Source organism: Juglans microcarpa x Juglans regia, chromosome 8D (genome assembly GCF_004785595.1).
Source record: "Juglans microcarpa x Juglans regia isolate MS1-56 chromosome 8D, Jm3101_v1.0, whole genome shotgun sequence".
NCBI classification, from domain to species: Eukaryota; Viridiplantae; Streptophyta; class Magnoliopsida; order Fagales; family Juglandaceae; genus Juglans; species Juglans microcarpa x Juglans regia.
Window position 1 is genome coordinate 8,083,880 of NC_054608.1, and position 72,089 is coordinate 8,155,968.

Genomic DNA, 72,089 nt, shown 5'->3' on the forward strand with positions numbered 1-72,089 from the left:
CAACGAAGTGCCAAGTGTGTGTACACGCAATAGTGTACAATAAAATAACGCAGCGGATAGTCAACTAAGTACCAGAATTTAAAGTACAATCTAAATATCAGAAGAGGTTTAAAAGCATTTATACAGTCATCCCAAAATAAAGTTTAACACATGTCCCAAATACAAATGAGTAAAATAAAATAACAAAGCCAGTGATCCCAGATCATTCCTCAGGCGGAGCCGTTTCCTCAGGCTCGCCCTCCTCCTCCTCCTCCTCCTCTGCATCAAAATCTGCGTTACCACATAATGGTACCGCAGGTAAGTATAACCCAAATAATTCTCAGGAAATAAAATGCATTTAATGCAACCAACATGCATGCATATGATGAAATATGCATTTTCCTCAAAACATCATTTTCTCCGAAAATGATAATTTCTCCAACACACGCCAAATCCCATTTGGCCCAAAAATAATCTGTAAAACATTTTCCCAGAAAATGATTTACACAAAATCCAACACACACTATTTTTCCAGAAAATAGCCAATTAATCCGTTATTACCCTATGCACCATGGCCTCCCCTATGGACCATCTGCACGTCCTGGCTTCGTAGCGGTGCTCAGTTCCGCGCCCGGCGCGTACATGGCCAAGCACCCACACTACGCAACGAGCGATACCCAGTTCCATGCCCAGCGCGTACGTGGCCAGACATCCTCTAGTCCCCGCCAGCAGAAGGACCACGGAGTCAGCACGAATCTCTCATCCGATCCCATTGTCGCCCGGCGACAATCCAGGGGACGTTACTCAGTATAGTCCGCTCCCGAGTAACCAGAGGAGCTCCACCGAGATAATGCCCCATCTCGGCTTGGGGTCGTGATACACACGCACCCAAATTCCATACTCACATGAAAACCCAGTTTTTATAAACACATGAACATGAATGCAATAAACGAAAACCCAGTTTTCCTTTACAAACATGATCATGCGTGCCAAATGCAATGTACATGAACCAACACAATATCCAAACCAACAATTACCAATCCAATCAAATCTAACCAAACAACTCCAATCACCAATCCATTCGACCCCCGTACTCCTCGGACTCAGTCCGGCAAAACCAATCAACAGTTCAAATACAGTGAAATGTGTTAGTGTAAAAATACATTAAATTCACAAGAATTCTTTGAAGAAATACTTACAGCGCTATATAGCAATTTTCGAAGGATCACGAAGCTGAGAAAGGCGACGTCTGAGCAACACCACAGTGTAAAATACACTGTGGCCGTGGGTCACAATATCCAACTTTTCAACGGGTGCAAACGAAGACTCAAGATTGATAGGGTAGGGCCTAAGGAGGTCGGTGAAGCTAGTGATAGTGAAGGTTGGCCGTGGGTGGCGGCGCAATGGGCGGTAGAAGACCAAAATATCCAAATCGAAAATGTAGATGGTGGAGCTTCACCGGTGGCGGATCGGAGCTGGGGTTGGGTCCAATGGGTTGCTAAGAGGTCGGGGATGAAGTGGTGTGAAGATGGTGGCCAATGGTAGTGCGACGGCGGCGCAGTGGAGGAAAGAATGCTGCGGCTTGGAGAGGCTCGTGGTGGCTAACGGCGGCACGAATGGAGCGGGAAACTGAGGGGTAGCGTCGCCGGTGTCTGGGGAAGCTAGGGAGCCGGGCGGTGTCGACTACTGCCGGCGCACGGCGGCGGGCTGGGGAGGAGAAGAACGGACGGAGAGAGGGAGAGCGGGCTGGGCTTCATGCGGGAGAGAAGGAGAAATAAGGAGGAAAAAGAAAAGAAAGAAAAGAAAAGGAGAGTAAAGAAAAATGGAGGGAAAATAAATGAGGTACAATCCTCATAACTTGGGTCACAAAAATAATCCAACGAAAACGATTTCAAAACCTCAAGTTAAATAAAATAATTTAAACGTAATGGTAAAGTCAAATTGAAATAATTAAATCCCACAGTAATTAATTAAATATGAAAAACAATTTAAATGCACAACAATAAATAAATATTAAGAAAGCACATAAAAATTAATTTTCACCAATAAAAAAATCCTAAAAAATAATCTAATTAAAATCTAATAATTTTAAAACAAGAGAATAATTTTGAATAAAATAAAAATAATCATTCAATAAAAATACACTAAAATACCTGGTGTTACATTTATTATGTTGCTATCATCAAAGGATGGACCAAATTAAGATTAGTTTGGGTTTAACAATATCGATCATCTAATATCAGTCAATATATAATTTTGGTATATAGAAATATTTGACTTTGTGAAGAGAAATATTTGATATATATAGAAATTTAATATAAAAAAATTTACAAGCTGACGTGACTTGATCTAATTGTAAAACTCTTTTATTATAAAGTATATATGATATTGCACATTAATCTATATCAACTTACAAATTTTCTTACGTAAGATTTCTGTATAATATTTCGTTGCATGCAATCCTGATATGAAATCCTCTTATATGAAATCCTGATGCTAATATTTCATTGCATGCAACATGCCTCAGACTCTGGTATAATTTATAAGAATTTAGAAATAATTAAATCATATGTAAGCTTATATTTTAGAATGATATATCAAAATTATAATTAAAGTTATTTAAGATCATTATAAATCAACCTGACCTGAATTGTAAGTGAGAGTTAATTAGGGCATAACTAAGCTTATCTCGGTTATTAATAAGTGGGACAGAACTTAATTATGTTCATGATATTAATTGGACACAAAAAATTATATTAATTAACAATTATGCAAGAAAGAAAGAAAAAAAGAAAAATTTGGGTCATATTAAGAATCAATTAAGGTTTGGATCATATGTTGTTGAGGCAGGTTTTCAAAGTACTTTTCGGTTTCTTTTTTTTTACCAAGTTTTTAATCAAATATAAATACTATATGAAACATAAAAAGATATATTAAGTGCTTTTATTTTATTTTATTTTATTTTAGTAACTAATTTTATACAAAATTTCTTCATTGGTTTTTATGTATTTATTGTAACACCCCGTATTTTAGTGTATTTTTATTGAAGTATTATTTTTATTTTATTTAAAAATTATTCTCTTGTTTTAAAATTATTGGATTTTAATTGGATTATTTTTAGGATTTTTAATTGGTGAAAATTAATTTTTATGTGCTTTCTTAATATTTATTTATTTTTGTACATTTAAATTGTTTTTCATATTTAATTAATTACTGTGAGATTTAATTATTTCAATTTGACTTTACCATTGCGTTTGAATTATTTTATTGAACTTATGGTTTTAAAATCATCTCCGTTGGATCATTTTTGTGACCCAAGTTATGAGGATTGGACCTCATTTCTTTTCCCTCTATTTTTTCTTTCCTCCTTTTCTTTTCCTTTTCTTTTCCTTTTCTTCCTTATTTCCCTTCTCTCCCGCGCGCGAAGCCCAGCCTCTCCCTCTCTCCCCGTGCGTCCGTCGCCTTCAACGCCAGCGCCGCTGTGAGCCAGCGGTGGCCTTCACCGCCCACCCCATTGTGTTCCCCTGACGCCGGCGACCTTACCCCACCAACCTCACCTCCATTCGCGCTGCCGTTAACCACCACCAGCCCTTTAAGCCGCGGCGTCACTTTCGTTCCAGCGCCGCCGTCGCACCACCATGGGCCGCCATCTTCACACCACTTCATCCTCGACCTCTTAGCAACCCATTGGACCCAACCCCAGCTCCGATCCGCCACCGGTGAAGCTCCACCATCTACATTTCCGATTTGGGTATTTTGGTTTTCTACCGCCCATTGCGCCGCCACCCACGGCAAACCACCACCATCACTAGCTTCACCGACCTCCCTAGGCCCTACTCTATCAAATTTGAGTCTTCGTTTGTCACCGTTGAAAAGTGGGTATCTGTGACCCACGGCCACAGTGTATTTTACACTGTTCGACAGCTATTTTTCCACTTCGAGTGCACCCGTGATCCTCGAAAAATTATTATATAGCATTGTAAGTATTTCTCCAAAGAACTTTCATAATTTAAATGTATTTTTACACTAACCCATTTCACTGTATTTTTGGCATGCCAGACTGAGTTCGAGGAGTTCGGGGGTCGGATGGATTTGTGATTGGAGTTGTTTGGTTGGTTTGGTTTATTTGTTTTGATTGGATTTGTTGGGATTGGTTCTGGATGGATGTTGGATCGGTGTTGGTGCATGTTCATATCATTATTTCATGCATGATCATGTTTGTAAAGAAAATTGAGTTTTTGTGTATTGCATTCATGTTCATGTGTTTATGAAAACTGGGTTTTCATGTGAGAATGGATTTTGGGTGCGTGTGTAACATGACCCCAAGCCGAGATGGGGTATTATCTCGATGGAACTCCTCTGGTTACTCAAGAGCGGAATATACTGAGTAACGTCCCCTGGATTGTCGCCGGGCGACAATGGGATCGGAAGAGATGGTCTCATGCCGACTCCGTGGTCCTTCTGCTGGCGGGGACTAGAGGATGTCTGGCCACATACGCGCTGGGCGCGGAACTGGACATCGCTCGTTGCGTAGTGTGGGTGCTTGGCCTTGTACGCGCTGGGCGCGGAACTGAGCACCGCTACGAAGCCAGGACGTGCGGATGGTCCATAGGGGAGGCCATGATGTATATGAAATTAATGCACTATTTTCTGGGAAAATAGTGCGAGTTGGATTTCTAGGTAAATCATTTTCAGGGAAAATGTTTTACAGATATTTTGGGCCAAAATGGGATTTTGGCGTGTTTTGAAATAATTATTTTCGGGAAAAATAATGTGTTGAGTAAAATGCATATTTTTCATGTGCATGCATGTTAGTTGCATTTAATGCATTTTATATTACGTTGTTATTTTGGGTCATACTTACCTGCGATACCATTTTGTGGTAACGCAGATTTTGATGTAGATGAGGAGGAGGAGGGCGAGTCTGAGGAGACGGCTCCGCCTGAGGAGTGATCTGGGATCACTCGTTTGTTTATTTGAAAACTATTGTAATATATTTTATGGATGACTGTATAACTGCTATTTAAATCTTTACTGATGTTTAATTGTAAATAAATTCTGGTACTTAGTTGACTATCCGCTGCGTTATTTTATTTGTACACTGTTGCATGTACACACACTGGCATTTCGTTGGGATGTATGACCGTGTTGTCACCATCCTGGTGTCTCAATCCCTGTGTATTTATATAAGGGGGATTGGGGGCGCCACATTTATTAATGCTTTTTTGAAATGTGTACATGATCTACTTAATTTTATACACTTATTAGTTAAAAATACTTGAAATTTTTGCACTTACTTACTAATCTTGAGAAATGTTTTTTTTCCTTAGTCGTGAATTTCATTTTCATTTTCTTTTGCATATTTTTGTTAAAACAAAATGCTTAACCACATGCTTGCGTTTTAAAAACCAACATATTTTCAGTTTAAAGATATATTTAGAGTGCTCGTGTGTAATATTGGTTTAGTTTCAGTATTACGAAATCATTATTTATTTTAAAAATTTAAACTGATAAAAATTTTTATTTATTTTATATCTTAACAAGTACGCGGGCATCATATTGTATTATAATTATATGAACAGCATTAAACGTTGACGTACAAAAGGATTAGGAAGGATTTTAGGTTAATAATAAGTCAATAATTTAGATTTATTAGTAGGTAATTAATTAGGTATGACCGATAGCTTTAACCACAATTTAATTAATTCGGTGATCAAATTTCAAAGATCTTAAACCAACCTACCTAGCTATATCTACCAATGAAGCTGATGAACTGGCAACTATATTAATTATGAGTTTTGTTATGTACAATTAAGTTTGCATACCAATTTACGTATTAATGTTGTTGTCTTTATATTCTAAATTCAAATTAATACTATTTTCAATAAAGTCTACTTTCTGACCAATCATATTGAAAGGGTGCACGTATTAGTGCGCAGAATCGTTTACAATTAGATTTTTCCATTAATTATATAGAGTTTAATGTAATATTTATATGAGCTTAGCTAGCTAGCTAGCTAGCTATACAGCTTGCATGTGTACAGTTTCTTAGAGGCAAATTATTAAAATACATTTAGATTAACAAATATTTGAGACCACCGGCCATATATTGTGAGCTAATGAAATTGTCAAGATTTGATAAATATATTTAAATCTCTGAAAACATATTATATATAACCTTTTTTTTTATAATTTTTTACGTAATTATATTTTAAATGAGAATTATTTTATAAAATAATTTATATAATTTTATAAAAAAAAATTGTAAATTCCAAATAAATTTATATAAAGAATTCGTGCATGTAGAAAAAATTATATTTGCAAATAATTACTCTTTGTCAATATAAATTATTACTTTGACAAAATAAATTATATTGACAAGTATTCCATGACTTAAACGCGGAATGGAAGCATCCAGCTGGCAACGTGGGTGCTTAATTATCTTTAGTCTTGACTACTATTTTGTTTCTAATGGAAATTTATCAAGCATAGCTTTACTAATAATGTTTGATCATATAATTTTAAGTTGTACAAGTTTTGTATATATTTTTTTTAAAAGAAAGTGGTGTCTATAATTAAAATATATTTTTTTTATGTAGATTTTAGATTTACGGCTTATTTTTTTAAAAAAGACTGTGTGGAACTACTTGTACATTTTAAGATTGTAAATATTATTAATCTAACTGTATTAAACATCTAAGAAGTTTGTATCCAATCCCCAAAAAATCACCGTAATTGTGTTTAAATTCTTTTTTCGAACTTGAAAACCTCAACTCGAAAAGAGATATATACAGATCATGTATAAATTAAGTGCTATATATAACATTTATTATTATTCGCGTGTATGTTTTAGGCAGTATTAAGTAATATATTGCATAATATATATATATATATATATTGTAAAATTTACTTTATATGTCCATCTCTTTGTTATTTGAAGTTTTTTCACAGGTAGACAAAAACTTTCCATTGAAGTTTTAATTCCATTCTTTATTTGACAAGGACAGCAATCCATTCTTCATTTGTTCAAACTAGTACAGCTTACTTAGGAACCATTAGTAAAATGTGTAAAATTACTACTTATTTCAAGAGTTTAACTTGATGGAAGAAGGTAGATTTTATTATTTATATTTATGTAATCATGTCAATTTTTAAATGGGTTAAAAGAACTTCCTCCAATTATCTAGTTAGAAGCAAACTCAATCCTTTATAATGTATATATATATATATATAAAAGCTGCTAGCAAGTCATCCATCCTCGGGTCTTCTTCTTCATTACTTCTAAACCATGGCGCCTCACCATGATCATACAAAATTCTGTGATCGTTTTTTCATGCTTAAGCCAGAAGAAGCTAGCTTATGTGAGCTTGTTCGCTTTATGCTTTTCTCTGAATCAGAAACAAAAAGATTCATCGAATGCACTGAAGAGCACAAGCGAGATTTTTGGCGCCGATGGTACATCTTCAACTCCCTGCTTTTGCAGAAACTCTTATCCTGGGGAAAAGTACCCATGGTTCAGATCGGAAATATGATGGAGCTGTGGCTGAATCTTCTTTCAGGAAACGGGGGATTTCTCATGCTATTTTCTAATTTTATAGAAGGTTTTTTTTTTTTTGTCTTCTACAACTTTTCCAATCTGCATGAATAAATCGTATGCATACAGTTATAAAACTCTGGAATTCCTGATCATTAATCTTAATATTGATGATGATGTTATATATATATAGTAAAAGCACATTATATATTGATCATGGGGTTGTCCATTTACATATGCATGCAGGAGAGGTGGTGTGGCCGGAACGGTCATCGGCGACGTTCACATCTATGTTGGGAAACATTGATGGAAGAGTGGAGTTAGACAAAAGCATTAGACATGACAGCAGAAAATACAAAACATCGCTTGCTATGATGGCTTCCAAATTGTCGTATGAAAATGAAGCATTTGTTCAAACCATAGTCAGAGATCAATGGAACGTGAGTATAATTAATTAACTTGGCAAAAAATATACATATCTTGATCTTTTTTTTAATGTTTTTTCACTTCTTGCACATGTGATGGCTATGAAGATTAATGTCTCTTTGTCCATATTTTGCGCAGATGGAAAACTTGGGGTTCTACAACTTCTGGAATGGTAAGTGACATGAACTCTTACAATTCTTGATATAAATGTTAGCCACAGGCCTGGTTTAAGCCTTTTGAGATAATAATGATATTGATGGGTTAATAATGCAATCTGAGTTAAGGATCATGCATGCTTTTGGGACGGATGGTCCCAAACGATCACAACATGAATTGCAGTATTTTTAAAAATACATAAATTTAATAATATTCACTTCTTTAACCATTAAAAAAGAGAACTGCTACATACACAAAAAAATTATACAAAATAAACCTACAAACAGATGTGCCTTCATAAAATTTGTTAGATCTACTTTATATTAAAAGTAACTTTACAATTTAACGTACCACATCAAATCATATCAGTTTGTGGGTTTATTTTTATATAATTACTTTGTGGCTGAAATATTTTCCTATAACTATATAGTTGTATACGTGGATCCACTGAGTGTTATATCAATTGAAGTTACATGAATTACACATATAGCATGTTGTAATAGATAATAGAATGAGAGTCGTCGTTCGTATTCCGAGACTATCAAATAATCTTTCAAATTTCTATTTTATGTGAACAAGACTAGGGCTGCAACGACTGTCTCTATCCGGGTCTATCTTGACGTTTATGATCATGATCATGATGATCATCACCCTGCATCCTGCAATATTATTCTAGCTAATGGCTTGTCATGAATGATAGGCATGGATATTGTTTCATATTTATTATCAATAATCACGAGTATTTGTACCAATTCAGCTAATATTTGATATAGTAATAGAGAAACCATCTAATTAATTAGTGATGTTGTCTGTAGTTGAAAGCTACATGTAGATTTAATTAATTAATTAATTATATATATACTGCCCATTAAATTATTAATGTGACTAAAATATGGCAATTTGAAGCGAATTCAATACACATAAATTATTATTATAGTCTAGTACCGTTAATAGTTATCTACTGATGTAAGCATTAGGCAAGGGGGCCTATTAAATATATAATATTAATTAATTTTTCAAAAGGTGGACTAATTAATTTGTATTTTATCAAGATCAGATTAAGTAATAACGTATATGAATGAAGGCATTGCATTTGATGACTAAGAACAAGAAATTTGAGTAGTAAAACACATGAAAACTTGTACGCGCTTCTAATTTCTTGCCAACAACCAGCTCATGAATTAATTGATTTATAAGATCGAATAGTTCCTAAACATATCTTATGTAATTAAACACAATTATATATCAGTGATCATGCAATGAATTTGGGAATTTGTTACTTTAATAAATTATGGAGAGGGGTGCCCTTGTTGATCACTGATATATATATATATATATATATATATATATATATATATATATATATATATATATGTCTCCATCTCTATCATCGCTCTCCTTGCCACTTGTAGGTCGACATTCCTGAACAATTTTATCACTGGCAAATTTTTCTTTTGGTTGGTAACATTTGTGACTTGTGACTAATTCAGTCTCTATTTTATAAAATGAAGATCAATGATATCATGCATTCAATGAAAAACTCTACATACATGATCTTTTTAAGTATCATCTTGCAATCTTTCGATGTTATTTCTGGCCCCCATTTTAAGCAAGCTTAAAAGCAAGCAGCTCTAATACATGAATTATTGACAGATTTCTTAGGGCAAGCTTCAACACAAGCAATCATGTTGCAAGACACGAGTTCTAAGCCTCCCTTGATTGTGGTGGCATTTAGGGGAACTTGCCCGTTCGATCCAGTTGCATGGGGAACAGATGTCGATTTGTCCTGGTTTGAGATTCCAAACGTGGGCAAGGTCCACAGTGGCTTTATGAAAGCTCTTGGCCTGCAGAAAGACAAAGGTTGGCCTAAGGAAATAAACCAATTAGGAAGTCATGACCAAAGACAGTTTGCTTATTATGCAATAAGACAAAGGCTGAGAGAAATATTGCAGAAGAATGAGGGAGCTAAGTTTATATTAACAGGACACAGCTTGGGTGGGGCATTGGCCATTCTGTTTGTGACTGTGCTAGCAATGCATGAGGAGGCATGGCTGTTGGAGAAGTTGGAAGGGGTTTACACATTTGGGCAGCCAAGGGTTGGGAGCAAACAGTTTGGGGATTATATGAAGGAGAAGTTGAAAAAGTATGATGTGAGCTATTTTAGATTTGTTTACTGCAATGACTTGGTTCCCAGGGTCCCTTATGATGATGAATTTATGTTTTTTGAGCACTGTGCGCCATGCATCTACTTCAACAGCTTCTATGAATCAAAGGTCAGTCCTCTCTTTCTGGACAATGATCTACTGTTATACAGGATATTGGCATTACTTAACACAATACATGACATTTTGATTGGAATTCAGGTTTTATTGGAGGAGCCGAATAAGAACTACTTCGGATTGTTCTGGGAGATACCGAAGTACGTAAATGCAGTTTTTGAGCTAATACGTGGTTTCATAATCCCGTATATAAAGGGTGAAGAATACAAAGAAAGTCTGCTAATGAAAATGTGTAGGGTGATGGGATTGATCATTCCGGGATTATCAGCACATCTTCCTCCAGATTATGTTAATGCCACCAGATTGGGATCCTTACCTACAGAACTCCAAAACCCAAAGGGAGAAATTGAGATTAAGAGCTTGTAATTAATTTGCACATCTTTATAGTGGATTTCTACGTACTGTCCCCTTTATGGACGTAAGTGTGATCAACATGACCAGACAATGTAAACTCGTGCATGTCTCCTTAATTTATTTTTAACATGTTTTTGGCCACTGCGCATCTCCTCCATCGCCTTCGCCTTCGAGTCATCTGACCAACTCATGTTGGCTACTAAATCTAGAATTAATCAATCTGACATCAACACGTACGTACAAGTGATCACTATATAATTAACAAACTCAAGAAAATAATAATTCCGTGGAAATCCTATTTATTATACAAAATAAAATTTACTGAACCGGCCTAGACATTTATATTTTTAAGATTTCCAAGTATATATAGTAAATAGCATTAAAATATCATATATGTCACTTTTATCTGATCAGTCTTCAGTTTATACAATACTAATTTCAGAAAAGAAACATTCATGAAATTCATCAGCTGCATGATCATCTGGCAGCAAACCGTGGAGTCCCCATGCATGAATGATGAGCATGCAGCTTGTTGATGTCAGAAGATGGCGAGAGCCCATATTTAAATTTCTATGGGAAATTTTTTTCATGATGATTATGAAATCCAACGTGAAATTTAATTGATTTAATTTTAGAATTAAACACTATTAATATTGTTTTAAGTGCATCAATATTCTTCAAATAATTTGAAAACCCTAGGTTTATTAAATAATTACCTCCTTTTTTTATATGTTTTATCCTAAATTAGAGCTGGGCCCATATGATCATGAGCGTATTATAATTTACAGAAATTTTTATATATTTTACGTAAACTTCTAATTATTAACTACCACACATCTTTTTCTTTTCTTACTTTTAAAAAAAAAAAATTAATAGTGTAACGTCCTGTTCCCGAGGATCTAGAGAGTTAACTCATGTTACCTGATAACCAACTCCAACATTGCTAATATATCTCCAAAAGCTCCAAATCAAACGTAAACACTTCAAATTTAATTAACCATACATACTCGTATATAAAATCTTGTGGCGCCCCGACTCCTACGTACAAAAATAAGGGAATCGTGACGTTAGGATGATGACAACACGGGTCATGCATCCTAACGAAATGTGCTCAAGTGTGTGCAAGAGTGCACAATAAAAATCACAGCGGATAATATAAATAAGTCATCTAAGTACCAGAAATTTAAATACAAATATTTAAAACAAATTACCTTTAAAGAGTTATAAAGTCATCCCAAATATATTACAAAAGCAATACATAAATTGATAAAAAATGAAACTCGATAAACAGGAGCAATCACAGATCACTCCACCAACGGAGCCAAGCTAAGGCTCGTCATCCTCATCTGCATCAAAATCTGCAATACCATAAAATAGTACCACAGGTAAGTATAAACTAAACAACTCTCGAGATAAAAACATATTAATGCTACCAACATGCATTCATACGACAAAATCCACTTAGCCATAAAATACCATTTTTCTCTAAAAATGATTATTTCCAACACATACCAAAATCTCATTTTGGCCCAAAAACATAGTCTGTCAATTTTCCAGAAAATGATTCACACAAAACAAACCATTTATCGGACACTGTAGGCAGGAATCACAGGCGGGACTCTACCACCGTCCCTGCTTACCATCATCCCTACCGCGTGCACCGTAGGCTGGAATCACAGGCGGGACTCTACCACCATCCCTGCTTACCACCATCCGTACAGTTCCTTTCCACACAATGAATACTTATCACACAAAATGAATATTTATCACACACCATGAATACTTATCAGAGCACTGTAGGTAGGAATCACAGGCGGGACACAACCACCATCCCTGCTTACCACCATCCCTACCGCGTGCACCGTAGGCGGGAATCACAGGCGGGACTCTACTACCATCCTTACTTACTACCGTCCCTACAGTCTCTTTTCCTTTTTCTCAAACCAGTCAATCTAGTCGTTTCAGACACACTCAAATCATTTCACATGAAAATCTAATTTTTAGACAAACACATGAACATGTATGCAATCATGTGAAAACTCAGTTTTCATTTACAAACATGAACATGCGTGCAAATATGTCATATACATGAAACAACACCACAACAACCAACAATTCACAATACCAACCAAACACACAACTTCGTCCATAATCCATCCGACTCCCGAACTCTTCGGACTCAGTCCGGCATGTCCAACCAGATTACAATAATATGTGTTAGTGCAAAAATACATTTAAATCACGAAAGTTCTTTGAAAAAATACTTACAGTGCTATATAATAATTTTCGAAGGATCACGAAGCTGCAAGAAGTGGCGGCTCAGCAACGTAACAGTGTAAAATACACTGTGGCCGTGGGTCTCAAAAACTCACTTTTCAACGGAGACAAACTAAGACCTGAAATTAATAGGGTAGGGCTTAGGGAGGTCGGTGAAGCCAATGGTGGTGGTGGTTTGCCGTGGGTGGCGGCGCAAATAGTGGTTGAAGACCAAAAATACCCAAATCGGAAGTAGGGTTGGATGTGCTTCACCGGTGACGGATCGGAGCTGGAGTTGGGCCCATTGGGTTGCTAGGAAGTCAAGAATGAAGTGGTGAAAAAATAGTGGTCGGAGGTGGCGCGGCGGCTGCGTGCGAATGAAGAGAACGCCGCTGTTTGGTGTTGCGCGTGGAGGAGAACGACGGAACGAGAGGAGCTGGAATTTGGGAGGTGGGGTCGCCGGCAGATGGGGAATCGAACGGAAGGGGCGGTGTCGCCGGACGGAGGCGCACGGCGGCAGACTGGGGGAGCTACGGAAAGCACAGGGAGAGAGAGGGAAGACGTCGCGCGGGAAGGGGAAGAGCAGAGGAAGAAAAGAAAGAAAGGAAAGAAAAAGAGAAAGAGAAAAAGAAAAGTGGGGAAAAGAAATGAGGTCCAGTCCTCACATCTTGAGTCACAAAAATGATCCAACGGAAACGATTTTAAAATAGTAAATCAATTAAAATAATTCAAACGTAATAATACAATGAAAATAAAATAATTAAATCTCACAATTAATTAATTTAAAATAAAGAACAATTTAAGTGCATCACAATAATAAATATTAAGAAAACATATCAAATTTAATTTTCACAATTTAAATATCATAAAATAATCCATTTAAAATATCCGATAATTATAAAATAAGAGAATAAATTTTTGAATTATTAAAAATAATCCTTCAGTGAAAATACACTAAAATATAGGGTGTTACAAATCCTCAGTACAGTAACCCCCAAAATTTCCAACTTCCCTACATGTCACTTAAACTCACATTTCAACAATATCACTATCAAAAACTTTGCTCATGTCTATACCAGTCATGACAGAAAGTACTTTATTCTTAAACAGAATTTCATGAGTCATGCAGAACAAATAACTAAATTCATTTTAAATTTCTTTTCATAACAAAAATGCATATTTTTCCAAAATCAACCTCAGTCCATTTTATTTATTTTATGCAAAGTCTAGCATAGGAACCCCGCTTACCTGAACTCATTAGCCTTTAAAAGAATTTTCCTCAACAAAGCCGAACAAATATTAATCGTCACCTATAAAAATCACGCAATCCCCATAAATTTTCAATCAATCACGTGTTTCGATAATTAAACCTAAATTGCTAAAAGAACCTATTTTAAAACCTCAAAACCTAAAATTCTCATAATTCCTAAAATACCATTATTTTCTAAAACCATCAATATCCACTTAACTGAATTTGTACCGAATAAGAGGTTTAATCGAACAAGTATTAAAACAATTACGGAACTCAATAAAAAGTAATATTTAAAAATATCTAAAGCACCAACTACGCATTATAAATTAATAAAATACTTAGACTACTTTAAAAATCTTATAAATTACGCCATGAAAAACTCCTCTCCTAAAAATAGGTTTACTTCCTTTAGTTAACTATGTTATTAAAATATTTTCTACACAAAAATAATGTTTTATGAGGCTTGAAACAAAACTCATTTTAACACAACAAAAAAAATAAATAAATACCTCTCAACCGAAAATATGTATCTGGAAGTATAGGGGTAAAATTGGTAATAGACTCAACTATCAAGTTAACACTTTATATATATATATATATAACATATATATTATGTACGTACATCACTTATAATCATAAAACCAGACACACACACACACAATGCACGGGAATAACACCCAGTACGCGGCGGCAGGGGCTTACCTTAGGGAAACCAAGGCAGGCGTGGAAGGGTAAGGCGCGACGGGGCTGGCTGGAGGAGTTGTGGTGGCGCGGAGGAGAGCAGGAGCGCAGCGGAGCTTTCATCGAGCAGCGCTGAGCACGAGAGAACGAGAGGGAGAGGTGAGCGAGAGAGAGAGGGCGAAAAGAAGCAAATGCTCACCGTGAGGGGTTGTTACTGACTGAGGTGGCCTGAGGGTGTCCGACGACCCTTTTCCGTGCAGGTGGCGATGGCTTGGAGTGGCTGGTGCGGTGCGATTCAGTGCAGTGGTTTGGTGGATGGATCTCTGTTTCGGGTGGCTAAAAACAGGGGAGTTCTGTGGCTTACAGAGGTGGTGTTTACACGAAGAGCGTGGTGGTGCACGGCTTGGGTGATGGACTATGAGAGGCGGAGGCACCGACGCGAACTGTGTTTGGTGGAGTTACGACTCGTGGACTGGCTTTGGGTGTGGCGGTTTACTAAATGCAAACCGAGCTCTTCGGTTGGTGTTTTACGGAGAAGGTGGTTCTTCAATGGCTGGCTGTGGTCTGTACTGAGGTTGGGGGTGGAAGCTCAGATGAGTTTAAATGGCTGAAAGCATAAAGAGAGGGCAGCGGCGCTGAGGATGCTTAACGCATATATATAAGATATAAATAGTAAAGAGATAAAAAAACCTACAGGAGAGGATGGGAACACTGCATGAAAAAGGAAAATGGACACAAACAGAGCGATGGTGTCTGGAAAACGATTCCACAGACCGGTTTCTTACGTCTAAAAAGAAAAGAAGATAAAATAAAGTAACATAACATAACATAAAGTAAATATACTTAGGCCACATCTTAGACCCTTAACGAGATTATTGCATGGCTTTTATCTAAAGATTTGGGTCTCTACTCAATCTAAAATAAATACACTTATCCCATAAATTTTCTTATGAACATCCACTTGGTCAATTCAAACCTAATATCAAACCTATTGAAAAATATATTCCACCAAAAAATATCTCAGATCCAAACTTTCTTCCAAAAATTTTACTCGTAATCCCAAATGATTTTTCATCACTATAAACCTCAAAAATTTTGTAAAGCGGCTTATTGGACTCGGGTACTGTTATAGATGAAATGCTTAATATATTATAAATATTTTAGAGAATGGGTCAATTCTTTAAACCGAAATTGTAGTCATTATCAAGCAAAATTCACCGGATCTAAAATGTAGGATAGACTAGCTAGTCGATCCTCCATTTTAGGAAAACCACTGCATATATATGACCATCAAAAGGCAACAACAAAGATTATTTAGCTATAAAGCCATTAATATTTAAGCATTCTTTTCACATGATATCCTAGCCTTCACATGATATATATATATATATACATATATAGCCAATATTAATTAATTAAGAATCATGACTACTGATCACAGTGACTATGTATTGCTTAAGGCAGAAGAAGCAAGCTTTCGTGATCTTGTTCGGTTTCTTCTTTTCCCTAGTAAATCAACACGACAAGCAATTACATTTATAGAGTCTTCAAAGCCTGTTGAGCATGTAGATATTTGGCAACGATGGTACATATGCGTCTCCACTTTTCTGCAGAAACTCATCATTGTTTTCGGAACACCTATGGCTTTGTCAGGGGAACTGCTGGAGTGGTGGTTGAATCTTCTTTTCAGTAATGGGGGATTTTTCAAGCTATGGTTAAAAATCATAAAAGGTTTGTTCATTAATATGAAAATTAAATTTTCTTTCGTATATTTTTGTCATGCATGCATTGGATATCAAATGGATTAGATCCATATGAAATAATTTGATTGCGTAGAAAAATTTAATTGCATGTTAAACTTCTCATACAATTTAAGTTCGACCACTTTAGCGGTGTACAGTGTGAATCGCAAATGAAATGACTCCTTCCTATATTCTCAAATCTCGTTTGTTTTCATAATTTCTCTTTGCTCATCTTATCTCATTTTATCTAATCATTATAATTTTCTCAAATTCTTACACAAAATAAAATAAACAATTCATCTTTTTCAAATCTCAAAATAAAAATAATATTAAAAAAATATATTCTAATAATATTTTATTCAACTTTTAACTTTAATTCCAACTCATCTCATCTTATGATCTCATTTCATTTGTGGAAACAACCGATCTCAAAGCGTGCAGTGATTATAATGCCGAGATTTTCTACATTCATGAAACTTCACTAGTGTTTTAATTAATGCAGGTGATAAGGTGGTGGTGCCAAAGAAGTCGTCGGCAACATTCGCATCTGTGGTTGGACATCTTGATCAAAGAGTGACATTAGACAAAAATATTAAACCTACTGACAAAAAATACAAGAAATCTCTCTCTATGATGGCTTGCAAATTGTCATACGAAAATGAAGCATTTGTTCAAACCATAGTAAAAAATCAATGGGAAGTAAGCAACCTAGCTAGCATCATTAGCAAGAGAATTTTACATATGTTTTGTTTCTGATCTCTGATCTTATGTCAATGATGGCTATGACGATGCTTAATGTCTCTGATTCATTTTTGCGCAGATGGAAAATTTGGGGTTCTACCAGTTCTATAATGGTACGTATCAATGAGCATCCTCGTACATACACAATATATTAGATCTCTTCTTTTTTGGCAAGCTAGAGTAACATTGAAAAAAAAACAGCCCTATTAATACAGTGCTAGATTTTCACAGCTTATGTAGAAGGAGCATCAACTCAAGCCATCATGTTCAAAGACACAAGCTCTAACCCTAACCTAATCATGGTTGCATTTACGGGAACCAAACCATTCGATCCATTTGGATGGCGGACAGATTTGGATCTGTCCTTGTTAACACTTGAGGGCGTGGGCAATATCCATAGTGGCTTCATGAAAGCTCTAGGCCTACAGAAAGCCGACGAAGGCTGGCCAAAAGAAATAAAACAAGCAATTGGTGACCAAAGACAGTTTGCTTATTATGCAATAAGACAAAGGCTGAGAGAAATATTGAAGAAGAATGAGGGAGCTAAGTTTATATTAACAGGACACAGCTTGGGTGGGGCATTGGCCATTCTATTTGTGACTGTGCTAGCAAAGCATGAGGAGGCATGGTTGTTGGAGAGGTTGGCGGGGGTTTACACATTTGGGCAGCCAAGGGTTGGGAACAAGCAACTTGGGGCATATATGAAGGAGAAGATGAAAAAGTATGATGTGAAGTATTTTAGGTATGTTTACAGCAATGATTTGGTGCCTAGGGTCCCTTATGACAATGGAGAGTCTTTTCAACACTTTCAGGCATGCAGATACTACAGTAGCTGTTATCAAGAGGTCTCTCTCTCTCTCTCTCTCTCTCTCTCTCTCTCTCTCTCTCTCTCTCTCTCTAAGCAAGTATAAAAGTAAAACTTTAGGTGGAAGATGGGAACATACTAAATATACTACAAATCTTAATACAAAAGTCTTGCGTTTTTATGTTAACTTCTTATTTGTAACACGTAGTTTGTAAAGCTTATGTTCTACAATTTCTCTGTTTAATGCTATGATTCCCATTTGAGTCCAGCATTGGTTCGAGGAGGAGCCGAATGAAAACTACTTCTCATTGTTATGGGCCATACCCAAGTACCTAAATGCATTTTGGGAGGTGATTCGAAGTTTCATAATCCCATGTATATGGGGTCCAGATTACAGTGAAACTCTGTTGATGAGAATGTTTAGGGTGATTGGATTAATAATCCCCGGAGTGCCAGCACATCTTACTCAAGATTATGTCAACGCCACTCGTTTGGGTCCTAAAATGTAGGCCTCCAGCTTCCTTTTATTCATCATACATATGAGTTCTTCTAGAAGAATAAGTTAAAGATTTGAAGATTGATTCATGTTCAACTTCTTATAATTAGTTCATGTTAGGACTCTTAGAATATATTAAGTTATTTATTTATTTGTCTCATGAAATCAAGTTTTGTTGTAATCAAGAAGTTAATTGTTGATATGTGGAGGGCTGATTTCCGGCAGATAAAGTCCTTTGGAGGTTTGGTTTCCTTGAATAAAATCGATAATATTTTTCTTTTCAGTTGGCATCAGTGCAATATAGACAAACAATGTGTTTTTCGTGTAGAAGTTGTTGTTCCTATTTATTAAGGAAACACAGAGATGTTTCCTACTTATGAATTTTCAGCCAGACCAGTTGATTGCAAGATGATGATAGGGGTGTAAATCGGTCCGGTCCGGTCCGGGTGGGTGATGGACCTAAATTTTCGGTCCATTATTTTTCCCAGACCAAACATCCCTACGGACTGGACCGGACCGGAAGCTATCGGTCTAGTCCGGTCCAATTATTTTTTTATTTTATTTTTCCTTCTTTTTTTTAAATAAATTAATAAAAAATTTATTTAAAATACTAAATTAAAATTCAGTGAATTATTAATGTGGATTACGTAACTAATTCAATAAAAAATTATTTTATATGGTCAATGATAATAAATTAGATAAAAATTATATTCTTAACTTATATAATTAGTTAATTGATAGAATATTAATTTGTTAATAACATATTTAAAATTTTATATTTTTAATGGTGGTAGGTTAGATGAAAATTAAATAATTAATTATAAAATTATTATATATAAAATATATATTTTTTAAATTCGGTTAGTCTGGTCCGATCCGGGCTTTCCCCCTGGACCGAGACTGGACAGAAAATTCTTGATCCTCTATTTTAGGGATCGAGACCGGCCGGTCTTGGTCCCAGGTTGGTCCGGTCAGGTCTGTTTCTCTGGTCCAGACCAACCAACTTTCACCAGTAATGATAAGGACATGCTTGGAAGCTAAGATTCGAAGCCATAAAGTTTCAGGTTTGAAAATTGGTTATGGGGAGGATTCCTCTTCATAAGGGTTTTCGATCCTATTCAACCATCTAGCTTTCTCCTATTCGATCCTTAGCAATGATGGTTTTTTCTCTACAAAATCTGATCATAGAAATCATTCTAAAAGTTTTCCTTATTATAAAGCTATATGGAATCCTACTCTCTCTCTCTCTTAAAATTCTTGTATTCGTTTTGAAGCTATGGTTTAAAGGTTTACAACTCAATGAAGTTATAATTAAGCGTGAAATTCCTTCAGTTTGAAGATGTAGCTGCTGCTATACTGCCATTAAATCTAAATAGGCAGCTCTTGTTCCTTCTCTCATTCTATATACGGGAATAAAGTTAGATTTGATAAATTTCCTATGAAATAATCTTTTTTTTTTCTTTTTTTTTTTTTTTTTTGATAAAATAGATATTACCCTTCATTAAGAGAGGACTTACAAAGTTGACTTGAAAAACAAGCCAATTACAATCGTTAACAACTTCCCAGTACACTTTCATGACTGACATGATCTAGTACAGACGGTAAATCTCTAAAGACCTAAATCTTAGAGAAACTACCACCTCTGTCCACGACAGAGGTTACAAAACCCCATACCCCGACGAAGCAGGGTAGGGTATACCAAACCCCACCAAAACCCGTCAATGCGGAAAGGGGACTACAACTCCATTCAGACCAAAGTCCGAAGGCACTACTTTTTTTGGATTTTATTTACCTAGAAACTACATTACACAAAAGAGACTACAAAGAAAACATTGCACAAAAAAGAAAAAGCAATGCACAGAGGCTGCTGTGGCGCGTGCAGTACACGCGCCACTCTGGGAAGAGAATCAACAGTCGACCTTGGAGATCTCGGACTCACAGACTCCAGAAACGCCACGTGTGGCGTTGGCAGAGGGCTCCTCGGTGGTGCGTGAAAGCCACGTGCCAAACGACACCGGAACTTCGACCCACGCGTGCGGGCTACTTGCCGCTCCGTTTGGTGCCACATTCGGTGGCTGGGTAACACCATGTCGGGACGTGTGTTGGTCTGTAGGTGGCGGGAAGACCCAGATCTGCGATTCTCTCTTATTTCGCCTGAAAATACACAAAAACAAAATACTACATAGAAGAGAAGGGTGGGAGGAAGGAGGAGGAGGGAAGGAGGGGAAGGGAGCCGAAGCTCCCACCCCTCTAGCCGGATCTGTAAAAAAAGTTTTAGAGACAATGGAGAGAGTTTTAGAGGAGATGTATAATATTTTATTTGTGAAGCAGTAGTTGATCTATGAAATAATCTTAGATTTTATAATGTTTCTGAAAAATGATCATAGAATTAAAAGCACAAAGCAACTCTTACTTTTAAAATGAGGAAGACTCTTAAATTACCCGATAACAAAACTACACAGGATAAAGGTTGGGAAACCTCTCCTTATTAAATGGTAGCTTCCTTGTAAATTGGTGGAAAAACAATGAAGTCTTTGTAGGACTGGTACGAAAGTTCACATGTCACTAATATAAGTCTAGAACTAAAGAAAATAACTACTAAACGGGTCATGAAATAGAAGCAGCTTCTTCCCCTAGCAGACTACACTAACTCCAAAAAATAGGCACATGTCTCATGCCTGCTGTTTTGCAAATGCTTCAAAACAACATTCCTAGAATTAATACAACAAGCATGTTTGAACCAAACTCCATAGAATCAAGACCTTATACTGAATCTTACATCAAAGACAAAGCGGGAAGTACATGATTATATTATGACAGAATTACATAAATTACTATATAAAAATCATAACAATGTAATGAGTGAACATATTCAGTTCCAAGTTTTGACAAAAATTATAGGTCAACCATATAAACTGTATCTCCATTTATCCAACAAGCTCTCAATATAATGAAAAGGAAACTCCCGAAAGGAAAACTCTATGTTGATTTTGTTGGAAATTTGGACCTCCCAAATTCACCCTCTAGGATCCACCATTTGCACGAATATCAAGAAAAGTAGAAAATAATAACAACACAAGAGTTTTCATGGAAAACTCCCAAAACAGGAGAAAAACCACCAGACTTAGAAAAGAAAATCCACTATATGAAAAATTGTTACAATCACACAATTTTTCTCCTCACCCCAAGGACACCCACATAGCTTTTCTTACTAGAAAAACTTTAACTCTCACATCTTTCCCTTTTACAAAAAGGACAACAGAGGAATTTTCTTAAAGGCATAAGTTACTAGCTAAACCTATGACTGGGATGCCTAACCAAGGAGGCTAAGCCTCCGGCCTTAGGCCTTGCCTCTTCCTCATTTCCCACTGATGTGGGACTCCAAAGAGTAACACCCAACAATCTTCACCTTGTGACTTTGGCTGGTCCCACAGCCATGCTCCACCTCAATGAACATCTTCATAACTTCCGCTATCATGCTCCACTATAAAAGCATACCCACTTAAAATAAACTAATTCCAAGAATTTCACTTCGGCCCATGTCGAAAAACAATATTGCTGAAAATTATGGTGTAACTTCCACATTTAGCTTTCCTAGAAGTTCATCAGCCATCAACATGAATTTCCACCACACACCTTGCATCAATGTCAAACTAATGCCTGTGTGTAAACTTGAGGACCTCCTAACATTAACACATCCTCTATCATGGCAACTTTGGAATTTAGTGGCATGACATGATGATGTAGATGTCCCTTTTTAACAGACATCGTCTTCCATGGAGAGAGACACAACGTTAGCTTCATTCACAGTATCTCCATTTACTAGCTTGGAGCCACTTGCCAAACCTACTCCTTGTACTAGCCGTTTCACCAGTCGCTAGTATCACTGTTGACTTTAAGGGTTGGTCTGCCCTTCAACGCCTTGTGTAATCCTGATTGAATCAAAACATCCTTGACCTACAAGTGCCACAATCCAAAATTGATTCTCTCATCAAATTTATCCACCTTAAATCTAATAGGATTTGAAGTGCTACTTCCTGACATTGCCTAGATGAATTTTACCATAAAAATGAATAGTACTCACTAAATAAGTTCCCAGGAAAGATTGGAGGGTCACAATTGTCCCACTTAAATTTCAATCTTATAGACAGAACCTCCTTAGAAAGTACATATCCACACTACCACACAAAAGCTCCACCCCACCAAAAGGACCTAGGCTCTTATACCACTTGTTGGGAATTTGGACCTCCCAAATTCACCCCCTAGGATCCACCATTTGTAGGAATATCAAGAAAAATAGAAAAAAAATAACAACACAAGAATTTCGGTAGAAAACTCTCAAAATAGGAGAAAAATCATCAGATCCGGAAAAGAAAATTCACTATGTGAAAAATTGTTACAATCACTCAATTTTTTTCCTCACCCCATGGACACCCACATAGCTTTTCCCACTAACAAAACCTTAACTCTCACCTCTTCCCCTTTCACAAAAAGGACAACGGAGAAATTTTCCTAGAGTCACAAGTTACTAGCTAAACCTATGACTGGAGTGCCTAACCAAGGACGCTAAGCCTCCTTTTATAGGCCTTGGGACTTACCTCTTCCTCATTTCCCACCAATGTGGGACTCCAAAGAGCAATACCCAATAGATTTACATACATTTAGAGCCCCCAGTGATAGTCCGGTGATGATGTACGACGTCAGTGCGTACATCCATGGCAGTGGATGGAAAATAAATAAAGGAAAAATAAAAGAGAGGGAGATACTCTGATTTACGTAGTTCGGTGTAATGCTTACGTCCACGGGGAGTTTGGGGAGGGAAAATCTACTATAATATGCTTGTTTTACAGTCTCATAGTCTCTCGTCATCATTGTATAATGGAGATCAGAGATATTTCTTTTGAAGCCATAACTTGGCCAAAATGTCATTTGGAAGAAGCCCTCGAAAGTCCCCCTCAAATCGTTTCCCCCTTTTATTTTTAGTCTCTCATTCCTTTATGTCACATATCCTTTCCTTTATGTCAATTCTCTCATTTCTCTCCTGACATCTTGTGCTTTCTTAGCCTTTGTTCCCCTCCTTGTCTCTTCTTCCTCTCTCCTTCTATTGTCTTCTAGTGGGAGACCTTCATATTGGGCTGGACGTCATAGAAATCCATTGTGGGCTTGGGATATTTTTTCCCCTCCACTGAGGTCATTGGTTGTACACTCATGAATAGAAATAATAGTCTAAATCAAATTTTGGCTTTAGATGTTATTGTAATAGATATGCCTAAAAATTATTCAATGGAAGAAACATAATAGGAAAGGACATTCATGTAATATGAGAAATTTTTACAGGGTCCAAATTTTGAACAAGAGAATTCTACAAAGAAGGTAACTACAATTATTGGTCAAACAGAGTAACATATGGCTGGATAAAGCATTAGAAAGCATGGCAGGCGAAGCAAGCACTCAAGGAGCCTATCTGCTAGAGAATGATAGAGCCTTATAGGAAGTACTGGTAACTTAATTGGACAAAACAAAGCCCCTCATGCCTTGAGCGCTCTTTAGAGCCCATATTAGCTTGTTCATTACCTTATCCATGGAAAATGATCTTTTCTTTTCCAATTTCATCTTAACCAAATGTCTATGTAAGGGTAACTGAAATAAAACTACCACCATATTTCCTTTGGCACATATACCATACCAAGGATCATGGTCTAAAATAATCTCATCAATAAATACCTTTTTAATATCTACAAAAACAAAATGTAAAAAGAAAATAAATTGCATCTAAATTAGGAGTGAAAACTGAACCGTCTTTTTTTTCTTTTATTTTCCTATTTTTATAAAACCGACCAACTAAGGGGAGAAAACCAGTGGGATCAATTCCGTCCGGTTAGGCAATTTCCAATCAATTTCGAGTGGTGCGATGAGAGTGATGAGAGAACTACAAACAGAATAGACTAAGAGATGAGACAGAGATGGGTTGGCTAGATTGAATGGAGCCAGTTGAGTGAAACCGGCGGCGTGAGAAAGAGAGAGATATGGGCTAGTGGAGAGAGAGTAGCATGAGAGAGGAGAGAGAGATGGCATGACAAAGGAAATGAAAAAGAGGGGAGCGGGCACTCCAATTGGGACATCAGCCTTAACCCAAAACGACGCCTATGACATATAAGCCCGATGAGAATGTCAAGAACTTAAGACTAAATGATAAGGATATGTGGTATATGATTCCACATTACTTGGGAATGAAAAGTGAAGTCGGGACAGGATAAGAATTATTCTGACAGCTAACTAAGTAGGGGAAACTAGAGATTGAGATTGAGAAAAAAAATACAAATAAAGAGAGAAAACTCTAATATTAGGTTTTTTTTTTATAAAAGCAGGATAATACCTCTAAAGCCCACAAGTCAAGCTTAAATAACTCATGAAAAAGATAAAATTATAATTATTGCCTAAAATATAAGATGCGGAATAAAATAAGTATCTTGCCAAAATCTGGTCCAAATGCGGAATAAAATCGTTCCTAAAAATAAACATTAACAAAAACAAATACTTAGGCCCCGTTTGGATCCTCAGCTAAGTTGAAGTGAGTTGAATTCTTTATAAATAATAGTGAGTTGAGATGGTGGAGTGAGTTTTGTGGGGTGGCCCACCTAAAATGAGTTTAGATGTGTTTAGATGTTAAGATGAGTTTAGATGTATTTATGGAAAGTTGAAAAATGTTGTGGGTCCCGCATGTAAAGAGGTGTTGAGTTGAAAAAGGTTGTAGGTCCCACGTGTAAAGAGATTTTGAGTTGAAATGAGTTTAGTGATTTGAGAGTTGGGTGTTTAGATGTTAGACTAATAATGATGAAATTATGTTTTTGACCACTGAAGTTAAAATGTTCTCTGAACGAAAGAAAATATGTGTCTCTGTTTTGCTAAAAATGTTAAGGAATCTGGATGGGAGACACACGTACATTTTTCTGCATTTCATATTTATTATTCTTCATACATAATTTATTTTTGTGCAAGTTGGTCGTTAACTTACTGAGATTTCATGTAAATCTCACCCCTTACAGACCCACTATCATTCCACTTGGAATGATAGAAGTTGTGTCAGGATTCGAGGAGGACAGATTAGATGGAGCACTGGATCTGACTGATTGAGGAGAGCCTAACCTCGAGAGGAAACTGGACTTAATCCTTATGCTTATAGCCATAGTCCTTCATACTCTAGAACGCATGAAGTGGTTGATTTAACTTTGGAGACTGTAATGCTTAGTTGTACTAAGTTTATGCTACGTTTTGACTTTGAACTTATGATGGTCATTAATGCAATGGGATCGTTTTTAGTTATTCTGGCATAAGTTATATTTTTACTCTTATTTCCGCTGTGATTATTACATATTGTCAGTTGCACTTATAGGATGCATTGCATATTAATTGTCATGTATAGGAGTATGTAACCTTATATTACATATCCCAACGCTCTAAGTCTCTGTTCAATCCCAAGGTTGGGGGTGTCACAGCAGAGTACTAAGAAATTCTGGTATGTCAACTTTGAAGCCTAGGTCTTTGTGTCATTCCTCCTCGATGTAACCATCAACGGATTTCATTCCTTGCCTCAACGTGTGAAGTCCTTGAAACAATGTATGAGTATAACCGAATGGCAAAAAGCGGCCCTTCATCTTTTTCTTCAACTTCTCTCAATCGCCAATCTTGGTTTTACCCTCTCGCTTCTGAAACCGCTTCAACTGCTCCACCAAGCAAACACTCGGCCCTTTAGTTTGATGGCAACTAGTTTCACCTTCATACGATCTAGGACATCCTTGTATTCAAAGATACGTTCCACTTCATGCAACCAATTGAGGAAGCCCTCCGCTTTCAGAGTACCAAAAAATTCTGATAGATCCACACCGAAATCGAGGTCCCCATGATGCTCCTCCTGACCAGGGTGCTTCCAAAATAGACCACGGTTGTGATACAGATTTTCAAAATTGGGTTCAAACTCTTGATCATATGTCTGACCCTCGAGGTTTTACGCCTCAAGACTCTAGGATAATTATGCTATTTGCCTCTGCAAATCTGCAATCATCGCGTCCTGTCGTTACAATAATAGGGAGGGACTTCCTCATTCGGAACTTGTCGACATCAACCACAACTTCTACCACCAGCCATGCAAACTGACAATAATTCACCTCAGGAAAATGCTAAAGCTTTGATGCCAACTGACGCCGGAACAGAATAAAAGATTAATTTGACGGGTAGTTAAACAACGGAAGCTAGAGATTGAGAAAACTCACAAATAGGGAGATAAACTCTGAGATTAAGGTTTTAAATAACATAAATTAATCATCATTTATGAAACTCACAAGCCGAGCTTAAATAGCTAACGAAAAATGGCAAAACTGTAAATAAGGCCAAACAATAGAATACAGAGTAAGATAAATAGGACTAAAATCTAGCCTAAGAATCCGGAATAAAATCGTTACTAAATATAAACATTACCATAAAAAAAATAACCAAAAATGAAAGAATTTGCTAAAATTGATGCTTCGAAGGCAAACATGGCTGATTTTGGGGTCGATAAGGGGCCCACTAGGAGGACATGGTGACCACAACGTGTGAAATATTATAGGTATGTTTACTACTATGACTTGGTGCCTAGGGTCCCTTGTAACAATGGAGACTTTCTTTCAACACTTTCAGAAATGCAAATACTATAGTAGCTACTATGAGCTCTCTCTCTCTCTCTCTCTCTCTCTCTCTCTCTCACTCTAAGCAAGTATATAAAAGTACAACTTTAGATGGAAGATAGGAATATACTAAATATACTATAAGTTTTAATATAGAAATCTTGCATGTTTATGTTAACTTCTTATTTGTAACACAAAATTTGTAAATCTTATATTCTGCAATTACTCATTTTAATGCTATGAATCCCATTTGAGTCCAGCACTCATTGGAGAAGGAGTCAAATGAGAACTACTTCTAATTGTTATGGGCCATAATGTAACACTCGGGCATAGCGCCAAACCTTTTTTCTATATATTTTGGGTTTAAGTATGTGAAAAATCTTATGTTCTGCAATTACTCATTTTAATGCTATGAATCCCATTTGAGTCCAACACTCGTTGGAGAAGGACTAGAATGAGAACTACTTCTAATTGTTATGGGCCATAATGTAACACTTGGGCCTAGCGCCAAACCATTTTTTTGGTTTAAGTATGTGAAAAGCCCAATTGAAATTTTTCGAGCACTATTTTATAGGCCCAAATTGTTTTTTTTTTTTTTTTGGACCAAAAAGCTCTAGTCCATGACATTTTCTTTCTAACCCCACCTTTACACGTCTCTTTCCGTTAGTCATAAGCATGCATGTCTCTAATGTATTTTATCCACTCACATTCACATACATGTCTCCCTCATCCCTCTAGGGTTTGTTTTTGTTCTTCATTCGCCTATATATATTATCTTTCGTCCATGAAGAAAACCCAAAAATAGGGTTGTCATCTCTTTCCCCATCTCTCTCGTGCGCTGAAGCCAAGAAACCACAATAGAAAACACTGCAAGTCATGGCAGAACACCCTCACAGCCTCCACTGCCACTACCGCCAACCACTAGCCCACCCCATGCAAATCAAGCACTAGCATCACCAAAGCCCAAAGACCAACTGACAAACCAGCCAACCTCAATTCATATCTACTGCTACACTGCACTCTACCTCACGTCAGAACTGCTCTATTTTAGACACCCGAAATAGAGCCACACTTGCAGCCACCCCAACTCTTTGGTGCCACCAGCCACAGAAATTTTACATAGAAAACCATCGGCGAAAAATTCTATCACCCCCAGTTCGCTGCATGCTGCTTTGTTCCCCACGGTGAGCTACGTCTCCCTACCTCATGCCAAACTCCCTTCCTCCTGCTCATCTCTCTCTCTGCCTCTCTTTCTCTCGCCGCCCAGCGTAGGTAGCCTCGCCGCCGCACCCCCTCCTCTGTGCTCCACCACAGTTCCTCCAGCCCAACCCGTCGTGCCTTGCCCCTCCACTGCATATCTCGATTTTAGTTGTAAGTATAGGCCGCCGCACTTCAATTCATTTGTTTTTCATGTTTGCTGACTTAGAGAGTTATATATATGGGTAATTTTGTAACCTAATAGAATAGAAGTTATTACCGTTATGCCCTTTAATCATGTTTTCAAATGATAAAGTATTACAGAAGCTATTGCATAGTTGGTCTACTAAATAAATAAAATTACATTATTACCTTTGAGTTACAAATTGCATTATTGTGTTTTAAACTTTTAATATGTATTTGTAACTCTAAGTTTTCCATATTTACATAAATTATTTTGGTAAGTTAAATCTATTTTAAGTAAAGTTTTCTGTCAAAAGTAAGTGGTAATGTTGTAATTTTATTATGTTATAGTTTATTAAATAAATTGTTGTATAACTTAAAAATGAATTTTGGTATAATTATGTTATCTAGTATTAAATCTGATAGTTTGGTTTTCAATAGTAAATAAGTTAGAGTTTAATACTTTAGCCAGAGACTTAGTTGGAATAATGGAATTTGGGAAGTGTTAATATTTTAGGATTTCGTGAATTTAGGATTTTGAGGAATTAAAATAAGTTATTTTAGCATCTTAGGCTTAAATATTGAAATACGTGTTCGATTGAAAATTTATGAAAATTACGTGATTATATTATAGGTCATCATTACTATTTGTTCGGCATTTTTGAGGAAATCCCTAAAAAGCTAAGAAGTCCAGGTAAGCGCAGTTCCTATGCTAGATTTTGCATAAAAATAAAATGGACTGTGGTTAATTTTGAAAAATATGCTTGTTTTGTTATTAAAAGAAATTTGGAACAAACTCAGTTATTTGTTCTGCATTATTCATGAAATTCTGTATAAGAATAAAGTATTTTCTGGCATGACTGGTGTAGACATGAGCTATTTTGGCATTTTGTTTCTGAACTGTGCAAACAAGAGTGAATATGAAACTTTATGCATAAATTATGTTTTTGTGATAAGATTATGTTCTATTCTGAAGATATTATGTACTCTGATATGATATGATGTGATTTCTGAAAACCTCTACCATAACATTCTGTTTCTGTTTCTGTTTCTTTTCTGTTCTGTCCTTACCACAGGTGTAAAATTGTGGCCTCTATTCGGGTTGGTACCAACTTTTCTATTTCTGGTGCACCCACTTTGGAAACTAAGTGGTTTTCTGCGTGGTCTTTCTTATGTGCACACTCAGGGCCATGAATGAATAAGGGGAAGATTCACATTATGTTTCTACTCGGTTAACTACTAGGGTTTGCACAACCCTATCACGGGGGTTAAACATGATCTATGTTCTGATATGATAAGATAAGATGTGATGTTTCAATTTATGTTATGCCAAAGGGATTTTGATTATGAATATTTTTTAACTTTCGCTCTGATATTTTTTATAATATTCTGATTCTGCATTCTGAAAGAAAATGTTTTGTTCTGCATTCTGAAAGAAAGTATTTTTTTTTGCATTCTGAACTCTGTAAATGCTTATGTTTACACACTAGTATATGTTCTCTGCTTACTAAATTGTTGATAACTCACCTCTTATCTCAAAATATTTTTCAGATAATTTTGATGGTTCAGCTGGAGAACAAGAGTTAGAAGTTTTAGTAAGGTGTGATGATCGTAGAGGAATAAGTGTTCGAGGGTACAAGTACTTATTCGAGAGTCATAGTTAGTAAATTGATTATTTTTGGTTATTTTGATATGATGAGTTAAGGATATTTTTAAGTCTTTGGGGAGTTGTTAATTTATTTTATTGAGAATTTATTTGTTGTCCCTATGAAAGAACATGAATATTTTATGAAGTTTCTCAATTATCTATAGTTGTGATTTTTGAGTTGACATTGAAAGAACATGGATATTTGTTGTGATATTTGTTGTGATATTTGTGATATTTGGTTCAGCTGGACAACAAATAGTTGTGATATTTGTTGTCCTTATGAAAGAACATGGATATTTTATGAACCTCATATACATAATCTCATGTATATGAGGTTCAGACTACAGTGAAACTTGGTTGATGAGAATGTTTAGGGTGATTTGATTAATAATCTCAGGAGTGCCAACACCTCTTACTCAAGATTATGTTAATGCCACTCATTTGGGTCCTGAACTATAGGGCTCCAACATCCTTTTATTCGTCATATAGATGAGTTCTTCCAGAAGAATAAGTTAAAAGAGTTGAAGACCGATTCATGTTCAACTTCTAATTAGTTCATGGTAGCACTCTTAGAAAATATTAAGTTATTTATTTATGTCTCCAATAATCGAATTAAGTACCATTGTTAAGGCCTTTAATGCAGATTAAGAATATTTACCATCTAATAATAAAGTAAATGTCATTGTAATCAAGAAGTTAATTATTGATATATGGAGGCCTGATTTCCATTGAATTAAGTCATTTGGATGTTTGGTTTCCTCGAATAAAATCAACAATATTTTTGTTTTCATTAGCCTAATAGGCAGGTTTGGGGCCTTAGATGAACACAAAATTCTCATATGATCTCATTTCATCATATCTCATCTTATTTCCAAACATAATTCAAATACAAAATTTTCGAACTAATCATTACAACTTTTTTAAAATTTCAAATAAAAAATAAAAAACAATAATCCAACTTTTCAAATTTTCAAACAAAAATAATATTATAAAACTATATTATTACAATATTTTAACTTTATAATATATTTATTCAACTTTTTCTCTCTCATTTTCTCAAAATCTAAAAAATACTCAACTCAAACTATCTTACTACTATTCACAAACTATCTTACTATTATTCATAAAATTCTCATCTCATCTTCACTTCCCAAACAAACCTTAATGGAGGAAATACAATAGATGTTTCCTACTTTTGAACTTTCAGCCAGATGTTGATAAGAATGTATTTGGAAGCTAAGATTTGAAGCCATAAGTTTCAAGTTTCAGGTTTGAAAATTGGTTACTGTTGATGTCGTGTTTTGCAGCCTGAGCAGTTTCACAAAGCCCAAACTCCACGTCGCCTACAACTAAGAAGAAAGATGGGCTCTGGTGACTTCCAGGGTCACTCTGATGCCTAAGTTAGTGGGTTATTCACTGGAGAGGAAGAGAGAGATACAAAACATGGTAAGATTATTAGACCGATTGAGTCGAGAGACCCCAGTAGAAGGGTTCTCCCTTATTTATACCTGATTCGAGTTTGTTAAGGGAGATCGTGGCGTGTCAGGCGTCAAGCGTCAGGCCTACCACCACTCATTCTCTGTTGCTCTAGTAGGTGTTAGTTTGTGGCCTAACGGGAGATCGTGTCGTGTCAGTCATGCTAGGTATGTCTGATTGCCACTTCCCTGCCATGCCAGCGTGCGTCAGATCGCGGGCGTGCTGTCCTTTGTTTGTGGAATGGGTCGTTGCATGCTGCCACCTCCCTGCCATGTAGGTGTGTGCCAGATCGTGGGCAAGCCGTCTTTTGTACGCGGAACGTGCTGTCACGCACTGAATTCTCTGACATTGGTATGGGTTGCTTCGTGCCTTGGATCTGTGATTCTGGGATCGGGCGCATGCCACTGTCTGTACGTAGGTGTGCGTCTGGCCCAGTGATTGGGTTTGTCAATTCGCTGACCCCCGGGACGTTCCCTCTGATGCTCCCGAGCCCTGTGTTGACAGGCCACCCCGGGTTGGTTTGCACTCGCTTCCCGATCCTCTCGCCCCTGGTTCCCAACTTCCTCCCTTGGGCCAGTAATTCAGTATCTTGGCCCCCTTTGGACTTGGGCCCTTCTGGAATATGTTGCGTGCTCGGTCTTTGATTCTATGGCCCAGGATCTTTAGCTCCCTCCGTGGTTGGGCTTTCCTAGGTTCGGACCCTTCTGGGATGGGCCTTCCCTCACAGTTACTGATAAGATGTTCCCTCTTCAAAAGGGTTTTACTATTCAACCATCTAGTTTTCTTTTAAATGATATTCTATCCTCCAATATTTGGGTCTGATATTTTAGGAATGATGGTTTTTCTTTACAAAATCTGCTTGGGAGGATTTGAGAAATTATTCTCAAAATTTTCCTTACTATAAAGCTATACGAAATCCTACTCTCTCTCTCTCTCTAGATATTCTTGTATTCGTTTTGAAACTATGGTTTAAGAGTAATGCTAAATATAGTTTTAGGGTATACAAATTTTCCGCACTTTCTTTCAAAAATGGTAGAGTCTATCATTAAAAAATTATTTTTTTATAAGAGTCTTGTATTTATCCACTTTTTTTCAAAAATAGTACGCAGAACTTGTACATCCTGATATATAAATATCATTTCTCATGGTTTAAAGGTTTACCACTCAATGAAGCCATAATTCAGAGTGGAATTCCTTTAGTTTCAAGATGTAGCTGCTGCATTACTACCATTAATGTCACTCAAAACTCATCTCAAAATTACTCATAATTTCCTTTCCAAATATCACTCAAACACAAACACATTTTAATTTCAAATCTATAACTTCTTTCATCTAATCATTACAAATTTTTTATACTTGCAAATAGAATACAAAAGAACAATATAAGTTTTTCATATTTCAAAACAAAAATTATATTCTAACAATATTTAACTTTTTAATATTTTTACTCAAATTTTTCTCTCTCACTTTCCAAAACCCCATAAAACATCTTAACTCATATCATTTCACTATTAGTCACATAATTTACAACTCATCTCATTACCCAAACATGCCCTAAATCTAAATTGGTAGCTCTTGTTCTTTCTCTCATATATATTGGGAGAATAAGTAAGGGTGAAAAAAAAAACCAGTGAACCGATAAACCGAATCGGACCGAACTGAACTAGTGGGTTTGGTCTGGTTCTCAGGTTTGGTTCGGTCTTGTTCCGATTTTTCTTTTTCTATAATATAATTATAATATATATTATAATATACTATATTATATATACTATATAATATACCAAAAAAAAGGGATTGAATCGAACCGGAATTGGCAAAATCGAAAGTACCGGTTTAGGGATGTAACCAATGCTGTATCAATTCTTTAAATCTTAAAACCTGTATATACTGGTTTGGTTCTAAAATATGTTCAAAACCAGAACGAATCATACAGGTTACACTCCTAGGAATAAGGCTAGCAAGGAATAAAACTACATTTGATGAAGTTCCTCTGAAATGATCTGAAATTATAAGGATTCTTTTCTAGGTGGTTATTGCTAGGGTTGGGCAAAATTTCCGACCTCTGAACTTCGTCCGAGTTTCGATGAGGCTCTGACTTCAACAGAGTCGAAGTTTGCAGAATTTGGAGTCGAAGTCGAAGTAACTCCAACTCTAGTAGTCGGATTTCGGAGTCGGAGTCGGAGCCCAACTGATCAAAACAAGTCAGAGTCGGAGTTACCTGATCAAAACGATGTTGTTCCACTTCAAGAGGAACGACGTCGTTTTGCAGGCCCTGCTGAAGTTTTGTCTTAATCAGGTAAGTAAACAACGTCGTTCTGCTTCATCTCGTTTCGTGAAGGAAATGGGTCCAAAATGCAGGACTCCCTTCTTCCCCCCCTCACTTTCATACAACAGTCTCTAGTGAGTCACTTTCGCACAACTCAATTGAGCTCCGAACGACGTCTACCGTCACCTAAAGCCTCCGTCTGTGACTCTACCATCACCGGAGTAATTAAGAATGATTTGTAACTTCCTCCTCCAATAGATTTGTTGTTCCTCCGAGTAATTGTAAAATGTTAAATATGATTTGTGAAATGTGATTTGTATCTCCCTTTGTGAAATGTGTATGGTTTGTTGTTTATTTCAACTTCTTTGTTGTTTTCATTTCAATGATTTCAATTTTTAGACTGTTAAATTTAAAAATTGAAACATTTAGGTTTTGTAAAAATCGGATTTTTTTTTCTAGGTGACGTTTGTCACACAGATTGTTCGCTCGAGTGTGGCTCGAGCGACATCACATAGATTGTTCGAACAAGTGTGGCTCAAGCGAACATCACATAGCTGTTTGCTCAAGCCTTCGCTAGAGTGTGGCTCGAGCGAATGTTCCTTTTTTTGTGTTTTATTTATTTTTAAAACCACAAATATGACTAGACACATGTTTTTTTCTTTTCAATATGTTTTCAATTTGTAAATAATTATCATAACATTTAAAATGACGGCTGTTTGTTAATTTTTTTAAATTATTTGCTCAAATTATGGATTCTACACCATCTCATTCTCACTGCAATTCTCCACAAGAAGATGACGCACAGTCGTTGGCGTCACCAACTGGTACTTCAGGCCGTAGATCCCATCTAGAGCAACTACTACCTGTGCAAGTAGTTGAGTCCCAATAGATCTAGAAAACGTTGATATGCTTAATGAGAATGAAGAGTTGATGAATGTTAATACCGATCCACCAGCACAACCTTGTAAAAAAAGGTCGTGGGTATGGAAATATTTCACTAAAGTTTCCGATGATTGTGAGAACCTGCAGGTTCGATGCTACTATTGTGGGCAACTATATCATTCAAAGAAGAAAGCCCGCCAATATTAATAGCACATCTTATGGGCTGCCAGCAATATAAGATACACAAATGGCTAGCAGCAACTGATCAGACAAAGCTGAGTTATGAGACTTCTACGGCCACTAATGGCACGCAGATTAAGAAGCTATCAATCCCTCAATATAGTGAAAAGATGTTGAGGGATGTTCTTACGGAGATGATCATCACTGATGAGATGCCTTTTACCATAGTTGACAAGGCAAGTTTCCGCAAATTTGTGCACACTTTAGAGCCACGATTTCCTATGCCTTCACGGTATACTGTGATGCGCGACTGTTTGAAGAGGAATGCTAAGGAAAAGGCAGGGATGAAGGAAATGTTTGTCGCCACTGGCCAGAGAGTGTCGTTTACGACTGATACATAGAACTCCAAACAAAATGTGGGTTACATGTGTATCACAACCCACTTTGTTGATAGTGAATGGACACTGCAGAAGCGGATTATCAGCTTCAAAGATATTGTTGATCACAAGGGTTCGTCCATTGGGGATGGATGACTTTATAAATGATTGAGGAATCAGAAAAGTACTTTGTATCACGGTTGACAATGCAGTGCAAATGACACTACCATTGATTGGTTTAGATAGAATATGACTGTAACGGAGGATATTATTTGTAAGAATCAATTTATTAATGTTCAATGTTGTGCTCATATCATCAACCTCATAATTTCTGAGAAGTTCAAGGAGGTTGATGAATCCATTATTAAAATTCGGAACCTAGTGAGATATATGAGGGCTTCCCCCCAAGGACTCCACCAGTTTAAGGCAATAGCCGAACAACTTGAGATCCCATCTTTCAGTATGTTGCAACTAGATGTTCCAACTCGATGGAACTCTACATATGTGATGTTGGATGTAGCGCAGAAGTAACGAACAACATTCGAGCAAATGGAGGTCGAGGATGGGGGTATAAGGTATGCTTTGTTGGGGTCAGTTTAAGGGAGAAGGGGGCTCGGTGTGCCAGATACAGTTGATTGGGCCAATGTCAGGTATTTTGTTCAATTTTTTAAGTTATTTTATGACATAACTATGCGAATATCTAGGACAAAATATTCTACTACGACATGTACTTCGAGGAGCTCTCGGGGCTTTATGACCACTTGCAAGAGAGTTGTGCTGACAGTGTGAGTTTATTGAATGTAATGGTTATGAGGATAAAATACAAATATAATAAATATTGGGGTATGTGGAGAAGATAAATAGATTATTATTTGTAACTGCGATCATTGATCCCCGATATAAGTTGGCGATTGTAGAGGATTGGATTAGGGATGTCCTTGGTGATGAGGACGCTGAAAAGTTTATTAGATTGCTTAAATATGATTTGATGATTTATATAATCAATACAACAGCAGTGGTTAGTCTTCAATTGAAGGTGGTAGCTCCTCTCGCCCGACCAACTTGACATCTTCCTGGAATGACACACATGCACAAAGTTCAAATTATTACAGTTTCGACAGTATCATCAAAATCATGCATCGATGAATATTATGCACTGTAAGTCTGAGGTTGAGCGTTACTTTTTGGAAGATGTTGAGGTACCTAGTGATACATTCTAGATATTAACTTTGTGGAATGTGAATTCTGGCAAGTTTCCAATCATTTCTTTAATAGCCAGGGATGTACTAGTCATTCATATCACTACGGTTGCCTCTAAGTTGGCGTTTAGCACCGCAGGTCATGTCTTGGATGCTTATAGGAGTTCATCGTCTCCGACCACCGTCGAGACCCTCGTTTGCACACAGAACTAGTTAAGTTCAACGCCTATTGGAGTAGATATTGTTGATGCCGAGAGCTATAGACTTGAATCGTGTAATTTTATGATTTTAAATAATTATTTACATAATTTTAATATTTTCATTATTTAATTTATAATTTATATGATTTTGTAGACCGACGCACCATGGGATGATTACCATCATGCAAAACTCATTAGAATTAGAGGTGGAGGTGAGTTCATAATATCACTTGGTTGATGGTTTAGAAGTCTATAGTTAAATGACTAAAACAAAGATAGTTCATATAATCAATAAAAGTTAAAACTTCATGCAGGAAAATTAGAAATCACTATCGAGTCATCGACTCAAATGCAAGGACTGTCAAGACTAATGCGGGGCATTGTGGCTATTTTATATTTGAATGAAATCTATGATATTATTGTGGCGCCCCCAATCCCCCTTATATAAATACACAGGGATCGAGACGCCAGGATGGTGACAACACGGTCACACATCCCAACGAAGTGCCAGTGTGTGTACATGCAACAGTGTACAAATAAAATAACGCAGCGGATAGTCAACTAAGTACCAGAATTTATTTACAATCAAACATCAGTAAAAATTTAAATAGCAGTTATACAGTCATCCATAAAAATATAATACAATAGTTTCAGATAAACAAACGAGTGATCCCAGATCACTCCTCAGGCAGAGCCGTCTCCTCAGGCTCGCCCTCCTCCTCCTTATCTGTATCAAAATCTGCGTTACCATAAAATGGTATCGCAGGTAAGTATGACCCCAAATAACAACGTAATATAAAATGCATTAAATACAACTAACATGCATGCACATGATGAAATATGCATTTTTCCACAAAATATCATTTTCTCCGAAAATGATAATTTTCCAACACACGCCAAAATCTCATTTTGGCCCAAAATATCCGTAAAACATTTTACCAGAAAATGATTTACCCAAAATCCAACTCTCACTATTTTCCCAGAAAATAGTGCATTAATTCCAAATGCACCATGCATTATTTCCATATGCACCATGGCCTCCCCTATGGACCATCCGCACGTCCTGGCTTCGTAGCGGTGCTCAGTTCCGCGCCCAGCGCGTATATGGCCAAGCACCCACACTACGCAACGAGCGATGCCCAGTTCCGCGCCCAACGCGTACGTGGCCAGACATCCTCTAGTCCCCGCCAGCAGAAGGACCACGGAGTCGGCACGAGACCATCTCGTCCGATCCCATTGTCGCCCGGCGACAATCCAGGGGACGTTACTCAGTATATTCCGCTCCCGAGTAACCAGAGGAGCTCCACCGAGTTAATGCCCCATCTCGGCTTGGGGTCGTGATACACACGCACCAAAAATCCATTCTCACATGAAAACCCAGTTTTCATAAACACATGAACATGAATGCAATACACGAAAACCCAGTTTTCTTTTACAAACATGATCATGCATGAAATAATGAAATGCACATGTACCAATACAATATCCAAACCAACAATTACCAATCCAATCAAATCCAACCAAACAACTCCAATCACAAATCCATCCGACCCCCGAACTCCTCGGACTCAGTCCGGCATGCCAAAAATACAGTGAAATGGGTTAGTGCAAAAATACATTTAAATTACGAAAGTTCTTTGGAGAAATACTTACAGTGCAATATAACAATTTCCGAAGGATCACGAAGTTGAAAAAGGCGACGTTTGAGCAACACCACAGTGTAAAATACACTGTGGCCGTGGGTCACAATACCAACTTTCAAACGGAGGCAAATGAAGACCCAAGATTGATAGGGTAGGGCCTAGGGAGGTCGGTGAAGCTAGTGGTGGTGAAGGTTGGCCGTGAGTGGCAGCATGGGTGGCGGTAGAAGACCAAAAAGCCCAAAACGGAAATAGAGTTGGATGTGCTTCACCGGTGACAGATCGGAGGTGGGGTTGGGTCCAATGGGTTGCCAATAGGTCGAGGATGATGTCGTAAGAAGATGGTGGCCAATGGTGGTGCGACAGCGGCGCAGCGGCGGAAAGAGTGCCGCGGCTTCAATGGGCTCGTGGTGGCTAACGGCGGCGCGAATGGAGCTGGAAACGAAGGTATGGCGTCGCCGGTGGCTGGGGGAGCTGGGGAGCCGGGCGGCGTCGACCACCGTCGGCGCACGGCGGCGGGCTGGGGGAGAGGAAGAACGGATGGAGAGAGAGAGGGAGGGAGAGGGAGTTGCGCGCGGGGAGGGGAAATAAGGAGGAAAGAAAAGAAAAAAAGAAAAAAAGAAAAGAAAGAAAAGAAAAGGAGAGGAAAGAAAAATAGAGGGAAAAGAAATGAGGTCCAATCTTCATAACTTGGGTCACAAAAATGATCCAACGGAGATGATTTTAAAACCACAAGTTAAATAAAATAATTTAAACGTAATGGTAAATTCAAATTGAAATAATTAAATCCCACAGTAATTAATTAAATATGAAAAACAATTTAAATGCACAACAATAAATAAATATTAAGAAAGCACATAAAAATTAATTTTCACCAATTAAAATCATAGAAATAAACTCATTAAAAATCCAACCAATTTTAAAATACGAGAATAAAATTTAAATAAATAAAAATAATCTTTTAGTAAAAATACACTAAAATGCAGGGTGTTACAATTATTCAATATTTTGGTGCTGTAAATTTAAGTTTAAATCACAATAAATTTAAATTTATGGTGTGCGATTTGTAATTTGATTTAGTTATTGTATTTAAATTTTAACTTTTTAACTTATTTTTTACAGTATTTTAGATTTTTTAATTATTTTTTTACATTATTAGACCGGAGTTGACATTGGGCCAATCAGAACCCATTTTCTCTGTAGGGCAACTGGGCCTGAACAAGTCCATTTTCAACTCCAATCAGAGTCGGAGTCAAAGGGGGTTTTGACGTCGGAGGTAGGCATTCCGACTCAGTCGAAGTCGAAGCCCACTCCTAGTTGTTGCAATTAAATTCTATGATTAAGCCCAAAGCAACCCTCACTTTTAAAATCAGAAAGACTCTTGAATTACCCATATCAAAACTACAAAGAATAAAGGTTGGGAAATCTCTCCTTATTAAATGGCAGCATCCTAGTAAATTGGTGAAAAAAAAATGAAGTCTTTGGTGTAGAATTTATCAACCAGAAAACTAGGCTAATGATTTTAGGACTGGTACGAAAGATCACATGTCACTAATTCTGGAACTCAAGAAAATAACTACTGAACGGGCCATGAAATTGAAGCAACTTCTTCCCCTATCAGAGAACACTAACTCCAGAAAATAGGCACATGTCTCATGTCTGCTGTTTTGCAAATGCTGGAAAACCTAGAATACAACAAGAAGCAAGTTTGGAACCAAACTCCATAGAATCAAGACCTCATACTGAATCTTACATCGAAGACAAAGCGGTAAGGAAGTACATTATATTATGTCAGAATTACATAAATTACTATATGTAAATCATAATAATGTAATGCGTGAACATATTCAGTTCCAAGTTTTGATGAAAATTATAGGTCAACCAGATGAACTGCATCTCTATTTATCCAACAAGCTCTCAATGTGAAAAGGAAACTCCCAAAAGGAAAACACTAGGTTGATTTACATACATACATGTCTTACTATCCATTAAATCCCCAAAGGATGTTGTGATTCGAATCTCGCATCTTATCAGGAACTTGATGGAGGTATTGGTGCTTTAGTCCACCACAAACACAAGTTGACACCAAATTAGTGTCATAATAATATGTGTCCCCTGCTGTACACCATTCAATTATGTTCTTGCACTCCATTTTCCGTATGACTTTAACCTGATCAGAAACAGCATACCATGAGTAATCTTGGGAGCACAGGACAATGTACAGAGAGACAGTTTTACCTTCACATGTAATAGTGTTAACATATAATAGCAGTCTTTTCAGAAAGATCATTCCAAGAAATTATGAAAATGCCCATTGCAGGATGTTAAAACATTTTGGGCTATTTCGTAGGATGGGATTGTGTCTTCAAATGCTCCCATCTTCAATGGCAATGTTCAGATGCCTTTCAGCTATCAAGACTACAAAGAAGTGATATGGGGTGGGTGTAACAAGAACTCTCCAGTAACTAGTAAATCTGTGGTCATTGGTTGTACACTCGTGAATAGAAATAATCATCTAGCTCAAATTTCAGCTTTAGATGGTACTGCAATAAATGTCTAAAAATTATTCAGTGGAAGAAACTCAATAGGAAAGGACATGCATGTAATATGAGAAATGTGTACACAGATCAAATTTTGAGCAAGAGATTCTACAGAGAAGGTACCCACGATTATTGGCCAAACAGAGTAACAGATGGCTGGATGAGGCATTAGAAAGCATGGCAGGTAAAACAACCACTCAAGGTGCCCATCTGGCGGGTTCTGCGGAATGATGGAGCCTTATGGGAAGTACTGGTAACTTGATGGGCCTGATTGGACAAAACCGAGCTCCTCATGTCTTGGGCTCTCTTTTGAGCCGATCTTAGCTTGTTCATTATCTTATCCATGGATGATGATCTCTTCTTTTCCAGCTTCATCTGAAAAAAAAAAATGTTTAAAGGGTAATAGAACCAAATGCTCATGCCCCCTTTTGCATGAAAAAAAAAAATGTTTAAAGGGTAATAGAACCAAATGCTCATGCCCCCTTTTGCAGAATGAGAACACATAAAGCATGTTTGACAAGATTTCTAAAAAGCATATTACCACCACCACGTTTCCTTTGGCGCATATACCCCAACAAGGATCATGGTCTAAAATAATCTCATGAATAGATACCTTTTTCATCTTTACAATAACAGAAAGAAAAAAGAAAAAAAAAATTTTGTGCCTATACTCTATAAACCTATTTCCTTCAATTTTCAGTCCAAAGGCACAGCTGAATACTTCCTGTAATCACCCAACTCTTGATGCTCACTTGAAGGAAAAGTCACTAGCAACAATTTCACAATTCAACAAATTTATTAAAAAAAAAAAAAAGTAGGTTCAGCATATTTAGGTGTGAGAAATGCTATTCCCCCATCAAAAGGAAAGACAATTTGGCTAACCTAAAGTTCAAACTTTCCTATATATTGAAACACACTCTAAAATTTTGATAATTGACACTGACACTAAAATAATGCTAGAGTAGACCAAAGTAACAAATATATGGAATTCAAATCACATAGGGAGAAAATAAAAAAGCAAACATCTCTCACAACCAAGGGTTGATTATTGGGTAAATGTTTTCATATTTTCAAGTTTATTTTGGGTAACTGGGAGGCCACACAAGTGAGTTCTGCAAATCAAGAGTTGTCAATGCTGACCAGCCTATTACCCCTCCAGAAATAATTGCCACATTATAGTGTCAGCATAGTGAGCAGCTCCCACTGCTCACCTTGTTTTCATAGAATGACATATTAAGAAACATATCATTAGGAAATAACCTCCAGTTTTCGGATTGCTGCCTCAGCTTTTGCCTTCTGCAGGTTCTCCCAGGCAGTGATTTTGGCTTCCTCTCTTTTCAACCTGGAAAAACTTACGGGCATTGACATGTTAATATAGAGTAGATAAGCATCTGCATACATTTCATGGCTGGCATTTGGCGAGATTTATCTTCTGGTCTGAAACCATGGTCAAACACTAATGATTAAGGCTTATAAATGATGGATGGACTAAATATCTTAGGACAGGAAATTGCATGCTCTTAACCAGACAATTTGGACACTTAACCAGCTGAAACTCGGGATTTTAAACAACCATTGTCTTCAACTGTTTCATAGTAAGATATATCCAAAACTTCACAGTACGACAGAGTTGCAAAATTAAAAACTCACCTTTTTATTTCACCGCACATGGATAAACTATTTACAACGGGGCAACATTAACAAGAAGGGTAACTTAAGGATTTCTTGTTTGAGGATCTCGCAATGTTTGAGAAAGATAGCCTTGCACCATTTGATATCTCCAGGAAATTTTTTTCTTAACAAAATTTCCAATTCATATTATCATTAAATGTCCTGGCATAATGAAGGAAATTCAAGTAATAAAGTGTTCAAAGATCCATACTTGGAAATACTCCTTATATCCAAATTTGAAGATTGAGCATCCACGCCTTTCTTTTTCCAGTCATCAACTTTCTCTGAGCTCTTCCCAGGAAATCGAGCTCTATGTTTCTTGGACCACCTAGTCACGGTGACATGTTCATCTACCTGGACGTCTCTAACTTCCATTTTAGAGGATGGGACACTCTGCAACTCCAAAATAGGAAGGGCACATGGAGTAGAGGCAGAGAAAGAAATCCTTCTTTGAGGAGATGAGTGACTGCTACCCTCTGGGCTCATTTGGGTCGCCATGTCCCTTCTTGAAACACCACGAGATATATCAGTGCCTGCATCCTTGAGCCCATCAAGCTTTTCATCTGTGTTTGAACCAAGGAAAATAGTTCAAGATCAGAAAGATGGATCTTACGAGATAATGATAGAATTAGGCTTAACACATTTAAAGCAAGTATTATTACCCAAAATTGAGATTCTTCTACCCTTCAGATGTCATGAGAATTCTAATTAACTTTCTACAACCAGCATCAAGTACAAAGCCACAGAAGGAATGCGGAAATTGTGCAGATTGCAAAAAGCCTAACTAAAAGGAATTGATATCCTTCACGCTGACAGTGACATCCATGAACGATATTAAACTAAGTCTGAATACAGATGCAAATTCTATTTCTAATACATACTAATTAAAGGAAGTGAGGCTTAAAGGAGCTAATTTAGAAGTACCTTGTAATCCAGGCAACGATAATTGACTCAGCATCTCAGAGTACCCATGCACACTAACTGAACGGGCCATGCAAGGCTCTGTCCGCACAGGAAAGACCCCAACATTGCCACTAGAATGCATGACCAATCCGTCTGCTGCTATCACACCAAACGGAGAAGCCGCAACACCATCCCCATCAAACATCGGCATAGCCGGCGAATACATAGAGTAATATGCAATCCCAGGAGGACCGAGAGGACCACTCTTAGACTTTGGCCGCCTCTGCTGTGGCTGGATCGAAGGCCGCTCAACACCATCTACGGAAACCGGACTGAAAATCCACCTCTCTGCATCTTCCCATTTCGATGGCAACGTCGACCTTCCGTTATTGAAAGGTTGCAACGCGGCGTTCGCTGGCTGCCTCCGATTAGTACTGGTTTGCATTGGTACACGCTCCGAGCTCCAACCCTTTTGCATTCCGATGCCCGCCTGACGATAACTCGGTGTCCCGGGACTCGGAAACGAACCGGACTTGCGAGACGACACAGCCGAGCTTTTCTTCATGGTTGCCAGCCGCGGCGAAGAGGAGGCGACGGTAACATTGTTGAGATCCAATGAAGCGGGTCTTCGTCTATCTGGCTTCTTGGATAGAACTTCAGATCTGGATCTCCGATCCTGACATTCTGCGTAGAGAAAGGGAAAAGGTTGTACAAATCAAATGCTTAACATAAACAAAGCAAAAGCAAAATCTTTCAGTTCGTCTTGTGAAGGAAGCGTGCCTTTGAGAGCTAGAGAGAAGGAGCTCCTTGCAGAATCTAGAGGCTGATTTTTGTCTTCAAAATCTGCGTCACTGTCGTCCTTTAGAACTGCGTATGATACAAGGAAACAGTGAAGAGTGCGTGTCTACTGAAATTTTGAAAACTTTTTTTTTTTTTTTTTTTTGTCAGTACTGAAGTTTTGAAACTTTCCTGTGCTTTTATGGCGGCATGGAAAAAAATAGCCTTTTCTTCTCTCTTTTTAAAGGGCAAAAATATGGAGTAAACACTACCTTTGGCATTTTCTCCTTTACTGAAGAAACGACTGTGCTTGTTGTAGTTGTTGTGCCCTGTGCGTTTGTTCGGACCCGGATCTAGATCTGGACCACTCGAGCTCTCGTGGTGATCGCCATGGTCAGTTCCTGCCAAATGCTGCATCAATGAAATCACAGAATTTTAAACTCTACGAAACAGAGTTTGTCAACTTGGAATCGGGGAGTTCATGCAAAGGAGAAGCGGAAAAGGAGAGCCTGGGCTCAAATGCGCAATGCAATCAGCAAAGCAAGCATGCAAGTTGATCGCATGAATCCCATAATTATGAAGCTGAAACACATATAGTTGGGCGGGGGATTGGAATTACGAGGGAGATTTCAGAAGCGAGGGAATCGCGGTCGTGGGCATCTGAAGCAAAAGAACAGCGCTCGACGCTGGCGGAAGCAGAGGAGAAGAGGCTGCAGAAGTTGGATTCGAGAGTGAGGATGACGGAGTCAGGGCTACTAGCATTGCGAGCTCTCGAGCCGGCACCTGTCGAGGAAGTCTGCCCCTGAAATCCCATCCCTGGCATCGTGATCAATTTGTTCTTCGCATCACGTTCATACTGATCACTGATAAACGACTGAGAGAGAGAGAGTGATGAGATTCGCTTTTCAGCTTAGAATCTTTATAAGAATAAGATGGAATTTAACAGAATTGTCGCGTGTCATAGTCCATTAACGATTTCTTTTTATTTATTAAGGATTTTTCTTTTCTAACAAAGAAATGATATACTCACGAAGACAGTCTACCGATTTTCCTTAACAAATGTGTGTTTTTTTTTTTTTTAACAAAAATTCTATTGATCACCTTTACGTATCATATATTACAGTTATTTTTATTTATTTTTTATTTTTTTCTTTTATCAAATATATGTTGTATAAATAATGAGTAGAAGAATTTAATTAATTTTAAAAAAATTAAAAAAAAATAATACGTAGTATGTGATGTGTAGATATGATGAATAGAAAAAAATTTTCTTATAATATTGGTATTTGTTTATTTTTTTAGAATTGTGTTTTTTATTTTTTTATTTTTTTTATTTTAAGAAAAAACACAAAAATACTGTCGATACAAAAGTTCGATAACCTTTGTATGTGAACGTATCAGCATCCTTCTGGCAAATATATGATTACACATAGTAAAGAAAAATGTGTTTATTATTTTTTTTAAATCGTCTTTTTAAAATAGTTTTTTTATTATTTGAAATCATATTAAAAAATAAAAACATTATTAAAAAGTCATAAACATTAGTAAATATGAGAAAAATAATTTTTTTTTTCAAGGTAATAAAAATGAGGGGACCAAACTCTATTAAAAAATTAAGGTCTCGTTTGTTTTCTGAATTCCGTTCAATTTATTTCATCTCATCTCATTTAATTATTATAATTTTTTAAAATTTTCACATAAAATAAAATAAACAATTTAACTTTTTCAAATATCAAAACAAAATTATTATTAAAAATATATATTCTTACAATATTTTATTCAATTTTTAATTTTAATTTTAACTCATCTCATATTATCTGTAAAAACAAACGATACTTAAAGATTTACAACTTTTATCAAGATTTGATCATTAGGTGTCTTTTTCTTTTTCTTCTTTTATCAGTTTTATCGATAAAAATTAGACGAAATTGTAAAGTGTACAATTGAATAATAGAATATACAAAATTCAATATTTCGAGATGTAAAGTGCAAAAAGTATTTTTTTTATATCAGTAAAAGTGCAAAATATATAATAATTCAAAAGCTTTTACAAATAAGTTTTTTTTGTGAATACATTTTATACTCGAAATATATTCTATGTAATAGATTAAGAGAAAAGATAAGGAGGATGAAAAATTCATTGACGATGGATTAAGGAATTGTTACGAGAAATTCTAAGTTTTTAGACAAATAATAACTAAAGAAAAAGTTTTATTTATAAACCGACGTGGATAATACACTTAATAAAGTATTTCTATGGTATAATTTAATTAAAAAAAAATTAATTTAAATATTACCGTTTAAATAATATGGATGATATATTCTTCTAACCGACTTAAGAATATAATAATTTTGACTAAAATAAAGTTTGAAATATAACTGTAAGCATTCACTAAGCGCTTGTTTGGAAAAATATTTTATTCTAAAATTATCATCTCATCTTATTTCCAAACATCACTCAAATACAAATATTTTCAAATTAGTCATTATAACTTTTTCAAACTAATTATTACAATTTTTTCAAACTTTCAAATAAAAAATAATTCAAATCCTTAAATAAAAGTAATATTAAAAAAATTATATTATAATAATATTTTAATTTTATAATATTTTTTATTCAATATTTTCTCTCTTATTTTTTTAAAATTCTATAAAATATTATTTATTTTTCAGATGAGATGAGTTGAGATTAAAGTTAAAAGTTAAATAAAATCTTTTTAGAATATATTTTTTTAATATTATTTTTACTTTAGAATTTAAAAAAGGTAAATTGTTTATTTTATTTTATTTGTAAATATAAAAAAGTTGTAATGATTATATGAGATAAGATGAAAAAAATTGTAAAAATAAACTAAATCTAATTCAAACTATATCACTATTATTTATAAATTATTTTATTATTATTAATAAAATTCTCATTTCAAACAAGGAGTAATCTCATCTCAGACAAGGAGTAATGATGTATCGTTTGGATTCGAAGATGAGTTGAGATGAGTTATAAATAGTAGTGAGATTTGTGAGTTAAAGTTGATGAATAATAATAAATAGTAATGAGATGAGTTGAGATGAATTGAAATGAATTGAGATGATTTGTGAATATAAATTAGATTTGAAAGGACAACAGAAAAAGACAATAATTTTCGCTCTTTTAATAAATAAGAGTTTTGTTTTTGTTAATGATCACAAGTGTAGTTGGTTAGTGCGGAGTGGGGGTGTTTTGCATCTTTTAATGTTTTGTCTTCATTACCTTGAGACTTGACTATAAATTTGACTGGAACGAATTGACAGTAGGGCCCATGGATCGTATTCAGATCTGATATTTGGGTTTATGATATATGTGGGGGTAACCAAGACTTTTTACGAGCTGGGCCCTTTCCTTGACGAAACTACTCCGAAAAATCTTGCAGGCCGAGGACAAAGTATGACAGCACACCATCATCACTTGTCTCGAAAGTAACTTTACCGCTATCAAAAAGGAAGGTGAATTTAGAAATTTACAGGGAAATATTTACACCATATTACCGGGTAAATTTGGGACATTCAAGAATGAGAAATTATTGTTCTATCTAGAGATCTTATAATAATTACAAATATATTGCATGATATGAGTAACGTTCCAAGAGAGACTCGCTTAGACCTATATTTTAAAAGAATTAGTCAATAATATAATTGACGTCGGGCCTGTACTCTAAAAGTATATTATAATGAGTAAAAACTTCTCCTTCGTCAGGAATGTAAGATATTATATACTGTCTATTCTTATCACAATCTTATCACAATCTTTTTCCTGATTGAGATAAACTCTAATACTATTTGTAACGTTTCAAAGAAGACCTTAAGTCACATCTGGGCATATACTTAAAAAAGAGTAATAAATTATACAATTAGAGTCTCATTATAAAAAATAAAAACTTTTCATTCCTTAACAATATAAAATCACATTCACCATATATCATTATCATTTAGTCTAAGATATCACAATATGATGCATTACAAAATGATGTTGCATAATTCTAACTAGTTAGTTATAGCTCAAAAGATGATAAAAAGATTAATAATAACATTTTATTTATATGTGTGAATTATATAAGATTGAGACACGTGTATGCTTTCACACATTTGACCTTATGCATGCATAAGTGTGGCCATATCTTTCTATTCTCTACGAGATAAATTTTATGTATCAGTTATTATTTATTTTTATATTTTATATCTATAGTTTTTTTATAGAGTATGAGGTGTTTTTTATTTAGTGTGAATTATAGAATAGTAAATAGTAACTTATATATAGAATTTTTCTTACATGATGTCGTTGGGCTTGCTAAACTGTTTTTGTTTTTCAAAAAGAAAAAGAAATATTTTTTCAAGTTTTGAATATAATTTTAAGAATATTAAATTAAAAAAATATATTACTATTTATAAATTATTCATTACTATTTTATTATGGATGAACTATGTTCTTAAGAAAATGCTACTCTTTTCACTGGTGGCTCCAGCCCGTTGGAAGTTACCACTTAGACTTTTTTATTTTTTTATTATTATTTTTTTATTAAATAATTAAGAAGTATTTTTTAATAATATTATAATATTTTTAACTTTTTTAAAAATATTTAAAAGTGTTAACTTCCAGCACCACCCATGCTCTTAACATCAAACGCCGGAGCCAGAATGTCTTTGTGGGTCAGTTCTAGGATGCTTGGTTTTTGCACTTCTTCCTGCATGTGTCAGCCTAATTTGTGGACTTATGGCATGAAACCACGTGATTTTCAGATTGCAGGAAATATTTATTTCCATGAAGACTTTTCGGGGATAACTCAACCTGATGTGGTTTCCATATATGCTTAAACGGGACAAAGCAATGGCCCTTGTGATTTGTAAATTTGTAATGCAATATATATCAAAATAATTAACAGCAAAAATAAAAAATAAAAAAAATCAATCAATCAATCAATCAATATCCTCTGCTCATTCAACACTCGAGCAATCAGAACGGTTTATCCTATTTGCGTGTAAATGCAAAATGACTAACAATGATCCAAAAAATTATGCCTGTCGGCTTATAATGCACGTAAAGTAGTATACGCAAAATACATTTGTGCTGTAGTGTTTTCTCATCTCCTTTTGGATAACAACTATCCATCTATATAAAGATTTCGGAGTTATTTCTTTCTCTTATTTAGGTATTATTTGGATTGAGAGAGTCTTTCAAGTTCTCAACTCATTTCATTTTATCTAATTATTATAATTTTTTTGAATTTTCATATAAAATATAATAAACAAATCAACTTTTTTAAATCTCAAAATAAAAATAATATTCTAATACTTAGTTCAACTTTCATCTCATTTCATCCTAACTCACTATCCAAACTTCTTCTTACTCTCTCATTTTTTATATTACTCAAAATGATTCCATTATTTTTCAAAAGAACTTTAAAGAAAAAAAAAAAAGCTATTTAAATGATATGGAGAAAGAATATAAATTGTCTCTTCATAATTCTATTAAAGAATGATGTCCATGTAACATTTACTCCTTGTTCTTTCGCTTAGAAACACTCCTTTTATATATATATATGTATATATATATATATGTGTGTGTTTCATTCTCGACTATATATATATATATTCAAATAAGAGAAATGTTGGTTTTTATTTTGAATATTATCATGGTATTAATTAATGTGGTGCATTTTAATGATTTTTCACTCAAATGATTAATCTATTAAATTAAAAAGCATCAGATAAATTAATATGATTTGAAACCATAAAATTAAAACGATAAAGTGGAGGGAAGTAAATAAACATGAATGCCTCGAGAAAATAGCTCTATGTGGCTTTGTTCACAACATATTCAATGATAATGATCATATACACACTATAAGAAAATTGTTTATTTATGATCAATTATTTTCAATAAAAATAATTATTTTTTATTAAAATAAGTTTGTTTTCGTATCAAATAGTTATTCTCATCGAAAACAATCTATCACAAATTCTCGTTTTTCTTATTGTTACGTAAATATGATATTAATACAACAACATTAATTATCCAAGAAAAAAAAATTATAAATTGGTATGTAAAGCATATTTAAAAAAGAATTGATATGGTATAATTTGATTTAGAAAATAAATTTTAAAATTTGAATTTTATAAATCAAATCTTATTATATAAATGATATAAATTGTGTGTTTTACACACTATCTTACAAATAGAATAATTAAAAAAAAAAAATCGTGTCTTTAATTTACATCGCTCGTGACCTGGCAATATCCCAACTTGAAATTAGACATTTATATTACCTGTCCTTTCGGTTGAGGTTACTCAGGTTAGATTAATATGTATGCCCCAGTCCACAAAAGTGTCACTCAATTAATCATTTCTCAACTATATTCATTTAACTTAGGTTTGAGGTTGATGATAATTAATTGCAAATGCAAGGTTCAAGCTGTACCAATTCAATCTCTCATTTAGAGCCTATGGTTCATATTTATAGCATTTTTGCAGTACTTTCAATAATTATCTTACTTATGAAGAACAGAAAAAGGAGTTGTATTTATTCAAAAAAAAAAAAGAAAAAAGAAAAAGAAAAAGGAGTTGTACGTTGCCGTCGGATTTAGGTATCAACTAAGGGCCGTAAATTTGGATACAGGCCACGGTAGATAGTTTATAAATAATAGTAAAAGTTAGTAAATCGTAATGAAAAATAGTAAATAGTTTATAAATAGTAGTAAAGTAGTCTCAACTTACCAAACATAGCCTAAGAATATCTCGGTCTATATGTGAATAATAGTAAAATTATTTGAATTAAGATATTTTATTAGATATTGAAAAATGAGAGAAAAAATTGAATAAAAATATGATAAAGTTAAAAAATTGTTTAGATATTATTTTTGCTTTGAAATTTGAAAAAGTAATATTGTTTCTTATGTTTTGTTTAGAAATTTGAAAAAGTTGTAATAATTAGATGAAAAAATTAAAGATTTGAAATTGAAAGTATTTTATGTTTAAGTGATACTTGTGAATGAAATATCTGATAATATATAAAAATTCTTGAGAATAATTATTTTGCCAAACATATCCTAAAAAACACAGAACGAGGATGATTATATGTGCAAGCAGGATTTGCTCTCTAGTTGGCATTTTCGAACCAATCATTAAATGGGGAAGCTTTCATGAATAAATGAGAACTAAAAAAAATAGATGTTTTGCTATTGTGTCATTTGAATAGTAAATTGAGATAAGATGAGTTGAGATAAAGTTGAAAATCGAATAAAATATTATTATAATATTATTTTTTAATATTATTATTATTTTGAGATTTAAAGAAATTGAGTCGTTTATTATATTTTATGTAAAAATTCTATAAAATTATAATAATGAGATGAGTTAAAAATAAATGAAATAAAATGAGAAGAAACATTTATTATATTCAAACAGGATCAGTTTTTCTTTGCTATTCAGATCAGTACCAATTTCATCCTCAGTTTACAGGGAAAATATATCTCAAGTAGATAGCTTTAAGAGCAATATACAGTCTCCATGCAATGTCAAGGAATCAGACTGACTGGCTGATTCATTACCAAACTTCTGCTGAAGCATTGAAGTAAGCAATTATTGCCTTCAAGTTTCAACTTGCCCAATTAAATGGTTCTTCTCAACTCGAGACCATGGCCCCCGGCGTTAGCATTAAGGACTATTGTTCCCAAAGAAAGGAAACACCAAGCCCAATTTTAATTGTCTTCCAGGCTATTAGGAAGAGTGGGTCCTTACTGTTGAAAGATTCTAGGTGAACCCTTTTCATATTTTATTGGATACAATAAATGTATTTATAAGCTATTTTTTTGACGCATCACTTATGTGAAACTAGTGATGTGTACCATCGACTTGTAAATAATATAACTCGAGTACTTAATTATTACTTAGGACTTCTTCACATTAAAATAGATAACTAAACAACATGAGTTTTGAAAAATATGGTCACTAGTTCCAAATGAAAATCGAAAATTCATAGGCAAGTTTGTAGAACATAAAGAAAGTAGACCCATCACAAATTCATTGGAAATGAATATGAAGAATGAAAGTTGGCATCTTGAAGGTGCTCTATTGGGTACTGAGGATGATGGATGAAGTCTTGCTTTCACCAAGTATAGATGTTAAAGATATGGGGAAAGTGCTACCTCCAGCCTCTCGCCTCCCATTGTGTAAACAAGAGGCCTAAGTGTGAGTGTCCTCTGACTGACCAAAATTATGGCATGTAATACAATTCTGAAAATGGTATTCAAAGGATATAGAAGCTTGAAATACAATAGACTTTAGAGTTTGGATAAACACTTTAGGGATTTGAATCTAGCAAATATAAAAGCAGAAGCATCTGATTGCAACCCTAGCCCAAAGCTCATATTTTACATTCGTTGACATCTACAATTGGAGGAAAAAGCGACAGTGGAGTCTACTAAATATGCACAAGAGAAAGCTCCCCAGTTAATCAAAGGTCAGGAAGAAAGTACCTATGCTGCCATGTAGGATAGGCCAATAAACACTTCTCCTAATTGGTTGAAATCAACAATCATAGGCCATACATAACAAACCTGCAAGCAAATCTCTTTTCAAAGTAGCATGAACCATCTCAACACACATTGCAAGGTGGCTATAAAACCACCTCGCAAAAGGGCAAATTTATGCATAAGGTGGCTTTGTAGTCACTCTGCATGGGGTGGCAAAACCATCTTTAGGGTGTACTCCAAATGCAATAATTGACCATCCATGGTGGTTGGAGCGGCCCCGCCACTTTAGACCACCTTTGGAGGGGTGACAGTTAGGTCTAGGAGCGGGCCTAGCCCCACTAGAAGCGAGAAACCTGCCCATACTAGCTAGCGAGCAAGTAGGGAGACTTAAACTTTTGTGTGTAGCGAACAAGTGGGTAGGGGAAGACTCAAATATTTTTGTCTAGCAGGCGAGAGGGTCCTACCTACATTGGGCCATAATATACCCATTTTAAGAAAACCCTAATCCTTTCTCTTCATTTCAGCCGCATATTCTTCTTTCTTCCTCATCTTCTTCTCTCTTCCTCCTCTTCTCTTCTTCATCTCCTTTTCCTTCTTCTTTTTCGTCTCCTTCTAGGTGAATTCTTTTTCTTGTGATGCTCTCATTGTCTTGATGTGAACAAGATGTTTCCTTTTATGAAAAGATTCAAAGTGAATGATATTGAATTCCTGAAGAGCTAAGTCTATGTTGTAGTCTTTCAATTCTCTTGCCATTTCTCTTTATTTTACAACACGTTATCAGCATAAGACCCTAGCCAACTGTTGGGTTCTTTTGATCTTTAGAAAGGTACTTGCGTAACATTTTCTGGTCACTGTAAGTTTTGCTTCTATAAATATTGATATCTGTTTATGCGATATAAATAATTTTATAAAAGCTTAATACGATCTATAATATCAATGCGATAAATATCATTGTCCTCTATATGTTAGTTTGGTTTAAAATACTTCTTTATCATTCAATCCTTGCTTAGATAAAGAACCTGATAAGGTTTTAAGAAGGTTTTAAGAAAAAATTAGGCACGAACCTTTTGTCCATAGAGACCCAGAAACCCAAACACAAAATGGAAACGTTCGAATGTGTTGAAGTAATTTTGGTAGGTAGCTCTAAGATGTGAACAAGGCGATGTTGACCAATGAGAGCTATGTTGGGTTTGTGGAGCCTGATTTATTGTTGTGGCAACCTGACTTAATGATCTAACTCAACAATGATTCATTATGGTCTTTGAGTGGATTTTCAATGAGGCTTGTGACATGGAGCGTAGGTTTGGTCCATTTTGGCACAATTTTTTACTCAAGAAGCACCAAGATAGAGAGTTCGCTCGACACTAGCTGGAGCTAAGATCGGACAGAGAATTCACTCAAGTCTCGCTCGACAGTGGGCTCGAGCTAAGGCCAGACAGAGAGTTCGCTTGACAGTGGGCTCGAGCAAAGGCCAAACAAAGAGTTCACTTGATGCGCTCCCAAGTGAATGTTGCAGAAAAGTGAAAATTAAGATTTCAGCTTTGTAAGTTGTAACCCTATAAATATGATTATTTTGTATAGTATGGCCGTTTTGAATAGTGAAAAATCACCCCAAAAGTGTACATTGTGATTCCTCAACATAATAAAATATTCTGTAGCTCCGTGGAAATAAGTACGTTGCCAAACCATCTAAATTTGTGTCTTGTGACTGATTGCTTAATTATTTCTTGTTTACTTTTGCTTTCTTGTCATCGTTTTCACAACAAGCTATTCTTCTGCCTAGTTATCTTCATTTGAGCATGTCTAATCGACTCTCGGTATTTCGATGCTATTTTTTCGTTTGATAAGCATTCAAAACAAAACCATCCCAAATAGATCCAAACATGTTTTGGATGTCTGAGTTGTCCAGTTTTAAGTAGAAAAGCGATATTATTGTAATAAATGCATATACAAACTTGTTGATGACTATTTAGATTCCACCTCTTATAATTCTAGCTCATTCATGTATCAACTCTTGGAATTCTTAAATTTATAAATATATCTTATTAATTTATGTGTAACACTTTCATATTTCTTATCCCTTATGTCTATAAAAGGGTATCTTAATGATTATTGTACAATACAAGAAATTCAAAATGAATGATATTAAGCTCTTGAAGAGCTAGTCTTACTTTACGATATTTCAATTCTCTTATTACTTCTCTTTAATTTTACCACACGTTATCAACACCAGATTCTAACCAACCGTTGTGTTCTTTTAATGTTTGTTAAGATACTTGTGTAACATTTTCCAACCATGGTAAGTTTTTCTTTTACAAATATTCACATCTATGTTTATTGAGATATAAATCAATTTATAAAATCATGATATGATTTATGTGATTTTATATAAAGTAGAATGTTATCATATTAATACAATAAATATTCTTGTCTTCTATAGGTTCGTTTGATTTTGAATACTTCTTTCTCATTCAATACTTAATATATTTGTTATAGATCATGTCAAATCTTATGAAACTCAAATATGTTGCCTTCGATGTTTCTGGCAACAATTGTTTATCATGGATTCTTGATGCTGAGATTCATCTTGATGCAATTAATTTAGGAAATGCTATTAAGGCAGAAAGTGAAACATCCCTGTACAATCACGCTAAAGCAACAATCTTCTTTGACACCATTTGTATGAAGAACTGTAAACTGAGTACCTCACAACAAAAGATCCATTGATTCTACGGGATAGTTTAAGAGAGAGATGCAAGCACCAGAAGACCGTAATCCTCCCAGAAGCTCGTTATGATTTGATGCACCTAAGGTTGTAAGATTTTAAGACCATTAGTGAATATAACTCCACACTTTTTAAAATTAGTTAAAAGTTGTAATTGTATGGAGAAAAAGTCACAAATGAGGATATGTTGAAACAAAACATATACTACAATTGATGTCTCGAATGTGCTCTTGCAGTAGCAATATCAAGAGCGAAAGTTCACCAAGTATTCTTAACTAATATCTTGTTTACTAGTGGCTAAACAAAACAACGAGTTGTTAATGAAAAATCAACAGTTTCGTCCAATTGGGTTTATTTCATTCCTTGATGCAAACGGAATCTCATTTCATTATAATAAAAAAATCCATGGTCATGGCCATGGATGTGGACGTGATAGAAAAAACTATTGAAATCAATGGGGGCGTACTCAAATTCTTTCAGAGAAAATGCTACATACTACCAAAATTGGGACCAAACTTCAAAAAAGTAAGATGAAAATAAAGGCTTGCATAATAAGCCTGTAAAGAAATATGAAAATAAATATCACAAGTGTGGTATGAAATGGTATTAGTCACATACCCGTTGTCCATTGAAACATTTGGTGGAACCATATCAAGCATTTATGAAAGATAAAGAAAAATGGATCGAAATGAATTTTGCCGACCACAAGGATCCAATAGATCATCCAACTTATTTTGATAATCCAACTAGGATTGACCTAACTAATCTCGTTATTTCTGATTTTTCTGTGAATCCTAACGGAGACAATGTTCTTTTGATTAGTGATTCATATGGCCATAAAAATTAATATTTTCTCTTTATTATGTAATCACATCATGATTTCGTTGTGTTTTTTTAATACATCTAATTAAACTTTCTTTTGCATTAACAAAATTTTATATATTTTTCTGTTTATAAGGAGATATGAGTTCTATTGACCAATTCCAATATAATTGGTGAAGATTTGTATCTGGCAAACATTTGAAGAACACATAACATTCTCCAGAATAAGCAATAATTTCAATATTTACCATTAAATAACATATACTCAAGATTTTGTTCCGCAAAATCCTAGCTTAGATAGAAAAAAGGAAAATGTTTTAAGAAGGGTATAAGAAGGAATTGGGAAAGACCATTTTGTCCATAGAGATCCAAAAACCCAAAAACAAAATGGAAATGTTTAAACGTGTTGAAGTAATTTTGGTAGGCAGCTCTAAGATGCGAACAGGACGATGTTGACCAATGTGTGCTATTATTCTCCCTAGTCATCCCCATTTGAGTATGTCTAACTGACTCTCGATATTTCGATACTATTTTCCTGTTTGATCAGCATTCAAAACAAAATCATCCCAAACAGATCCAAACTTGTTTCAGTTTTCCGAGTTGTTTGGTTTTAAGTATAAAAATGATATTATTGTTATAAATGTATATACAAACTTGTGATGATCATTTAGATTCCATCTCTTGTAATTCTAGCTCATTCATGTATCAGCTCTTCAAATTCTTATATTCATAAATATATCTTATTAATTTATGCATCACACTCTCATATTCCTTATCCCCTATGCCTATAAAATGGTGTCTTAAGGATTATTTGTACAATAAAAAAATTCGAAGTGAATGACATTAAGCTCTTGAAGAGGTAGTCTTACATTACAATCTTTCAATTCTCTTGTTACTTCTCTTTAATTTTATAACAGTTATCAGTACGAGACTCTAACTAACCGTTATGTTCTTTTGATCTTTGGCAAGATACTTGCATAACATTTTTCAAATATGGTAAGGTTCTCTTCTATAAATATTCATATATATGCTTATTGCGATATAAATCATTTTATAAAATCTTGATATGATCTATGTAATATTATATTATATATATAAAAGTTTGGTTAAGACTAGGTAACAAAGTTGATAAGTTTGTATAGGATTAGGTGACTAAAATGATAGAGTTTGTCCTATCATTAAGTTGGTAATTTTGGATGAATGTAAATTATTTATTGACTTTATCTATAACAATATTAAGTTTATCTAAGATGTATTAGAGGTTGTTTAGATAAGTTATAAGTGGAAAAATCGAGTCCCAAGAAATCTGCACTTATTTAAAGAAGAGGCTGATCTGAAAGCTATTACTATAGTGAAGAGTTATCGCGAGTGTCAGCATTCCGTCAAGAGACATCTTTGTGACAGATTGGTTTTAATAATTACACACCAAATTATAAGTAGCAAAATCGAGTTTCAATGAGTCTGAAATTATCTAGTTGAATGAAATATATATCTGATAAGAAGACTCAGCACCAGCTGTCAGCAGAATCGTTTTCTAGTAGAGTTCTTCTGTTAGCAGATTTCTACTACACTTGAAAGTCCCAATAGATTAAGCTCGTCAGCATAATCTTATTACAGATCAAACTCTTATTAGATTTGTTCTGTCAGCAGAATCCTACTACAATTAGAATTGACTTTCAGATTGTTTATTTAAGGGATCTTATTGGTTAGGATCTGTAGAGATTCAGATCTAGATATTTTCTAGAGCACTTTACAGTGTATATTTTGGTGAGAAAATTCCTTAGAGAACTTTCATATTGTTTCTTTCAAAAAGTGTAATCGTACTCCATATTGGAGAATTGATTGGTCGAGTTTCAACCACTAGAGTTCCAGTAGAAAAGTCAATATTTGAAGATCGTCAGAAGTTCTAGCTGCTATTACGGTAGAAGACAAATGAGTCATTTATCTGGTCAAGTAAGAGTGTCAATTGATAAAAGTTTTGTAATTGAGCTTTACTTATAAATTGATTTTCAAATAATAAAATTGACTTTTATGGGTTTGGCTGCCCCGTAGAGTTTTACCTTTAAAGAGTTCTTTAAAGAGTTTTCCTTCGATATCAATTTTGGTGTTATGCAATTTATTTACTTTATATTATTGCTTAATTATTAGATAATTGCATGATTAACGACTAACCAATTTGTTAAGTGAATTGGTAGATATTTCTGCTGCATTACATGAGTATTTGGATAATTTCAATTGACATCAGAGCGTGGTTCACTCATTTGAGTGTGATCCGTTCCCTTGTTCACTATGTCGCTACATGTCCCGCCACACTTTGATGGGAAAAACTATGCATATTGGAAAGTTTGTATGAAGGTTTTTCTCAAGTCTTTGGATGAACATTTATGGTGTACAGTTGAGCAATGGTGGACTAAATCCAAGATAACTATTGATGCTTGGACAAGAGATGAGATCACCAATTACAATTGGAATAGCAAATGACTTAAGGCTATTTTCATGGCTGTATCTCCTGGTAAATTTAAAAGAATCTCAATGTGTAAGATTGCCAAAGAAGCTTGGGATATTTTGGAGGTTACACATGAAGGCACAAGAGTTGTAAAAAATTAGAAATTGCAAATGCCGACCTCTAAATTTGAGGATATTAAAATGCTAGAAGATGAGAGTTTTAATGATTTTTATGCTAAATTTAACAATATTGTTAATTCTAGATTTAATCTCAGCGAGAAAATGGAGGATTCAAGGGTCGTGAGAAAGATTTTAAAGTCCTTGCCTGAAAGATTTCGCCCAAAGGTTACAACCATAGAAGAAAGCAAAAATTTAGATGCAATTAAGGTTAAAGAACTAGTAGGTTCTCTACAAACATATGAGTCATCTCTTCCTCAAACAAGAAAATGTAAATTCATTGCTTTAAAAATATTGAAAGACGGTCAAGGTGATTTTCCTAATAAAGAAAGTTTGAACGATGAGGATATAAATCTCATTGTAAAAAAATTTTAAAAATTCTTGTCTGACAAGAAAGCTAGTGGAAAGCAAAAATAAGATAATGAATTTCCTGCAAAGAAAAAATATTCTAAAAAATGGAATAAAGAAAAAGCTGAGCAAAAAAATAAAGTGAAATGCTATGAATGCTCAGGTTATGGTCATATAAGAATTGAATGTCTAAACTTTAAGAAAAACAAAAGAAAAGTATTAAATGTCACTTATTGACAGTTTAGAATTTGAAACTCCAAGTTCATCATTTGATAATGAAAATTCTTTTGTGGCTTTTTCTATTGTTAATGATTTTTTTGATATTGTACAAACAAAATCTAAAAGTGAATTTAGTGATGGATATAGCTATTGTTGATGCTGACCATGAGTTGAGTGTGCATAAAACTTATAATGATTTATGTGAAGAAGTGGTCAAGTTAAAAAAACTCAACATGAAGATGTACAATAAACTCACAACTGTGAAGAATAAAAAGAATAACCTTTCTGAGGCACTGAAAAATTCTGAAGTTTAGATATCAAGATTGAAGGCTCAAAAGGATGTACTAGACAAAGAATTGAAGAGTTCTCAAGAGTGCCAACAAAAAACTGCTACTTAGAAACTAGATGAGATGTTGAGTTGTCAAAAATCTAGTTTTGATCGCACGGGTTTGGGGTACATGACTTCCCAATGTATGGAACTTAAAGCCTCATCATCCACTACCACTTCATCAAAATGTATCATTTTTATTAAAGAAAGTCGAGATGAGGAAGCTCCAAACAAAGCCGTGTTTAAAACTCATGTTCCAAGAGCCTCACACGATAGATCAATGACAAAAAAGCCCAACCAAGGTGAGTCCAAAGGTAAGTTTATTTCTACTTGCCATCATTGTGGTATTTTTGGCCATATAAAACTATACTGCTTTAACTTAAATAAAGTGAAGAAAAATGGAGGTGAAAGAAAGTTAAAAAAAGAAGGAAAAGACTCTAAAAAATCAAGTTGATGAGATAAGTCAACAAATTACCTTTATAATTCTAAAACTTGGTGAACTAGCATAATTTTACCTTCACAATAAAGAAAAGATCATACAAAGTGGTGTTGATAAAAATAATAGGCCAAAATTTAAATCAAAGTGGATGATCAAAGAAGATGTCGTGTCACATTCATTGATAGGACCACTTGCATGTTCTTGCATTCATTGCATTTCATTTTATTAGTCTAGGACATGTATTTTATTTTTTTGTTTTTAATTTATGTTTCTGTTTTCAATTTTTAAACAAGAAAAATAATAGAAAAATTTTTCGGGTTTGTTTCTAATTTTTTGGAAAGTGCATACTTGATTTGTCAAAGTTTTGAGCACATGTGTTCTCACAAAATAAATTTTTGAACTTATGCATCTCTCTACTTTGTGCAGTTTACTTTGTGCATTCTAACCCTTTTGGTCATCTTGATAAAGTTTATTTACAAAGCACTGTGAGAAACTTATGTGTATGCACCTTATAACTAACTTCCATAATTATTATTGAGATGCTCACTATAGAGGAAGTCTATGCCTTGAATTGACTAATACTAGTTGAACCTAGTACAATAATAAAGAGATATTCCCTTACCAAACACAAATAGTTGATCTATATAGAAAAAGTCGGTGTTATATCGTTGCAGAAAAAGACAAATACCATAAACTGATCTATCTCTTAAATCCTTATAGAAAGAATTGTGGCTCAAATAATTGTGGAAAAAGATGAGTAACAAAAATGTACATGAAAGGAGTTGTGCAAACTAGTATTTGGAGGAGATACTCATGTATCTAGACCCTAGCATAAAGTTTGACTTTTGAGGTAAGTGACAAACTCTTGAGAGTATCTATAAGAAGAAAATACTCATAAATAATATTATAAAAAATATATTGAAGAGAAAAATAAATAAAGAGTTATTTTTTAATATAAGTTTGCTCGCTCACACACTCACATGAATGTTGACATTGATGATTTTATGAGGTGTGAACATTCATGGTGATTGTTGCAAATAAAAGGACGTACTCCATTGAATTTTTGTGAGTGACACTATGTTTGAACTAAGATGCATTTAGGTATGTTACTTGCCCCATTGCTTATATATAAAAAATTAAAGTTTTGTTAAATTTTGTTTATTATTTATTTTGGTTTATATAAAAAATAAATTTGAAAATATAAAATATATTGAGATATGGGTTAGTGTTGGAAGCTCTTTTTACATTTGTTGCATTAGTCCCAGTGGTGGGTCTTTGTTTAGCTTTTAAGTCCCAGGGGGACTCCATCGAGTAACCCATGCACGAAAATAGTCACTTAAGTGTTTTAGCCCCACACGAATACATGCCCAGGACTTACCCCTAGTATTATTTACTTTTCACTTGCGGGAACTCACCCAGATACACGGGACTCTCCATTCTCAAGGTCTAGCCATATCCCACTTCACACTTATCGATTTTGTGCTTCTCGTGATTAAAACACAGAACAAATACTTCTAATCTACATTTCTTCATCAGGTAAGGGTTTCTATCTCAATCAAATCTCTTTCATTCTCAAAGTCTAGGGTTTGACGCATATTTATGGAGATTGGGTTGTTGATTTTAGTTATGTGAATTTGGGCCTTGGAATTTGGTTGGGTTGAGTAGACATTTACACATGATTAGATGTATCTATATTTTGCATGTATTGAGGATGATTTTTGTAGGTTATGGGATTCTTAATGTCAGTTTTAAACTAATGTCCACCTGGTGTTTATTTTTATGTCTCAACCAAGTTACTTCATTCATTTTGTCATGATTTTACTTGCATTCATGCTCATACATCAAGTGCATTTAATCCATGAATAGTTGAGACACATGGAAGTTGTTCATCATGTCTTTCTTAGTGTCTTCATCTCGGCTCACATAAGTGGTATTTATTATCTTATGAGTCTTATCAGATTAGTGACAAAAATGGGGAGACTTAAATGTGTTGTTAAGGGAGAGTTGAATGAGCTGAGAGAAAGTTGAATGAGTAAGTGAAGTAAGTGTATTGCTAAAAAAAAAAAAAGGGAGAGATTGAGGGGGAGCAGCAGAATATTGAGGGGGAGAACTAAGTACTGAACATGATTATTGATGATGACTAGAACACTATTTTAGTAGGTTTAGATTATGTCTAACCTTTGATTTTGTTGAGACTAATTTCAAACAGTGTTCTATGCCATTTCTTCTCATTACTGTATTAAGATTTTCTTCACGAGATATTGGCCTGTGGGTTGTGTTTGTCTCAGGTACACTTTACATTCATCAAGTTAGTTTTGTTATCAATCTGCCAAAGGGGAAGATTGCAGATGCAAGACATTCTTCAAGTTGATTTTGTCATTAATCCGCCAAAGAGAGAGAATGTAGATATAAAAATTTGGTTAGGACTGTGTGACTAAGTTGACAAGTTTGTATAGGATTAGATGACTAAAATGATAGAGTTTTATCCTATTATTAAGTTGGTAATTTTGGATGAATGTAAATTATTTATTGACTTTATCTATAACAATATTAAGTTTATCTAAGAGGTATTAGATGTTGTTTAGATAAGTCATAAGTGAGAAAATCGAATCCCAAGAAATCTGCACTTATTTGAGAAGAGGTTGATCTGAAATCTGTTACTACACTAAAGAGTTACCGCGTGTGTTAGCATTCCGTCAAGAGACGTCTTCACGACAGATTGGTTTTAAGAATTACACACCAAATTATAAGTAGGAAAATCGAGTTTCAATGAGTTTGAAATTATCCAATTAAATGGAATATATATCTGATAAGAAGACTTAGCGCTAGGTGTGAGCAAAATTGTTTCCCAGCAGAGTTCTCTTGTCAGCAGATTCCTACTACACCTGAAAGTCCCAACAGATTGAGCCCGCCAGCAGAATTCTATTACAGATCAAACTCCTATCAGACTTGTTTCATCAGCAGAATCCTACTGCAATTGGAATTGACTTTCAGATTGTTTATTTAGGGATCCTATTGGTTAGGATCTGTAGAGGTTCAGATCTAGATATTTTCTAGAGCACTTTACAATGTATATTTTGGTGAGAAAATTTCTTAGAGAAATTTCATATTATTTCTCTCAAAGAGTGTGATCGTGCTCCATATTGGAGAATTGATTGGTCGAGTTTTGGACATTGGAGTTTCAGGAGAAAAGTCAATATTTAAAGATCGTTAGAGGTTCTGACTGCTATTGCGGTAGAAGACAAATGGGTCATTTGTTTGGTCAAGTAAGAGTGTCAATTGACAAAAATTTTGTAATTGTGTAAATTGATTTTCAAATAATAAAATTGACTTTTATGGATTTGGTTGTCTCGTATGATTTTACGTTTAAAGAGTTCTTTAAAGGATTTTCCTTCGATACCAATATTGGTGTTATGCAATTTATTTACTTTACGTTATTGCTTAATTATTAAATAATTGCATAATTAACGACTAACCAATTTGTTAAGTGAATTGGTAGATATTTCCGCTGCGTTACAGGGGGTACTTAGGTAATTTCATATATAAAGTAGAATGTTATCATATTAATGCGATAAATATTCTTGTCTTCTATATGTTAGTTTTATTTTGAATACTTCTTTCTCATTCAATACTTAATATATTTGTTATAGATCATGTGAAATCTTATGAAACTTGAATTTGTTGCCTTAAATGTTTCTAGCAACAATTATTTATCATGGATCCTTGATGCTGAGATTCATCTTGATGCAATGAATCTTGAAAATATTATTAAGGCAGAAAATAAAAATCTCTGTAGGATCGTGCTAAAGCAACAATTTTCTTTTGCCACCATCTATGAAGAACTGTAAACTGAGTATCTCACAATAAAAGATCCATTGATTCTATGGAATAGTTAAAGGGAGAGATAAGAGCACCAGAAGACCGTAATCCTCTCAAAATCTCGTTATGATTTGATGAATCTGAGATTGAAAGATTTTGAGACTGTTAGTAAATCGTTTAGTAAATACAACTCCACACTTTTTAAAATCATTTCACAATTATAATTGTATGGAGAAAAAGTCACTGATAAGGATATGTTGGAAAAAAACATATACTACATCTCATGTCTCGAATGTCCTCCTGCGACAACAATATCGAGAGTGGAAGTTTACTAAGTATTTTGAACTAATATCTTGTTTAGTAGTATCTAAACAAAATGAGCTGTTAATAAAAAATCACTAGTCTTGTCCAATCAGTACTACTCCATTCCTTAAAGCGAACAGAATGTTATTTAATCATAATAAAGAAAACCATGGTCATAGTCATGGACGTGGTAGAAAAAACTATCAAAATTAAGAAGAGCGTATTCAAAGTTTTTCAAAGAGAAATGCTACATACCACTAAAAGTTGGACTACACCGCAATAAAGTAAGATGAAAATAAAGGCTTGCAAAATAAGCCTGTAAAGAAATATGAAAATAAATGTCATAGGTGTGGTTTGAAATGGTATTTGTCATGTACCTGCTATACGTCGAAACCTTTGGTAGGGCTATATCGAGCATTTATGAACGAAAAAAGAAAAATGGGTATGTTGGAGGTAAATCTACCGGGCCCAATATAGTATTCTAGGCCCAGTCCATGAGGGAGACATGATCAGGAAGCGAGAAGGAAAAAAAGGAGAGGACAAGATAAGAGGGGAAGTTAGACACATAAAGGATGAAGTGACATAAAGCTACCCCTTATCGCCACTCCCAAGGGCCCACATTAAAGGGGATCTGATGGAAAGATAAAGGCAAGTACAACTGGAAGACAAAGATACTCCAGAGACCATCTTCTCTAGGCCAAAATGGGTTACCAACCCCCATTGTACAGTGAGATATGAGAGACCATAAGAGACTTTAATACACTTCTATCATAATGGATTTGCTCTCCAAACGACCCAAGGACGTAGGCCCTGTGCTGAATAGTGTAAATCCATATGTCTCATTCTCTACTTATATTTTTTGTATTATTTTTCTATTTACTGCTATGGATGTACGTACAAACATCATATTGACGCCCCAAACTACCATCGTGGGCTTCAAACCGCATCATTGAGACTCGAGTCACATCTATGGGTTGGGGATGACTCCTTCCCCTATTTTAGCCTATTGTGCAAATTTATGCATTACTAGTTGGTGTTATCTGTGCAATCGACTTATTCTCTACATCGGAAGTAGGAGAATGATATTTTTTGGCTTCTGAAATCATCTCCGAATGACCAGATAAGATTCCCCAACCTTTTCATCTATCATTATTTTTAGTTTATTACACTGTTACAACAAAAATGAGCAAGAGAACAGTTCATCACTCATACGATTAAGAGCACTTTGTACTTAAAATAAAACACATGCATCCAAAGTTTCATGCCCGAAGAGAAAGTTTCTTGCCCATGCAGTTAAGTGCACTATGCGCACGTGTGGCATGCACCATGCATGTACCATGCACAAGGCACGTAAAGACACCCAGGGCACACACGACGGGTATGAGGGCCAGCCACCTCCTCTGCGCAGTGCAGGACAAGGCCTGCCTGACACCAAAGTGGGAATGACAGTGTCTGCCACCTGTTCTTCACAGCCATGGTGTGTTGTGCACTCTGTGCACAGTACATATGGAAGGTGCACGCCAATGTGCACCATAAAGATCCACAAACCAGGCAACCGTGGCTACCACCAATTGCCACCTAGCTCGCCGGCATCTTCTGTCGCCAGCCAAGAAATCCTCGACCACAGAGGCTCTTCCTAACAGTGTCTCGATGCCAGGCACAATCATACACCCCCGTGATGACTGAAAGCTAGAGAAACCGTCTGCGGTCGTTGCCACAATAGTCGACGAAATCTCCTGCCTCCATTGGCATGTGCTTGTGAAGATGGGCGGTGGGCACAACATCTCGACTAACGGCATTTTCTACGTCCACCAAGACCTTTTTGGCACTCCAATTCGCCCACCGTACATGACACCATGTAGACAAAAACACGTAGGTAGGCTTCCTTGCTGCCTAAGGGTGTTTTGCTATCCACGTACGCGGTGAGCAAGCTTCCTTGCCCGTTCAGAGCATTTTATTACCTACGTACACAATGATAAAACATCAATATTCATATCAGATTGACGTCTCTTGGTGAGCAACTGTACAACATCTCCACCATGCAACCAGACCAGCATTTTCACTATACAACCAAACCTACATTTCCACTATGCAACCAAACCAACACCTCAATTGTGAAATTACTCACCAGCCTTACCCAGTGCAACACCTAGCTAGGTTATGGCGACCAACGTGCAACCATCACTCTTTCTCTCTCATGGCGAATGATATCTCGCTAAATTCACCTTCGACAGCATCTCGCCACCCTGGATGCAAGCAACAAGCAAACAGTGGGCAAGTCTTGGCCCGCCATGATGAAACATGCACTCTCTCTCTCTCTGTGGTCCTTTATAAGTCCAAGTCAACTCACCAATATTTTGGAATGGCATACAGATCTCAATGAATGTCTCTGGATTGTGAAAATCTCAATTTGTTCTATCTTTTAATTTTGTGGAGTACAAGTTTGAACCTTCCTATGAGAACATATGATAGATTGAGTTGCATCGTACACATGGCCATATCTGCAAAACATCTTTTGATCCAATTATTTGGTGTCCCGTGGATTTCTAAGAAAGATTCATACTGTTTAGGAGTTCATCGGTCATCAGAAGTCTCAATTCATGCAAATAAAGCAGAGAGGATATTCAAGTGAAAAAAAATCAATAGCAAATAATCTTAGTCAGGGAAGAGTTGAAAGCAACGGCTAACTTTGCCCTTGTTTGCTTTTCTCAAACCTGCTATTTAAATTTTATTTACACTGAAAAATTTAGTTTTTTGGAGGTTCCCCCAACAAGACTCCCCAAGGTTCCACGAGAAGCCCAGTGACTACTGCCCTGGGAATGTACTTCGCTAGAAATCACTTGCATGGCGCAAAACATCGGCTACAAAGCCCCTCTTGGGCACTGCTTGGACATCTTAATATATTTTCATCATAATAGACCGTTTCAAGCACCCCGAATCTTCATCATTACCAAAGCAAGGCTGCTCGTGGGCCTCAAGCCTTCACCACACTCTAGAAAAATGGTTCAAGTTTGCAAATCTCAAACTTATAATTTGGATTATCTACACCAATCGGTTTGGGTTTTTAGCGTGGTTGAGCCCAGCCTCCAGACACAGTAGTGCGATCGAGATCCACCTCCCGTAACAGCAACATGGTCGAGCTCTGTCTCCTACCAAAGCAGCGAAATAGAGTCCATCTCCAGTTGGGTTCAACCACACTTGAGCAGTCAGATTAACCTCCTTTAACAAGGTAGAGCATGTCTCTAGTCAGGTCTAACCCTACTCCAGCACACAGGTTGTCTCTCAATGCGGTTGGTCATCTCCTTTAGCAAAGCCGAGTATCCCTACACTCGCATTGATGATCAAAGGAGGGAACAGCTTTCCTAAATGTCTCATCTCTCCTTGCAACCCAGCGCAATTGAGCATATCTCCCACCTGGTTATCTAAGACAACGCTCCACGCTTGCACTAAGGAAAAAAATGAGGGAACACCTCTCCTAAGTGTCTCATCTCTCCTTGCCAACCAACACGGTTGAGCACATCTCTTACCTAGTTATCTAAGCTGACACTTCATGCTCATACTAGCAATCAAAGGAGGGAACACTTATCCAAAGTGTCCCATCTCTCCTCACCACCTAATGCAGTCAATCAAATCTTTCGCCTAGCATCTTCTCCAGCAAATGCTGAGTGTTGACACTCGTGTCACAACTGCCGCTAGCAGATAATCTTCAAGAACGAGCCTTTAAGCTCCACAACCGCTTTACGCGAGTTACCTTCAGGAACGATTCGACTGGCTTGGCTGCCTGAGATGGACCCAAGGGGTCTACGGGCTCCCTGACCACTTAATGCGGGTTACTACAAACAAGCTGTAACAATAATACCTAAATTGAAACATCAACAACAACTCGCATCAAGAGGCAAAAAATCCACTACCACCAACAATAGCAAAAGCAATCACGATAATGCACACTTTTTCCTAACGGTAAACGAACACATGCAACCATTTGAATGTTCAATTACCAGGCAAATTAAAAAACAAACTTCCTAGAGGCCCATCCTCGAAGGCCCTTATTACAAATTTCACAAGTCTGCTCCAGATCCATGCTCGCACCTAGCGTAGTCGAGTATATCTCATGCCTATCTCTTCAAGCCAAGTTTCGCGCTCGCACCTAGCGCGGTCGAGCACATCTCCCACCTAGTTCTCCAAGTCGAGTTCCATACTCACACCTAGTGCAATTAAGCCATTTCCTGCCTATCTCTCCAAGTGGAGCTCCTTGCTTGCACCAAGCATAGCTAAGCACATCTCCCACCTAGCTCTCCACGCTGAGCTCCGCGCTCGCATCTAGCGTGGTTAAGCCATATTACACCTATCTCTCCAAACTGAACTCCGCGCTCACACCTAGCGTGGTTAAGAACATCTCCCACCTAACTCTCCAAGCCAAGCTCAGCGCTCGTACCTAGCGCTATCAAGAAACATCTCCCGCCTAACTCTCCAAGCTAAGCTCCACGCTCACGGCTAGTGCGGTCGAGCATATCTTTTGCCTAGCTCTCCAAACTGAGTTCCGCCCTCACACCTAGGCACTCGAGCCATCTTTTGCCTCTCTCTCCAAGCAGAGCTTTGCACTTGGAGATCTTCATTACTTAAACGCAAACTAACAAAAAACCAAAAACTGGTTCTCAAAATTTATTTTTTCTACAAGTTTTTGGGGAAGTCAGACACACAAAGGGTGAGGTGACACAAAGCTGCCCTTCCTCACCACTCCCAAGGGCCCAAATAAAAGGGGATCTGATGGAAAGATAAGGGAAACTACAACTAGAAGACAAAGAGACTCCATATAGACCATCTTCTCTAGACTAAAAGGGGTCACTGACCCCTATTATACAGTGAGTTACGAGAGATCATGGACGTGAGCCTTGTGCCGAACCATGTAAATTTTTGTGTCTCATTCTCTATTTATATTTTCTGTATTATTTTTTGATTTATTGCTATGGATGTATATATGGACACCATACCGACGCCCCCAAAATGCCATTATGGACATCAAACCTCATCATCGAGACTCGAGTAACCTCCGTGGGCTGGGATGACTATTTCTCCTATTTCAGCCTGTTGTGCGAATTTATACGTTAACAAGATCGAAATGAATTTTGCCTACCATAAGGATCCAAAAGATCATCTAACTTATTTTGATAATCCTAATAGCATGGACCTAATTCGTTTCGATGTTTCTAATTTTTGTGGATCCTAACGGAGACAATGATCTTTTGATTAGTGATGCATATGACCATAACAATTAATTTTTCTTTTTATTATGTAATCACACTATGATTGAGTTTTTTCCTTTTAGTGCATGTTGTTAAACTTTCATTTGCATTAATAAGATTTTATACATATTTTGTTTATAAGTAGATATGAGTTCTATTGATGCATTGACCAATTCAAGATGAATAGTAAAGATCTGTATCTGGCAGGTAGTTGTACAATAGACACAATTCTTAAAAATATGAAATATTTTTAATATTTAACATTAAATAGAGTCTGCATCAATACAATATTCTATTCATCGAACTTAATTGAAGGCTCCGGAAAAGCCAATATCATGTTACCAAAAGGAAAAAAAAAAATATTATTGATGATTCTTTGTGCTCTTGAAAATAGAAAAAACATACTCAGTTTTAAAGATATTCTCGTAATGATTATTATGTTGAAACCACCAATAAAGGTTGTGATGAATATCTTTACATTACAACAATAAGTTTAGGCCAGAAGTTGCTATATATAAAAATGACTTAAATCTTGTTAGGACTCCATAAGAGCTCATAAAAATTGCAACTAATTTAAAAATGAGTTTGAAATGAAAGACATTGGAAAAATAAGAGTTTTTCTTGATTTGTAAATTGAGTACTTTACAAATGCAATTCTTGTCCATCAATCAACATATACAGAAAAAGTCATAAAATACTTTTACATGAACAAAGCTCATCCTTTAAGTACTCTACTGGTTCTTCGGTCACTTGATATGAGACTAATTTCTCCCTCAAGAAGATGATTAGTAATTTTTGATCCTGAAGTACTGTTTCTTAGTGCAATTAATGTTTTGATGTATCTTGCAAATTGTACACGATCAAATATTATCTTTTCAATCAACTTACTAGCAAGATACAATTATGTACAACTTGAAAGCATTGGAATGGTATCAAACATGTTCTATGCTACATTCGTAAAATAGTTGACATGAGATTATTTCATCCAAAAGGCTCAAATCCTCAATTAATTGGTAATACAGACTCGATTACTTATTTGATCCGCAAAGAGGAAGATTACAAACATGATACCTATTCACTTGTGGTGGTACTGCTATTTCATAGAGATCTATCAAACAAACATTAGTTGCCATTTCTTCCAAACACTAAGAGAATATTACAATTCATGAAGCAAACCAGGAATGCATTTGGTTAAGTTTAGAAATTCAACACATTCAAGAAAGTGTGCTTTATCCACAATCCAAGATTGTCCAACAATATTATATGAAGATAATATTGCTTGTATTACACTAATCAAGGAAGGCTATATCAAATGTGATAGAACCAATCATATTTCACCAAAATCCTTTTATACAAATGAGCTCCAAAATAGTGGTGATATTGATATCAATCAAGTGATAATTTGACAGATCTATTCACTAAAAGATTACCAACTACAATATTTAAGAAGTTAGTATACAATATTGGGATGTGCGTCAACTCAAAGAGCTTTCATTATAAACTACTGAACCTCTCTATACTTTTGAGGGTGAGATAATGATCATAAGGATTGTATTCTTTTTCCCTCGCTAATTTTTTTTCTTATAAGTTTTCATTTGCAAAGTTTTATTGAGATAATGCTAAAGTATTCCAAAGTACATAAGAACATTGTACTCTTTTCCTTTGCCATGGATTTTTTCTTTTCTTTCGAGTTTTTTCTTGGCAATGTTTTGACAAGGCATGTGCTTTGTATTGGATCACCCAAGAGAGAGTGTTATAAATATATACATGAACTTAGTGGATAACTATTTAGATTCCACATTTTAGAATTCTAGCCAATTCATATATCAATTCTTTCTTGGAATTTTCAACTTTATGAATGGATTTTGTTAATTCATGTATCACCATTACATATACGTTATCCTCCTATGCCTATAAGAGGGTGTCTTGTAGATTATTTGTACAATATAAAAAATTTAAAGTAAATGATATTAAACTCCTTAAGAGCTAAGCCAATGTTCCAATCTTTCAATTCTTTTATTTATTCTGTTAATTTTATAACGTTTTAGGATATATTTGTTTTGGAGATGTATTTTTGACTTTTTATAAAAGTATAGGCAACGATAAAAAAAAAAACTAAAATAGAAAATTCTTTTTAAAACGCGAGAAGATTTTTTTTTTTTTTTTTGAAAACGAACGTAGGCCTAAAATTTGGAAGAATTTTTGTGAACGAGGTT

At 35.5% G+C, this 72,089-nt stretch overlaps 4 protein-coding genes and 1 long non-coding RNA gene across 7 annotated transcripts in view; 3 read left to right on the top strand and 2 right to left on the bottom strand.

The window, feature by feature from the left end:
* Positions 1-7,209: 7,209 nt before the first annotated feature.
* LOC121242175 (triacylglycerol lipase OBL1-like) lies at positions 7,210-10,740 on the top strand. The gene is made up of 5 exons (XM_041140071.1): positions 7,210-7,580; positions 7,760-7,953; positions 8,078-8,111; positions 9,749-10,368; positions 10,459-10,740. Exons 1-5 carry the CDS (start codon positions 7,268-7,270, stop codon positions 10,738-10,740), a joined length of 1,443 nt encoding a protein of 480 aa, XP_040996005.1. The 5' UTR covers positions 7,210-7,267.
* Positions 10,741-16,219: 5,479 nt separating this feature from the next.
* LOC121241827 (triacylglycerol lipase OBL1-like) lies at positions 16,220-18,870 on the top strand. The gene is made up of 5 exons (XM_041139676.1): positions 16,220-16,648; positions 17,162-17,358; positions 17,480-17,513; positions 17,632-18,245; positions 18,475-18,870. The coding sequence occupies exons 1-5, from the start codon at positions 16,342-16,344 to the stop codon at positions 18,712-18,714; spliced, it is 1,392 nt and encodes a 463-aa protein (XP_040995610.1). The 5' UTR covers positions 16,220-16,341; the 3' UTR covers positions 18,715-18,870.
* Positions 18,871-23,119: 4,249 nt separating this feature from the next.
* LOC121241828 lies at positions 23,120-27,331 on the bottom strand. Its single transcript, XR_005935805.1, has 3 exons — positions 27,320-27,331; positions 26,156-26,158; positions 23,120-23,233 (listed from the first exon to the last, which is right to left on the bottom strand). It is a non-coding gene; the product is annotated as an uncharacterized LOC121241828 (long non-coding RNA).
* Positions 27,332-40,368: 13,037 nt separating this feature from the next.
* LOC121241829 lies at positions 40,369-45,457 on the bottom strand. Of its 2 annotated transcripts, none has more exons than XM_041139677.1 (8): positions 45,123-45,457; positions 44,776-44,914; positions 44,507-44,593; positions 43,748-44,410; positions 43,035-43,386; positions 42,413-42,494; positions 41,280-41,527; positions 40,369-40,782 (listed from the first exon to the last, which is right to left on the bottom strand). In XM_041139677.1, exons 1-7 carry the CDS (start codon positions 45,324-45,326, stop codon positions 41,321-41,323), a joined length of 1,734 nt encoding a protein of 577 aa, XP_040995611.1. In that variant the 5' UTR covers positions 45,327-45,457; the 3' UTR covers positions 40,369-40,782; positions 41,280-41,320. The 2 variants fall into 2 exon arrangements, with proteins under 2 accessions (XP_040995611.1, XP_040995612.1); XM_041139678.1 differs by having other exon boundaries at positions 41,276-41,527.
* A 26,592-nt stretch (positions 45,458-72,049) lies between these two features.
* Positions 72,050-72,089, top strand: part of LOC121241830 (THO complex subunit 5B) — a 6,209-nt gene continuing 6,169 nt past the window's right edge. For both annotated transcript variants that reach the window (XR_005935806.1, XM_041139680.1), the window contains exon 1: positions 72,050-72,089. This exon is cut by the window's right edge and continues 348 nt beyond it. The gene's annotated coding sequence lies outside the window, so the exon portion shown is untranslated.

What these genes read in the sequence shown, in the direction of transcription:
- LOC121241829 (XM_041139677.1), bottom strand. Translation starts at nt 45,326, where the DNA reads ATGCCAGGGATGGGATTTCAGGGGCAGACTTCCTCGACAGGTGCCGGC. An exon ending in TCGCTTCTGAAATCTCCCTC is followed by an intron (nt 44,915 to 45,122) that starts GTAATTCCAATC and finishes TCATTGATGCAG; the next exon opens with CATTTGGCAGGAACTGACCA. An exon ending in CAGCAATCCGAAAACTGGAG is followed by an intron (nt 41,528 to 42,412) that starts GTTATTTCCTAA and finishes TTTTTTTTTCAG; the next exon opens with ATGAAGCTGGAAAAGAAGAG.
- LOC121241827 (XM_041139676.1), top strand. Translation starts at nt 16,342, where the DNA reads ATGACTACTGATCACAGTGACTATGTATTGCTTAAGGCAGAAGAAGCA. An exon ending in ATGGTTAAAAATCATAAAAG is followed by an intron (nt 16,649 to 17,161) that starts GTTTGTTCATTA and finishes TAATTAATGCAG; the next exon opens with GTGATAAGGTGGTGGTGCCA. An exon ending in ACAGTAGCTGTTATCAAGAG is followed by an intron (nt 18,246 to 18,474) that starts GTCTCTCTCTCT and finishes ATTTGAGTCCAG; the next exon opens with CATTGGTTCGAGGAGGAGCC.
- LOC121242175 (XM_041140071.1), top strand. Translation starts at nt 7,268, where the DNA reads ATGGCGCCTCACCATGATCATACAAAATTCTGTGATCGTTTTTTCATG. An exon ending in GTTCTACAACTTCTGGAATG is followed by an intron (nt 8,112 to 9,748) that starts GTAAGTGACATG and finishes AATTATTGACAG; the next exon opens with ATTTCTTAGGGCAAGCTTCA. An exon ending in ACAGCTTCTATGAATCAAAG is followed by an intron (nt 10,369 to 10,458) that starts GTCAGTCCTCTC and finishes ATTGGAATTCAG; the next exon opens with GTTTTATTGGAGGAGCCGAA.